Raw genomic sequence first — 72,089 nt, 5'->3', positions numbered from 1 at the left:
ATGGTAATTGTGTTTTCTAACTGTGTAAGAAGGTTAATGGATCCTTAGAAAACCCTTGTTCAAGTATGCTAGCAAAGCTGAAAACAGTTTGGGTAATTAGAGAATCTGTAAAACTGACAATCCTTTGAGCTGGTTGAAAATCTGGAGCATCACATTTGTTTGTTCTATGTGCTGAAAATTCCCCACTTGGCTTATACTCGGTTATATAAAAAAAAAAAAACTAGCTTCTCACCTTTTCATGGAGAAGATATTGGCAAATAACTGGGTTGGTGTAAGACACGCTGCCCGTATTAAGGTCGATGACACACAACTTTCTTTTGTTGAGAATTTATTGATATAGGCAATGGACTATGCGTTTTGGGGGTGGTATACCCCCTTCATTAGTTCCGTAAAAAGTACTCTGAATGGAGTGACAAGGGACCAGCGAGAAGCCGTGTTAATGACAGGCTAATCTCTCAGGTCAAGAGACCAACAGAGGAATGACGTATATTTTATAAACTACAAATGTAGATTAGAAGGACACAATGGGGCACATTTAATAAGGGCTTTGTGCAGCACTTTTGTTGGACTGTGCACATTCTTCTAGGCAAAAACTGCTTGCACAGGTATTTAAGAAGTGTCTGTGCCACTAGTGTGTCACACGCCACCCCTTTGGGGTGCAGCTGTGCTAACCTCCATGCAACTCAAATTGTGTTGCACGCCTTAAGTTAAAGGTGCACCACAAAAAAGATGGTGAACTCAGTCGGGCCAGTGCAGGGAAGCGCCAGGTTCATGATTTCTGGCGCATGATCTTAGTGAATCGCCACACCCAGCATCATACAAGGAATTAGCACTTTTAGTGCAGTTTCCGACTTTCTAAGTAAATGTGCCCCAATGGCTTCCAAGAAGTCATATCATTTTTGTTCCCCACTGCACAAGCTGCAGAAAAAAGTCATCCTCTAATAAATTTGTGGTTTACACAACATACTGAATGATGATGTCAGTATCTGGGATTCTATCTAGGATGGCTTCTACCTGGCATGGTCGAATTGTTTTAGTGCCATGAATCTCCTAAACGAGCTACACCTCATTTAATGTGCTAGAACGGTAGACACCAACTATGAAAGAGAATTGTTTTATGAACTAATGAATGTCTTCTTTAGTTAATCAATTCTGTTGCCATGATGTAACTTTTATGTAAGCTCTTGTAAATTCAACTCCATCCTTCAGTGGAACTTCCAATGACTTCTTAATTTATACCAGTGCTTTTATATTTTCTACTCAAAGTAGATGAAATACATGACTCTGGATGGCTGCTCTTCAATGCATGGAAAGCAATGACGCCCCAGGTCAGAGACTATGCTTCTAGCACTATTATTGTCATAACAGTTTCTTGGACGTGGATTGGAATGCACACCTTGATTTTCTAGAACATGAAATAATGTCTTTAGTACAACAATACAACATGAATTACATGGGTTTCCAGTATCAAGCACAAAATTGATTTAAGGCTGGGTACAAATGCCAGCTTATTAGCCAACCCATGTCTATGTTGATGGAAAACTTAAATAAATGGCTTCAACATCCTGTAACTTTCATAGATCATTAAGTCTATTAGGAAACTATGCACTCCTCCCATTTTTAGTATGTTCTACAGAGACAAAAAATACCCTTTTATCCAATTTCATATAACCAAGAAACTCCCTGTTATAATGATAGGTTATGAATTGAAAGACAGTTAAGAAGACACTTCAAGGTGGAACAGCAAGATCCAGTATTGGGGCCAGCAGTTCTTGGATGAAGACTATAGAAAAAGGAAAAACGCTTTGGACAGACTCAAATCACATGTGTTTAGAATAATATTTCAACATGAACAAAAGTAAAAACGAAATAGTCCTGGAAAAGTGAAGAGTATGTCATGTTACATGTAATGCATACATGGCTCATTCAGCACACACTGGATGTGCAGACGCCTGTATAGGGGGGAAATGGAATCAGACAAATAATAATATCTATCCAGTGTTGTATTGTGTTATTTGCAATGAATATATATGCAATGTAATGCTTAAATTTTAACTAAATGGTAAGGTATTTTTTTTCTAAAAACAATTCTATCCACAAAGGCCTGCCTACAGGGGTTTGTCCATGAAAGAAAATTCTCAAATTTCAACCCTCTAGTGATGTTTACAAAATAAAGCTAACTTTTATCCCCTTTACTTCACAATTTTACTTAGTTGTATTGCTGTTTTAGATCCTATAACCAGTGATGGTCAGTGTAAAATCCCAGAGTGTGGGTGGGGACTCTCTAAGCAGAGACATTATGATCCCTCTAGGGCAGTGATGGCAAACCTTTTAGCGACCGAGTGCCCAAACTGCAACCCCAAACCCCCCATATTTATTGCGAGGTGCCAACCAAAAATTAAAGCAGTCACTTATTGCTCCCTGTTCTTCAACAACTTTCAATCATATTGGTCTCCATATTGGCCTCCTGTTATATATATTTTTTTTATTTTTTTTTCTTTGTGTTTCATTCTGCCTGTTATGAATCATCAGGCTCCATTTGTTTAAGACCAGCCAGAAGATGAGCCTAGCAGGGTGTTTATAACACCCCAGGGAGTCTATGTTTGATCAGAGAAGCATGGTCTTCCTAAGACCTTTCGGCCAGAGTAGTCTAGCTAGTGGGGGATGAAAAGAAGCCACAGACTGCATGTTCTTCCCTCCAAATTCAGACAAAGGGATTATAATAGCTGTCCATAACTGGGACATAATTCATAATTATAGGTCCCAAGTTACACAGGACAGTTATGGGGTCTAGACACACCCCTGGACCGAAAATCAGAACGTTAGCTGCAATGGAAAGCAGCCAATAGCAGAACACCCCTGATATTAGGCTAAGACACCCCGAGTTTGGTATGGGGTTAATGGGAATAACATACCCGTTTGGTTGGAAGCCATGGCACAATTGTGCCATCTCCCAATCAAAAGTTATGGGGTTCTGATAAAAACCCAGACCCAAAAAGTAGCTCACTGATGGGAGGGGGATAGAAAAATCCCCCTCACAGTGACATTACAGCCAGGGGTGGGGGTCAAAAAATCACCTGGGCTTAAATTAATGAAGCAGCCACATAGTAGTGTTCAGACTGAGGATTCTATCACAATAGAAGGCTGGATCGATGCTTATGCCCTGTCCTCGGGCCAAAGAATTTCTTCCTATTCCACTAGCAAGAATTTTTTGTTTCTTCTTCCATAACTGTTTGTAAGTATTGTATGTGTATTTTTTTAATCCTTTTTTCATTTTATCTGACAATTTAATTCTTTGAGTGTACTGCATTTTTATGTAAATTAAAACTTTTTAATAAGCCTCTGCTTGTAGCCTTAAAGAATCTGAGTCTCTGAAGGGAATCACGTTACCAGAGGTCATTATTAGCATAGTCCATGTAGTAAGCGATTGCATGTTCTGGGTGAATTTATAATTGTAATATCGTGTAAGTAGTGAGTGCATGTGCTGAGTTATCATCAGGGTGCATTGTCTGTGTGGTTGAGGTGCCTACGGCCTTCTTTGCGTAAGTAACTCTTGGGTGGTGGCAGTGTGGATTCTGTGGAGTAAATTTGGCTTAAGGATGCCATTTTGTGGAAGTGGGCGGAGCTTAAGCGCTAAATTCTGGGACTCCATAGAGTAGTTATCCCAGTGTGTGAACTCCGGTGAGTCGGGTTCGTGACACTGGCTTTTTAAAAAAGTCTGGTATTTAATGTTTAGTAATACATGTACATTGTAGTAGTTTTAGCCTCTTTGCTAAAAACCTTAAAAGTTTTGAAATGTAAACAAAGCAGTTCAACTCATATAAACTGGACCCTGTGTCTCTTCTGACATGCCGTAATAGTAAATAGTTGTATTTCCTATAAATTCTGGGTTTTTCTTTTAACTCTATATTGTGCAGTTCCTAAAGTACAGGCAGCCCCCCGGTTACTTACAAGGTTCTATAGGTCTGTTCTTAAGTCGAATTTGTATGTAAGTCAGGACTGTATATTTTATAGATTCATAGTTTCATAGTTTATACGGTTGATAAAAGACACTTGTCCATCAAGTTCAACCAAGGAAGGGTAGGGATTGGATGAGGAAGGGATTTCGGGGAAACAATCCTATATAGCCTAACAATCAATGTTATTTAGGTGTAAAAAGGCATCTAGACCCTTCTTGAAGCTATCCGCTGTCCCTGATGTGACCAGGGCCTGAGGCAGGCTATTCCACAGATTGACAGTTCTCATAGTAAAAAAGCCCTGTCGCCTCCGGTGATTAAACCTTAGTTTCTCCAAACGGAGACAGTGCCCCCTCGTCTTTTGATTTGATTTAATCTGGAACAACTTACCACTAGAGATGAGCGAACACTAAAATGCTCGGGTACTCGTTATTCGAGACGAACTTTTCCCGATGCTCGAGTGCTCGTCTCGAATAACGAACCCCATTGAAGTCAATGGGAGACTCGAGCATTTTTCAAGGGGACCAAGGCTCTGCACAGGGAAGCTTGGCCAAACACCTGGGAACCTCAGAAAAGGATGGAAACACCACGGAAATGGACAGGAAACAGCAGGGGCAGCATGCATGGATGCCTCTGAGGCTGCTTAATCGCACCATTATGCCGAAATTATGGGCAACAGCATGGCCATGACAGAGTGACAGAATGAAGCTAGATAGCATGTAAAACATCCAATAATTGACCCTGACACTATAGGGGACGGCATGCAGAGGCAGAGGCAGCGGCAGCAGGCTAGAGAGTGGCATGGCGACATACCCTAATTGGACTCAGGCTTCAAACCAATGGGTGTCAGAGAGGAACCAAAGGAGGTGAGCAAGAAGCGCTCAAATAATATCGGTACATGATAAAAGTTTGCCAGTATATTTTGTGGATTACACAGCAGGGTGGCGACAAAGTTAACATGGAAGCCATGAAAACAACCCAAAATTCTGCCTGACACAGCTCGTTTGATAAGGGGACCATGTATGCTTACAGTTCATGCCAGTCGCTGCACTGGCTGCCAGTCTCCTTTCGAATACAGTTTAAAATAATAATAACCCTCATCCATAAAGCTCTGTATAATGCTGCACCCCCCTACCTCTCCTCTCTTATCTCAGTCTATCGCCCAACCCGTGCTCTTAGATCCGCCAGTGATCTTAGATTAACCTCTACCCTAGTGCGGACCTCCCACTCGCGTCTCCAAGACTTCTCTAGAGCTGCACCAATTCTATGGAATGCTCTGCCCTGGACTATCAGACTAATACCTAACCTCCAAAGTTTCAAACGTGCTCTTAAAACCCATTTCTTTAGGCAAGCCTATAACACTCATTAACTGCATGAAGTTTTAACTCTTCTACTAACCCGTCCTGTGTCGTCCTCCCATCTGTTATCCAGCAACCAACAGGCACCAGACTTCTCTGCAGTCCCATTCACCCTGGACCTGGTATATAAGATGACGGCTGAGTGGTTCAAGCGACAGCAATTCCATTTATTATATTTTTTTCTATTCCCTAAGAAGAATGGCTTGACCATTAAATATTCTTTTACCTCGTGTTACCCCATCATCTTCATAAACCGTAAGCTCTGGCGAGCAGGGACCTCACTCCTGTTGTTCCATACAAATGTTGTGCTCTGTTACATTACATTTGTATTTGTTTCCTATGATTTGTAAAGCGCTACAGAATATGATGACGCTATATAAATAAAGATTATTATTATTATTATTATGGAGGCAGTGAACTAGTAGTAGATTAAAGGTGCTGCAACTATGTTAGTTGGATCTTGGGATGGAGCTGGCGCTCTGCAGCCAGGCGAGCTTTTGCCAATCCAAGCCCCTGTCTCTAGGCTACTCCCCAAACAGCACTTCTAAGAACCTTTTGTATAAGATCAAGTGTAGTAGCGTTCTTATAAGTTTAGGATATGGCGGGTGAGGGGAATGTAAACAGATGCGCAAGAAGCGCTGAAATAATATCCCTAAATGGTAAAAGTTTGCAAGTATATTTTGTGGATTACACAGCAGGGTGGCGACAAAGTTAACAACTTTGATGTGGAATGCCCTGTAATAGCTCTTGGGCGGTGTGCCTTTTATCGCCTAGGCTCAGCAGTTTCAGCACCGCCTGCTGTCGCTTAGCGACGGCACTGCTGCTGTGCCTAGAGCTACCGACTGATGGCGCCATGCCCACGGATGGTAATTCGGAGGAGGAGGAGGTGGAGGAGGGGTGGGAGGAGGTATAGTAGGCCTTTGAGACCTGGACCGAGGTAGGCCCCGCAATTCTCTGCGTCGGCAGTATATGACCAGCCCCAGGGTCAGACTCGGTCCCAGCCTGCACCAAGTTAAGTGTAGTAGCGTTCTTATAAGTTTGGGATATGGCGGGTGAGGGGAATGTAAACAGATGCGCAAGAAGCGCATGATGCGCATGGAGCTGGCGCTCCGCTGCCAGGCGAGCTTTCGCCAATTCAAGCCCCTGTCTCTAGGCTACTCCCCAAACAGCACTTCTAAGAACCTTTTGTATAAGATCAAGTGTAGTAGCGTTCTTATAAGTTTAGGATATGCCGGGTGAGGGGAATGTAAACAGATGCGCAAGAAGCGCATGATGCGCATGGAGCTGGCGCTCCGCTGCCAGGCGAGCTTTCGCCAATTCAAGCCCCTGTCTCTAGGCTACTCCCCAAACAGCACTTCTAAGAACCTTTTGTATAAGATCAAGTGTAGTAGCGTTCTTATAAGTTTAGGATATGCCGGGTGAGGGGAATGTAAACAGATGCGCAAGAAGCGCATGATGCGCATGGAGCTGGCGCTCCGCTGCCAGGCGAGCTTTCGCCAATTCAAGCCCCTGTCTCTAGGCTACTCCCCAAACAGCACTTCTAAGAACCTTTTGTATAAGATCAAGTGTAGTAGCGTTCTTATAAGTTTAGGATATGCCGGGTGAGGGGAATGTAAACAGATGCGCAAGAAGCGCTGAAATAATATCCCTAAATGGTAAAAGTTTGCCAGTATATTTTGTGGATAACACAGCAGGGTGGCGACAAAGTTAACAACTTTGATGTGGAATCCATGAAAACAACCCAAATTTCTGCCTGACACACCTCGTTTGATAAAGGGACGATGTATGGAGGCAGCTATATGGACGACTTTTGGAGGTAGCAATGGAGACAACGTGTGGAGGCTGCTATGGAGACAATTTAATTTGGATAGTGCCTGTATGTGGCAGTCCCAAACATTTTTCAAACCAGAGGAGCAGGTAGGTGGCCCTCCAGTAAAATGGAATAGATTGAGTGCCTGTATGTGGCAGTCCCAAAAATGTTTCAAACCAGAGGAGCAGGTAGGTGGCCCTGCAGTAAAATGGAATAGATTGAGTGCCTGTATGTGGCAGTCCCAAAAATTTTTCAAACCAGAGGAGCAGGTAGGTGGCCCTCCAGTAAAATGGAATAGATTGAGTGCCTGTATGTGGCAGTCCCAAAAATGTTTCAAACCAGAGGAGCAGGTAGGTGGCCCTGCAGTAAAATGGAATAGATTGAGTGCCTGTATGTGGCAGTCCCAAAAATGTTTCAAACCAGAGGAGCAGGTAGGTGGCCCTGCAGTAAAATGGAATAGATTGAGTGCCTGTATGTGGCAGTCCCAAAAATGTTTCAAACCAGAGGAGCAGGTAGGTGGCCCTGCAGTAAAATGGAATAGATTGAGTGCCTGTATGTGGCAGTCCCAAAAATGTTTCAAACCAGAGGAGCAGGTAGGTGGCCCTCCAGTAAAATGGAATAGATTGAGTGCCTGTATGTGGCAGTCCCAAAAATGTTTCAAACCAGAGGAGCAGGTAGGTGGCCCTGCAGTAAAATGGAATAGATTGAGTGCCTGTATGTGGCACTCACAAAAATTGTTTCAAACAGAGGACCGGGTAGGTGGCCCTCCAGAAAAATTAAATGCATGAAGTACTATAGCAAGAGCCAGTGGGCCCTGTCAAAAAATAGCCATTTTCCTCTGCTTTACTGTACAAAGAGGAGGAGAAGGAGGAAAATGAGGAGGAGGAGGAGTGGATCAATTATTCAGGTTGAGCTTCCTTCACCTGGTGGAGATTGGAAATTCTGAGAAATCCAGCCTTTATTCATTTTAATAAGCGTCAGCCTGTCAGCGCTGTCAGTCGACAGGCGTGTACGCTTATCGGTGATGATGCCACCAGCTGCACTGAAAACCCGCTCGGACAAGACGCTAGCGGCAGGGCAGGCAAGAACCTCCAAGGCGTACAGCGCCAGTTCGTGCCACATGTCCAGCTTTGAAACCCAGTAGTTGTAGGGAGCTGTGTGATCATTTAGGACGATGGTATGGTCAGCTACGTACTCCCTCACCATCTTTCTGTAAAGATCAGCCCTACTCTGCCGAGACTGGGGACAGGTGACAGTGTCTTGCTGGGGTGACATAAAGCTGGCAAAAGCCTTGTAAAGCGTACCCTTGCCAGTGCTGGACAAGCTGCCTGCTCGCCTACTCTCCCTCGCTACTTGTCCCGCAGAACTACGCACTCTGCCGCTAGCGCTGTCAGAAGGGAAATACTGTTTCAGCTTGTGCACCAGGGCCTGCTGGTATTCATGCATTCTCACACTCCTTTCCTCTGCAGGGATGAGAGTGGAAAGATTTTGCTTGTACCGTGGGTCCAGGAGAGTGAACACCCAGTAATCGGTGCTGGAATAAATTCTTTGAACGCGAGGGTCACGGGATAGGCAGCCTAGCATGAAATCTGCCATATGCGCCAGAGTACCAACGCGTAAGAATTCACTCCCCTCACTGGCCTGACTGTCCATTTCCTCCTCCTCCAACTCCTCCAACTCCTCTTCTTCTGCCCATACACGCTGAACAGTAAAGGACTTAACAATGGTCCCCTCTTGTGTCTCACCAACATTCTCCTCCTCTTCCTCCTCATCCTCCTCCACCTCCACCTCCTCCGATATGCGCTGAGAAACAGACCTGAGGGTGCTTTGGCTATCAACAAGGGAATATTCTTCCCCTGTCTCTTGTGACGAGCGCAAAGCTTCCGACTTCATGCTGACCAGAGAGTTTTTCAACAGGCCAAGCAGCGGGATGGTGAGGCTGATGATGGCGGCATCGCCACTGACCATCTGTGTTGACTCCTCAAAGTTACTCAGCACCTGACAGATATCAGACATCCACGTCCACTCCTCATTGTAGACTTGAGGAAGCTGACTGACCTGACTACCAGTTCTGGTGGAAGTTGACATCTGGCAGTCTACAATCGCTCTGCGCTGCTGGTAAACTCTGGATAACATGGTCAGTGTTGAATTCCACCTCGTGGGCACGTCGCACAACAGTCGGTGAGCGGGCAGTTGGAGGCGGCGCTGCGCTGCCCTGAGAGTGGCAGCATCTGGGCTGGACTTCCTGAAATGCGCACAGATGCGGCGCACCTTCGTGAGCAAATCAGACAGATTGGGGTATGTCTTGAGGAAACGCTGAACTATCAGATTTAACACATGGGCCAGGCATGGCACATGTGTCAGTCTGCCGAGTTGCAGAGCCGCCACCAGGTTACGGCCGTTGTCACACACAACCATTCCCGGCTTGAGGTTCAGCGGTGCCAGCCACAGATCAGTCTGCGCCGTGATGCCCTGTAATAGCTCTTGGGCGGTGTGCCTTTTGTCGCCTAGGCTCAGCAGTTTGAGCACCGCCTGCTGTCGCTTAGCGACGGCACTGCTGCTGTGCCTAGAGCTACCGACTGATGGCGCCGTGCCCACGGATGGTAGTTCGGAGGAGGAGGTGGAGGAGGGGTGGGAGGAGGAGGAGGCATAGTAGGCCTGAAACACCTGGACCGAGGTAGGCCCCGCAATCCTCGGCGTCGGCAGTATATGAGCAGCCCCAGTGTCAGACTCGGTCCCAGCCTCCACCAAGTTAACCCAATGTGCCGTCAGCGATATATAGTGGCCCTGCCCGGCAGCACTCGTCCACGTGTCCGTGGTCAGGTGGACCTTGTCAGAAACGGCGTTGGTCAGGGCACGGATGATGTTGTCTGACACGTGCTGGTGCAGGGCTGGGACGGCACATCGGGAAAAGTAGTGGCGGCTGGGGACCGAATACCGAGGGGCGGCCGCCGCCATGAGGTTGCGAAAGGCCTCGGTCTCTACTAGCCTATAGGGCAGCATCTCCAGGCTAAGCAATCTGGAGATGTGCACATTAAGGGCTTGGGCGTGCGGGTGGGTTGCACTATATTTGCGTTTCCGCTCCAGCGTCTGGGGTATGGAGAGCTGAACGCTGGTGGATGCTGTGGAGGATCGTGGAGGCGACGATGGGGTTTTGTGGCAGGGTCCTGGGCAGGGGGCTGACTAGCAGCTGACACAGGGGAAGGAGCAGTGGTGTGCACGGCCGGAGGTGAACGGGCTTGTTGCCACTGAGTGGGGTGTTTAGCATTCATATGCCTGCGCATACTGGTGGTAGTTAAGCTAGTAGTGGTGGAACCCCTGCTGAGCCTGGTTTGGCAAATGTTGCACACCACAGTCCGTCGGTCATCCGGTGTTTCCTTAAAGAACCTCCAGACTTCTGAAGATCTAGCCCTCGCCGCAGGAGCCCTCGCCACGGGAGCTTCACTAGTTGACACATTTGGCGCTGATGCACCAGCTCTGGCCCTGCCTCTCCGTCTGGCCCCACCACTGCCTCTTCCAACCTGTTCTGGTCGAGGACTCTCCTCCGTCTCAGAAGCACTGTGTTCACCCGGCCTCTCAACCCAGCTTGGGTCTGTCACCTCATCATCCTCCGATCCCTCAGTCTGCTCCCCCCTCGGACTTCCTGCCCTGACAACAACTTCCCCACTGTCTGACAACCGTGTCTCCTCATCGTCGGACACCTCTTTACACACTTCCACTACGTCAAGAAGGTCATCATCACCCACAGACTGTGACTGTTGGAAAACCTGGGCATCGGAAAATTGCTCAGCAGCAACCGGACAAGTGGTTTGTGACTGTGGGAAGGGTCCAGAAAACAGTTCCTCAGAGTATGCCGGTTCAAATGCCAAATTTTCCTGGGAGGGGGCAGACTGGGGGGGAGGAGGCTGAGGTGCAGGAGCTGGAGGAGTGGCGATTTCGGTGACATGGGTGGACTGCGTGGAAGACTGACTGGTGGTGGACAAATTGCTCGAAGCATTGTCAGCAATCCACGACATCACCTGTTCGCACTGTTCTGGCCTCAACAGTGCTCTACCACGAGTCCCAGTAACTTCAGACATGAACCTAGGGAGTGTAGCTCTGCGGCGTTCCCCTGCTCCCTCATCAGCAGGTGGTGTCTCACCCCGCCCAGGACCACGGCCTCTGACCCCTGCAGTAGTTGGACGCCCACGTCCCCGCCCTCGTCCTCTACCCCTAGCCCTCGGGTTAAACATTTTTAAAATGAGAGTTATAACTTTATTTTTTTTTTTACTTTTTTTTGTTTTTTTTTGTGTTTTTTTTTTTTTTTGTGTTTTTTGTTTTTTTTTGAGTTTTTAAAACCAAACAATGCTATCCTATTGCTATGGCTATTTTCTAGCCAAGTATCAAAGCACACTACTATGCCAGATGAGATGACACTGAGTTAGTGCCTAATTGAAATCCAACCCCTACTAAATTTTCCCACTTCGGTCTTTGCTATGGATATGTGCGTCACTAAGCGCAGAACACAGCGGTCGCAAGTCTCACTACAAATTGCTCAGAATTGGCTAGTACATGCACTGCAGAAAGTACAGCCACCAGCAGATCAACCAGAAATCAAATATATAGAACGCTACTGTATGCGTAAGTAAGCTCTTTGTATTCTCCTATGGCTATTTTCTAGCCAAGTATCAAAGCACACTACTATGCCAGATGAGATGACACTGAGTTAGTGCCTAATTGAAATCCAACCCCTACTAAATTTTCCCACTTCGGTCTTTGCTATGGATATGTGCGTCACTAAGCGCAGAACACAGCGGTCGCAAGTCTCACTACAAATTGCTCAGAATTGGCTAGTACATGCACTGCAGAAAGTACAGCCACCAGCAGATCAACCAGAAATCAAATATATAGAACGCTACTGTATGCGTAAGTAAGCTCTTTGTATTCTCCTATGGCTATTTTCTAGCCAAGTATCAAAGCACACTACTATGCCAGATGAGATGACACTGAGTTAGTGCCTAATTGAAATCCAACCCCTACTAAATTTTCCCACTTCGGTCTTTGCTATGGATATGTGCGTCACTAAGCGCAGAACACAGCGGTCGCAAGTCTCACTACAAATTGCTCAGAATTGGCTAGTACATGCACTGCAGAAAGTACAGCCACCAGCAGATCAACCAGAAATCAAATATATAGAACGCTACTGTATGCGTAAGTAAGCTCTTTGTATTCTCCTATGGCTATTTTCTAGCCAAGTATCAAAGCACACTACTATGCCAGATGAGATGACACTGAGTTAGTGCCTAATTGAAATCCAACCCCTACTAAATTTTCCCACTTCGGTCTTTGCTATGGATATGTGCGTCACTAAGCGCAGAACACAGCGGTCGCAAGTCTCACTACAAATTGCTCAGAATTGGCTAGTACATGCACTGCAGAAAGTACAGCCACCAGCAGATCAACCAGAAATCAAATATATAGAACGCTACTGTATGCGTAAGTAAGCTCTTTGTATTCTCCTATGGCTATTTTCTAGCCAAGTATCAAAGCACACTACTATGCCAGATGAGATGACACTGAGTTAGTGCCTAATTGAAATCCAACCCCTACTAAATTTTCCCACTTCGGTCTTTGCTATGGATATGTGCGTCACTAAGCGCAGAACACAGCGGTCGCAAGTCTCACTACAAATTGCTCAGAATTGGCTAGTACATGCACTGCAGAAAGTACAGCCACCAGCAGATCAACCAGAAATCAAATATATAGAACGCTACTGTATGCGTAAGTAAGCTCTTTGTATTCTCCTATGGCTATTTTCTAGCCAAGTATCAAAGCACACTACTATGCCAGATGAGATGACACTGAGTTAGTGCCTAATTGAAATCCAACCCCTACTAAATTTTCCCACTTCGGTCTTTGCTATGGATATGTGCGTCACTAAGCGCAGAACACAGCGGTCGCAAGTCTCACTACAAATTGCTCAGAATTGGCTAGTACATGCACTGCAGAAAGTACAGCCACCAGCAGATCAACCAGAAATCAAATATATAGAACGCTACTGTATGCGTAAGTAAGCTCTTTGTATTCTCCTATGGCTATTTTCTAGCCAAGTATCAAAGCACACTACTATGCCAGATGAGATGACACTGAGTTAGTGCCTAATTGAAATCCAACCCCTACTAAATTTTCCCACTTCGGTCTTTGCTATGGATATGTGTGCCACTAAGAGCTAAACACAACGGTAGCAAGTCCCCCTGCTAATTCCTCACAAAATGGTACTAGATGCAAATTAAAATAAAAAAAGTAGAACGTTATTGTAGCCCTAAGAAGGGCTGTTGAGTTCTTTGAGAATCACTCCTGCCTAACAGTAAGCTAATAGAACACCCTAACGCTTTCCCTGACCAGCAGCAGCTCTCTCCCTAGCGGCATCCAGACACAGAATGATCCGAGCAGCGCGGGCAGCGGCTAGTCTATCCCAGGGTCACCTGATCTGGCCAGCCAACCACTGCTATCGACGTGTAAGGGTACCACGTCATGCTGGGTGGAGTGCAGAGTCTCCTGGCTTGTGATTGGCTCTGTTTCTGGCCGCCAAAAAGCAAAACGGCGGGAGCTGCCATTTTCTCGAGCGGGCGAAGTATTCGTCCGAGCAACGAGCAGTTTCGAGTACCCTAATGCTCGACCGAGCATCAAGCTCGGACGAGCATGTTCGCTCATCTCTACTTACCACCATATTTTTTGTATGGACCATTCATATATTTATATAAATTAATCATGTCCCCTCGTAGTTGTCTCTTTTCCAGACTAAATAAATCTAATTGTTTTAATCTTTACTCATAACTAAGACCCTCCATACAGCTCCAGGGCATCCTTTTTATGGACCGGTGCCCAGACCTGGACAGCATATTCCAGGTGTGGCCGAACCAGTGCTTTGTATAGTGGTAATATTACATCCCTATCACGAGAGTCCATTCCACTTTTGATACATGACATGATCCTACTAGCTTTAGAGGCAGCTGATTGACATTGCATGCTGTTATTCAATTTATGATCTACTAGTACCCCCAGGTCCTTCTCAACAAGGGACTCTCCCAGATTTACTCCCCCAAGGACATATTTTGCCTTTGGATTATTGGCCCCCAGGTGCATAACATTACATTTATCCACATTAAACCTCATTTGCCAAGTGGATGACCAAACATTCAGTTTGTCCAAGTCACCCTGCAGCCTATGAACATCCTCCATAGACTGTATTACACTACACAGTTTGGTGTCATCTGCAAAAATAGACACAGTGCTATTAATTCCTACCTCTATATCATTAATAAATATATTAAATAGTAGTGGGCCAAGCACAGAACCCTGAGGTACACCACTCATAACTGGTGACCATTCCGAGTAGGAATCATTGACCACAACTCTCTGGATACGATCCTTCAGCCAGTTCTCAATCCAATTGCAAATGATTTCTGCCAAACCAATAGCCCTAATTTTACCCATCAGGAGTCTATGGGTAAAATTAGGGCTATTGGTTTGGCAGAAATCATTTGCAATTGGATGAATAATAATTGAAACCGCAGCCAAAAATTTTTGGTATCTGTGATAACTGGATTTTAAAACTTTTGGATTGTCATAACCAATATTAACAATAAATACTAATTGCAGACACCTTTGATAACTGTTACAGTTGATCATTGTAGCTTAAGGCTAAAGTACAGTAAATTACCAGAGGTCCGTTTGTAAGTCGAGAGTTCTTCAGTATGGACCATCTGATATCTGGGTAGAATAGTAATTACTAAGGGTCACTTTAGAGAGTTCTAAAAAAAATTACTGCACAATTGTTATTTCATCTTCAACCTCCAGAAGCAATTTCATTGCTGTATGAGGGCTTGTTTTTTTTTTTATAAACTGGGCTAGGCTGTAGGCAGGAACAACTGGGAAAGAACTTAGTCTAAGGTTGCATTGTCTCTGCCTGCGTCTTTAGTCAATCCTCAAACCCTGCTTTGAAGTTCCATTTTATGTCGTGACCATTTTGGGGAACATAAAACCAATTAACAAACTTTATTGAGTACACAAAGTGGTATAAACAATCCATATCTTTTTATATGTTTGGACTTTATGGGGCAGATTTATCAAGCTGTCTAAAAGTCAGAATATTTCTAGTTGCCCAAGGCAACCAATCACAGCTCCCCTTTAACCGGTTCGCGACCGCCCGCCGTGTATTCATGGCGCCGCATGGCGATCCGTCTCCATGGTTTTATTTCGTTTTAACCCCTTCATTACAATGTGCTGATAGCACATTGTAATGAATGAGGAAGAAAATCCCCATATACTGCCATACTGTAGTATGGCAGTATATGATAGGATCGATCAGACAACCTAGGGTTAAAATACCCTAGGGAGTCTGAAAAATTGTATAAATAAAAATTAAAAAAAGTAAAAAAAAAAATTATAATAAAAAAACCTAAAATTTCAAATCACCCCCCTTTCCCTAGAACTGACATAAATATAAATAAACAGTAAAAATCATAAACACATCAGATATCGACGCGTCCGAAAATGCCCGATCTATCAAAATATGATAACGGTTTTTCACTGCGTTTAACCCCGTAACAGAAAATAGCACCCAAAGTCGAAAATGGCACTTTTTTGCCATTTTGAAAAATCTAAAAAAATCTATAAAAAGGTCGTACAGTCCTAAAAATTATATTATTGAACATATTATCAAATTTCGCAAAAAATGACACCACCCACAGCTCCTTACACCATAGTATAAAAAAGTTATTAGCTCCAGAATTTGGCAAAATCAAAAAAATTATTTTTGTACAGGAGGTTTTAATTTTTGTAAATGTATGAAAACATTATAAAACCTATACAAATTTGGTATCCCCTTAATCGTACCGACCCAAAGAATAAAGTAGACATGTCATTTGGGGCGCTCAATGAAAGACGTAATATCCAAGCCCACAAGAAAATGGCGCAAATGCGTTTTTTCACCATTTTCATTGCATTTGGAATTTTTTTCCCGCTTCCGAGTACATGGCATGGAATATTTAATACCATCATTATGAAGGGCAATTTGTTACGCAGAAAACAAGCCGTCACACATCTCTTTACGTGTAAAAATAAAAAAGTTATAGATTTTTGAAGGTGGGGAGTGAAAAATGGACATGAAAAAACAGGAAAGGGCCCGGTCCTTAACCGGTTAAAATATTCATGAGCACTGGTAAAATGAAAGCTGAGCTGTGATTGGTTGCAATGGGCAACTAGAAATATTCTGACTTTCAGACAGCTTGCTAAATCTGCCCCCATATGTTTGCACAACAAAACACATTACTGAGAGAGAATTGTTTTTGTGTCACCACAATCATTTTTCCACTAATGGATCTTTGTTGGTTCTTCCTTATTGCAGTAACTATGTAGCTTTATTGGTGCCATTTAGGTGTTTGCCCTCTTTTTTTTATTTCTTGTATAGTACAGATTACATAGGCTAAATATAATGATTATACAAGTAAATAAATTTATTTTTTAAGCTATTTTTATATCTTTATATGCTGTCAGGGTTCTTGTAGAGGAAAGTAAAGGAATTACTTCTGCTTTTGAACTCTCACAGATGCCATTGACATTAGGTCAACAGTATATGAGAATGTGAGAAGGCAATGAATTGTTAATAAAACAGCCAATTTAGGAGAAGTTATGTTTATAGGTCCTCTTTAAAACAATGGCATATCCAAGGTTTGTACTATTTAATCTTAATGTTTATCCTTACAGCTGGATATACAGTATTCTATGTAACTTATGAATATACATAAGGGAACCCCACATTTTTGTTGTCTCTGTGTGGAAACAACATCTAATGAGTCCCAGTTGTAGATAGAGTGGTGGCCTATATTGTAGATACGCCCTAAATGTCTAATTTCGGAATACTGAATTAAAGTAATTGAACCGTCAAAGATATTTCTGACACACATTTACTTTTTTATATAACTGATGGTTAGATTTTCCTTTCCAAGATAAAATACTTTTTAAGAACACAATGTTCCTCTTAAAAGTAATGATTTCACGTCAAAGATGACTTTGCCCTTCCTTTGACTATTTTTACTTTCTTTTTCATAAATGGCTTGTTGATTTAAGGTGTGTAACATATGTTTGCAGCTTATAATTAAAGCCCTCACTTAAAGGGGTATTCCGGGAATATGAACGTCTGACACAAAAACCCTTGATGATATAAATAAATGAATACAACAATACTCAATGTCATTAGTCACAAAATGGAGCTTAAATAGTTTGATTTTATGATTTACAAAATTTATGGCCTCTCTAAAGTAGGTGGAGTTATCACTAAGATGGCTGCCACTGGAAACTACAAGTTCCATGATCCTTTAGTTCTCAGTAACTCCTCCTACCACTTATGCTCTGCCAACAGTGATGATGTAACAGGTTTTCTTGCTCTGTTACCATAGTAATGATGTGTAACTGCCATCACCACAACACTGGCCATACTGGATGCACTGCAACCAACTGACTACAGTCAAACGTAGTGGCGATCACATGACCTGCCCAGGCAGGTACAGGACATGTGATGTGGACATGTGACCAGCGGCCATCTTCTTTTCTGCGACGGACCACGCGGAGGAAATTAACGGACTGATTAAAGGGCCGGTAGCATTTGAATTCTTCATTACAGTCTATGTCACCAGCAATTTTTGCTAAGGGGAGCAAAATTTTAAATAACAACTAATTACACATTAGCTTATATTTTGACTGCCCACTTGTATATGAATTATGCTGATTCCTGGAATACCCCTTTAAGTAAATTTTCAATTGAAATCTACAAAAGCAAATATTTAATGGTTAATGGGATTTATATATAATCATGTTGACAGCGAGCATCAAAATATATTGCAGCATTATGGCCAGGACTGTTTTAACTAAAGACAAGACAAATGGGCAAACAAGGAACTGGCAATTATAGGCCAGTCCTAATGGCGCTAAAAACAAGCACTGTAGAAAAGCACTAAGGACTCAACGGAGTGTCTACATCAAGTAAATTTGACTCTACCCCGGATACAATCAGGTGAATTTAATAGGATAAAACCAAAATAATCACAGGTAAAATACAATTACAATTGCATAAGACAATGGGGCAGATTTATCAAACTGTCTGAAAGTCAGAATTTTTCTAGTTGCCCATGGCAACCAACCATTACCTTTAAAATATTCATGAGCACTGGCAAATTGAAAGCTGAGCTGTGATTGGTTGCCATGGGCAACTAGAAATATTCTGACTTTCAGACAGCTTGATAAATCTGCCCCAATGTATTTGTTTTATTACAGTTTCTTTGCACTTCTGGTGTGTTTGTCTGTCTTGCATATACAGTATGGGGGCCTTGCAATACTAATCTTAAAATTCTACTGTATATGTGGGCAATGCACAATATATCTATTCTAACTTTGTATGTATCTGTATATCAAGTTATTACTACTTTTATCATATATATGGCCACAGCATAAATCTATAACTTATTTCTCCGGAAAGTGCATTTTTTAAATTTTTGCCCTGGACCCAGCAACGTGTTAATCTCTTAACAACCTATGATGGAATAGTATGTCATGGTGACAATAAGGGAGTATGGAGAGAGCTCACAGGTTGAGGCCACTCCATACATGGTGGGCACGGGCTGAATCATGCTGCCACCGATCTCTATTCTGGTGTTGTTCCCTCTTCTTAAGCATGGACCCCCCCAAATGCTGTTAACCTCTTGACCAGTCTCTAATTTCCCTATCATCTCCAAACTCCTGGAACGCCTGGTCTTTTCTCGAACTAATCCATTATCTCTCAGCTAACTCCCTCCTTGACCTCCCACAATCTGGTTTTCATACCATGCACCATCCACTGAAACTGCTCTTTCTAAAGTCTCCAATGATCTCCTTACTGCTAAATCCAAAGGTGACTATTCTCTCTTCATTCTTCTGGATCTCTTGGCAGCATTTGATACTGTGGACCAACAGCACCTCCACAGGATGCTGTGCTCTATTGGCCTGAAGGACACTGCACTCTCTTGGTTTTCTTCTTATCTCTATGACCACACTTTCAGCTTCTCCTTTTCTTGATATCTCTCTTCTCTTCTTCCTCTCATTTCGGGGTTTTTCAAGGTTCAGTCCTAGGTCTTTTCCCTCTATACTGCCGCCATTGGACAAACCATCAGCAGATTTGGTTTTCAGTATCATCTTTATGCTCATGATACCCAGCTATATTCTTCTATATGTAACATCACTCCTGCCTTACTTCAGAACACCTGTGAATGTCTCTCTGCTGTCGCTAACATCACGTCCTCTCTCTTCTTGAAACGTAATCTTTCTAAGACTGAACTTCTTGCCTTTTCACCATCTACCAACTGACCCAATCCTGACCTCTGCATCTTAGTCTGTGGAATCACCATAACCCTGAGACAGCAGGCCCGCTGCCTTGGGGATGTGCTGGACTTCGATCTCTCCTTTGCTTGTATTTTCAATCCCTCTCTCTCGCTCTTGACGCATGCATCTCAGATCATCTCTGGAAACCATCCATTTCTTACAATTAAAACCTCTAAAATGCTAATTGTTGCTGTAGAGCAGTAAAGTATTTCATTCAAACATTTGGTGACAAAAGCCATATGAGACAACTGTTCATATTGGAGGGACTTAGATTTGACCTTCAGCATCAGCATTCTCTTCCTTGGATGGTGGGAGGAAGAGCAGGTATTCTGCAGAGATCTGCAGTATTATACCAATTCCATCATCACTTAAAAAGGTTATGTAGATGATGTCGTCTTCATCTGGAGAGGAGATAAGGAGAAGTTAGAAGAATTCATGTCATGTCTTAAACTTGCAGCTTATCCCAAGGCCTGCATAGTCTTAACTAAAAAGACCTCCATGGAAGATTCAGAGGGGAATTAATATTCCATTAAAGATCACATCACAACTATTGGTGTCATATATACATTAACAGTGGACAAGTAAGTGTGGGCAAAACAATATGTGAACTGAGAGCTAGAATGAAGGAGCATATTAACAGGGTAACAAATTATGACAAAATGAAGCCTAAAGCAGCAAAACAGATTGATATTTTATACCCACAAAGAAATAGCGGAGAACTTTAAAAGATTTCACAATTTAAACTTTAGAGAAGGAGTGAAAGTGAATACATACAAAGTAGTATAGAGAAGCACAATTGGGGTGGGTTTGTGCAGTGAACCCAGAACTTTGAGTTCAGATATATTGACTTAGCCCATAGATCGTCATATTCGGTAATATCTCTGTAATTTCAGTATGCTTGTACTCTGGGTTCTGTTTAAGGCAGTGATGGCGAACCTTTTTGAGGCAGAGTGCCCAAACTACAACCAAACCCACTTATTTAAATAGAAAGTGCCAACGTGGCAATTTAAGCAGTTACATGTCACAACCTGTTTTGTCACAGTTTTTAATTGTATTGGTGTCCTAAAAGACACCAATGTAGTTGAAAGAAAGAGGAGAAATTCAGATTATCATTGCAGCTTCCTTCCATGGTTTGAGAAAGCGTGAGAAAGGCTTGAGAAAGTGTGTGTACACGTGAAACAGCCCGTCACCTTGACGAGGCAGCTCCTCACTCTGTCCTGTTACCTCTGCCACAATAAAAAGAAGTTTGTCCTACATTACTCTGGTGAGTGCCGCATTTTTTTTATTTTTTTCTGCTTCCTTCCATGGTACCCTGAAGAGAAAGAATTGCGGTGCCAATAGCAGGAGCTCCAACAATAACACAGCCTTGTCTGCACCTCCTTGCTCCTCCTGTAGTCCTGGGCAGCTAACTATGTGTAACTTTAAAATAGCAGTGATTACAGCACATCTTGAGTGGCCAGAGACTGCAGGAGGAGGCTTTGAGTCCTGTCTGGAAACTCTATCCAGGGGTGATGGCCTGGGTGCCCACAGATATTGCTCCGAGTGCCACCTCTGGCACCCGTGCCCTAGGTTCGCCACCCCTGATTTAAGGAATTATAGGACTATTTATCCATAATGCTTCCAAAACAACTGCATGGACCTCTAAAAAAAAGTCCAATCCAAGATACTGGGGTGGTGCAGAAAGCCAACATGCATACCCCAGTATGGTATCAACAGTAATGCTGAAAGCACAGAAGGTAAAAGAAGACTCTATGCTCTGACATTTGGAGCAGAGATGCTCATAACAGAAGCTCCAAGACCTTGTTGTGCCTCAGAGAAACCTAAATGCCAAATCCAATTTTTTAAAGCTTTTTAAAGATTTATATTCTTACATTTCTTATATTGTCTGTAAGAATGATTATAGATACTGTAGAATTTGTATTTTTCCACTCATTAAATAATATGCATAGGTTCATTAAAGGGGAAGTTCCATTTCAGCGAATATACATTATTGTTTGTATAATGAAGAGTTATACAATATACTTTCTGTATCAATTACTTTTCTAGATCTTTGCTTGATGTCATTCTGTTGAAAGTTTCCATGTTACTTCTAGTGGACAGACATCTGACCATGGTCACACAGGTGCATAGCTCCTTATAACACACAGCTCTGATTACTCTCTGTGGTATAACGAGCCGTGCACCTGTGTGACCATGGTCAGATTCTGACCACTGGAAGTAGCATAGAAGCTTTCTACAGAATGACAGCAAGCGGAGATCTAGAAAACCATGAGGAATTGATACAGGACATTTATTGGAAAACTGTATTACTTTTCATTATACAAACAATACCATTAATTAATTCCTTCTATTTGTGTGTATTCCCAATCTGCTCCCTCAGTAGTCACTGGAAAGGTGACCTACAAGAAGATGTGTCACATAAAAGAATGATAAGAAAAATCTAGATGAATATGATGATTTGTATCTTCCCTGACTAAATACATGAGCCCCAAATATTCAAGCTGGAATCGTAGAACTGGGAAAAACTCAACCAAGGACTAGACTTTCTGGCATATTAGATTAACTCACAAAGATTTATTGAGGCAGCCTGGAATGTAAATATAGAAAATGTTATGACACAAAGAGGCCGCACTACAACCATCATTATTTATAAACTGGCAGAAATAAGAGATAGGAACGCTTCACTACATCACATTTCATCAGTGCTGGACATGGTAACATAGCACGCTGAACACTGCAGGATGGATTATTGCAAAATAATGTGATCTAATCTGCCAAGTTACTCTCAAAAGGCAGGTGAAAAATGTACAGACGGCTAGCTGAAAACTGATTACCCCTGAAATGCTACTTTTAGTAACAAGCTATGATTGAAGGTTAATCCCTTAACCTCTTTGGACTATAGGAAGTCTTACTATTTCCAACATTCTGTCTACATTTCTGGAATGAGGAAGGAAAGTCATTTTAAAAAGTCTCTTTAAATATTACCATAAATGACATCTTTTTACCAAGTTTTTACGTTAAACTTATTTAAAAGATTTTAACTTAAAGAGGGCCTGTCATCCATATAAAAGGCACTAGGGCAGTGGTGGCGAGCCTATGGCATGGGTGCCAGAGGTGGCACTCAGAGCCCTCTCTATGGGCACCCAGGCCATCACCCCAGCGCAGAGTTCACCAAACAGGACTCAAGGCCTCTTGCAGTCCCAGGCAGCCCAGAACCCTCGAAGGAAGCTACAATGATAATCCAAACTTCTTCTCCTTCCTTCTACTGTATTGGTGTCCTCAGGTGCCTATATAATACAAACATGTGACAGAGCAGGGAGTAATAAGTTACTGCTTATACTGTCACATCGGCACTTTGCAAAAAATATGTGGGTTTTGGTTGTAGTTTGGGCACTCAGCATCTAAAAGGTTTGCCATCACTGCACTAGGGCCTGCTTACTTAAGTAACTGTTAACACTTCAGTTTTTTTAATAAACAATATACAAAATAAAGGAACCAAAGCAAAATCAAAATAAAATGTTTGGTATAGTCACCTTTGCCTTAAGATGTTTAAAAGTTGCTTTAAACATCTTTTGGAAATTTACTCAGTTCTTCAGAGAAAGATTGCTTAAACCCTTCTGCCTCTTTGTATAATCCCAGACAAACTTGAGGATATGGAGACCACAGGAGGCCATATTATCACTTCCAGGATTTCTTGTTCTTCCACACATAGGATTTCCAGGATCTCTTGTTCCTCCACAATAGCTCTTAAACACATTGGGAGAGATTTATTGCTGCTTCAACTCTAGTTTTCTGGTGTAGAAGCAATGGAATAATCGAAAATTCTTGCATAGTGCAAAAATTTGCGCCACCTCCACACCATTTGGGCACCTCCACACCATTTGGGCATGGAGGGGGTGTATAGCGGAGCGTTGGCTGGAGGAGGGTGGTGGGCTTGAAAGGTGGGAATGTAGATGTTTTGTAGTCTGAGTGATAGCAATGACTGATAATTATAGAAGGCACTGGTAAGGGTCTTGAAAGCCAGGACACTATCATATATTAGTCTGATATTTGACCATAAAAAGGTTCGCTGACGTGACTTTCACCAGCAGGTCATTAATGTCAGATTTGTGAGGGCTCAACACCATAATTGACCAGCAGTTTGAAGTGACTGTATTGTTTTCACCCACAGTGTGACCACTTAAAGGGGTTTGCCTATGACAGCAAATTCTCAAATTTTAATCCCCTAGTGATGTTTACACAGTATGTGTGTGTGAGCTATCTTGGAATGGAAATATTTAAGCATCTTGTCTTTGTGGAAATACCCCTTTAACTTCTTACCAAGCGCCGTATATTGTATGTCACAGGTGCTCCCGGTGCTCACCCATGCCCCTCTCCGTGCTACTGCGCGGCTCCCACGTCACTCATCCGTCCCTTTCTCCTAGGGCGTGCGCCAGCTTCAGAAGATTTAAAGGGTCAGTGCACTGTTAATTGGCACTGGCCATACCCAGATTCCATTATAATCCAGCCTCTCCCTGCACACCTTGCCGGATCTTTGTGCCTTGTGCCTTTGAGAAAGCTTTGTTCCTGATGCCCTATGCTCGTGTCCTGAATTCCCGTTGTGACCCCGGGTTCGTACCTGACTATGCTCCTCTGCTGCCTTAACCTATTGCTATGTCCCTGACTCTGATCCTGTGCTGCCTGTACTGACCTCCTGCCTGTCACCGACTACGATTCTGCTCAACATCTCTGTACCGCGCCTTGGCTGCCTGGAGCAGGAGGGGCAGTGTAGTGATATCGCCACATCCCGTCCTGCAGATGGAGAACAGGAAATCCTGAGTGAAGAGGGTTAAGTATAATAAGTGTGCATATGGGGTTTTGGAGTCATTACTTTATGTTGTTGGGCTATCCCTGAGTAGGAGGAGGCTATAAGTAAATTATATTACTGATTTTGTTTGTGGCAATTAGCGTGCGGGGGCTATGTGGGGTCTTTTAGCATGTGTAAGGGGACTATCACTGAATGTGGGGGTAATTAGCGAGTGTAAGGGACTATCACTGACTGTGGGAGCTACATGTAAGTGTGAGGGACTATCACTGAAAGTGGGGGTTATAACTGAGTCTAGGGGGCTATATTTAAGTGTGGGGGCTATTAGTGAGTGTGGAGACTATTTTTGAGTGTAAGGGGTTATTAGCAAGTAGAGGGCTACTACTGAGTTTGTGGACTATTACTAAATGTGAAGGCTATTAGTGAGTGTGAAAGGTCTATTCTGAAAGTGAGGGTTATAAGTGGATGTTTGGCTATTAGTGGGGGGGATATTACTGAATGTGGGAGCTATTAGTGAGCACAGAAGGGCTATTATTAACTGTGGGGGGCAATTACTAAATGTGGGAGAGTGAGTGTGGGCGCTACTACTAAGTGTGTAGGGGGCTATTAGTGAGTATGTGGGGCACTTGCTGTGTGGGGGTCTATTACTGAGTGTAGGTGGCATTGTTTCATGTCAGGCCACATTTAGGGATCATTATAAGGTGAGTGGCACAATGTGGGGGCTGTATTAAGTATGAGGACCACAAGAAAGGGGTATGGTGTAAAGTTTGGTGCCCTACACTGTGTGGGGCCATAATTGTGGCTTACCGTATATACTTGAGTATAAGCCGACCCAAGTATAAGCCGAGACCCCTAATTTTGACACAAAAAACTGGAAAAACCTATTGACTTGAGTATAAGCTGAGGGTGGAAATGCATTGGTCACAGCCCCCCCCCCCAGTATATAGCCTGCCAGCCCCTTGGAGTATATAGCCAGCCCCCTGGAGTATATTGCCAGCCAGCCCCTGTAGTATATAGCCAGCCAGCCCCTGTAGTATATAGCCAGCCAGCCCCATCAAGTATATAGGCTGCCTGCCTGCCCCCTTGAGTATATAGCCTGCCTGCCTGCCCCCCGGGTATATATCTTGCCTGCCTCATCGAGTATATAGCCTGCCTGCCCCCTCTAATATATAGCCTCCCTGCCTGCCCCCTCGAGTATATACCCTGCCTGCCTGCCCCACTCGAGTATATAGCCTGCCTGCCCCCTCGAGTATATAGCCTGCTTGCCTGCCCCCCTCGAGTATATAGCCTGCTTGCCGCCCCCGTCGAGTATATAGCCTGCCTGCCCCCTCGAGTATATAGCCTGCCTGCCTGCCCCCTCGAGTATATAGCCTGCCTGCCTGCCCCCTCAAGTATATAGCCTGCAAGCCCCCCCCGGTCCATCGCAGGCACCATGACATCAGCCGCAAGCTGACATCATAGTGTGTGCCGATGCGGCTGATGTCACGAAGACTGTGACGGACCTGGACCCGATGTCGGAGCCGTGATGGATGTCGGGAGCATCAGAAGTTCAGTTTGTTTGTTTTTTTGACTTGAGTAAAAGCCACATTTTTGTGCTGCAAAACTAGGCTTATACCCGAATGTATATGGTATTTATAAAATGTGTGGCTCACAATGGTGGAATTTATAATGTTTTACACTGGGGGGCATTACTAGTATTTTTAGGAGGACTTTGAGTGTAGCTGTATAACATTAATTTTTTGCAGAGTTTTAGGGGTAAAAGAATGATAAGGGGACAACGATTTAGGGACAATGGAAAAGTGCAGAACATAAGATTTCTGTGTGGTAATCTCCATAGGCACAGCGCATGGCTGGAAGAAGATAAATGGTGATGGGGGGCTTAATGGAGAACATAAAGAACAACTACTCCAGTCTGTGGATATAATAGGTCGGCATTTCTACTGTGTTTTCTGTAGCTATACAGTTGTTTTTAAGTACAGTTGTTACAGTTGCAAGTGTATGGGGGGTGCAACAGAGAAAAATCCTGAGTGCCTTTAGTCTTCAAGTTCTAGTAAAAGACAACTGGAAATTTGGAACTTATGCATTGGGGCCTGTGCCCCAGATCTTTTGTGACCCTAGCAACACCCCTGATAGACTGTATTCTGTATATTTTACATAGATAGACAGTCAAAAGGTACACAATTTGCCTTGGGGAATGTAGTAAGGTTAATGTTGTTGATTCTGACTGTCTGCCTTGTGAAGTAAATTCCTTATCCAGTTGGACACATATTTTTTTGGTTGCAAATGGTCTAAAATATAAAAAGGGAGAATGTCTTAAGGTAAACTGGCAATTCCCAGAAAGAGTTCTTCCTGCTCTATGATTTACAGATGATTCTCAATTTCAATGTGTGAACTCAACGGTACAGTACATATGTGGAATGTGGAGGAACATAGAATGCCAGACCTTGTTGGGACAAAATTATAGGCTACCAAAAATATTCTTTTTAGGCACTAGGAACCAAAATAACTTTAAGTGCAAATTATTATGTTCAATACATATATCTTTGTTATTTACAGCAGGTTAGATTTTTTAGATTTTATTTTTTGTCTATGTTGGATGATCCTAAAGCACCAAATTTAATATATACCTATGACTTCAAAGTGAACAGCAGCATAATATCCTAAAAAAAAAAACTGTTCAATTGTTCTTAAACCTTTTTAGGACTACCATATGGCTGTATACATCCTTATTACACATACCCCGCCTAGGTAGCATGCATATAGACGTGATGATCGTCAGACCATCTGAAATGTGGCTCTCAGAAACACATGTAAGAATTTAACAGAAATGTTCTATATTTCATTGCACAGAGAAACACAGACCTGGTGTGGTATTATAGATTTTTCTATTTACACTGACACAGCAGAACTGTGTTTCTAGGTTCCACGGTTATGAAAATATAACCGCTTGGGGTGTGTCCCGCCCCCTGCCGTCTGTCAGCTGAAGGCAGAATTGGGAAGTAGCTGCAGGGAGGATGGAGCTGAATTACATGCACCCTCTGCATCTGTAGCTAAACATGGAGAGAGTGACAGATTGGCACTGTACATATTTTTTAAAGGTTTAGTAAATTTTACTACCTACTCAAGGACTTTAAAGGGAAAAAAAATCATATTTGTCTGTTACTTCTATAAAGAAAAAACATTCAATTAATACAAGTATCCTATCAAGTTAAAACCTTACATGTCAAAATAAAAAAAAATTGATATGAAATGTGCAGCTGTTCTAAAGAAGATCCGAAGAAGATCCAAACACAACTATAAAACATGATCTGAAGATTCAAGTACCAATTATCCTTTGTCATGAAATGGTTAAAGGGAAACTGTCAGCACCTTTTTCACAAATACAACTAGTAGCAGGTTTCCATGGAGCCCTAGTAACAACCTGGCACCCTCCTTTAATCTAAATATTGTTTCCCTCAGATCCCCACATAATGAGTTTATAGATTTGCCTGGTGTCTAGGGATCTATAGAGTGGGTCGGGCATGACCTATTGTCATTTAACCAGTGTGACATCATCACAGGTCATGTAGACTCTTAACATTAGCAAACTGTACCCAGTGCATATATTTGACCACATAAAAAATCATAGCATGCCTGAATGGACTTCTACTTCTCTCCATGTAGGCTACTGTGATTTTATGTGATCAGTATTATGCTTGGTGTACAGTTTGCTTATGTTAGAAGGCTAAAGGACCTGCAATGATGTCACCTTGGTCACATGACCTTACTGCTGCATGCAGAGAAAGCATGGGGAGGAGTTGCTGGATTCAGCCGAGGAGGCCAAACCCACCTTGACTCGCTATAGACATCCCTGGATACCAGGTAAAATTTTTAGCTAAAAAAAGGGTGTCAGTTAGTTAGTTACTTAGTGTCTCTGGTTTATCATGCTTTTTTTCGATGGGAGATTTTCTTTAAAGGGGTTGTCCTTTAAAAGGCTCATCTTTATCTCATAGGCATTAAAGGGGTTATTTATTTTCAGAAGCTAATTGATATGGTTTGTGTAAGGAAAGGTTATAAAGTTTTCCAATATATTTTCTGAATCTCTTCCTAGCAGTTTTCTAGATCTCTGCTTGCTGTCTTGTTATAGAAAGCTTCTATGTTTACTTACAGTGGATATAAATCTGTCGATGATCATGTGATGTCACACAGGTGCACTCGCTGTTACTGTCACAGAGAGTAATAGGAATTTTGTGATACCAATGGCTCGTGTACCTGCATGTCCATCACACGATCATGGACAGATTTTTATCTCCTGAAAGTAAACATAGAAGTTTTTTATAGCAGGACAACAAGCAGAGATCTACAAAACCATGACGAACTGATACAGAGAGTATATTGGAAAACTTTTCCTAACACAGACCATATCAATTATTTGCTGAAAGTGAACAACCCCTTTAATGCCTACGAGGTAAAGATAGTTAGAGGGACGGACAGTAATATGTGAAACCACTTATTTAAAGATGAGCTGAATAAATTACCAACTTAGCTCTGCTGAATTTGTCTTATTTAACTTTTGTTTTCATTTTTATCAGTCGTTTTAAGTGAATTAATAAGTGACAGATCTGTACTGGACTCAATGTAACTTGAACATGAATGGAGTAGATAAAAGAACGCAGCTGAAAACATCCTTTTATCTTACTGTATTATGCATTTAAGCCGGTTATGTACGAGATAAATAATGGTCGCATTGGCAAGCCAAAAAATACAGCTCATAGAAATGGCTTACAAGAAGTATCGCCTTTGCGTTACTCAGAACTGAGGAGTAAAAATGTCACAGGGGTGGGCTTTTATAGTGTAAACGCTTTGAATGTGTGGAAAATGAGGCTTAGCGCTGAAACCTGATACTGAGACTCAGAATTCTCACCTAATAAAATAAAAAAAGTGAATTATAAAACTATTTCAAGTTACCAGGAGTGGTGTGATCATCTCAGGAATATTTAACCCCTGTAGAATCATAGAAAGTAGAACTGAGTTTAGTCTGTTAGGGGTTTTTGCAGATCTGCTATTAAGGACTCCCTTGTTTGCTATATAAATCCGAGCTGTTCCATATGCATGGAAACTATTTAGAGACAAACTGTAGGGTGTTCAAGTTTTTTGTTGATGGCCTATATTTAGGCCAAGTTATCGATATCAGATCGGTGTAGATGAGATACCTGAAGCCACCATACATGGTACAGAGCTCATAGATGGTACTGAGCTATCTACATCAGTTCCTCTGTTTGAGAGTCGCTGCTGCATATGCTGATATGTTGGGGTGCCTGGTCTCACATTCCCACCAATTTGATATTCATAACTTGTACTAAGTATAGGCTGGGAAAATCCCTTTCAGATCACAGCGTATCTTTATATATGGTTCATGTATACACTAGGAAAGGTCATCAATATTGGATAGCTCCTTCAAAACCCCATAATACCATTGATGTAACTAAGAGAGGTGGGTCCCCATAGCAGACCTCTGCATGGGAACCCCCTACCCCCTCAGTAAATAAACATATTTGTATACTTATTATACACTCTTACACACATTCACACATTTATGCACTGATACATACATTTATACATTTACAAAGATGTGGGGGACCATGTGGGGGAAGTACATGGCAGGAATTAGAGATGAGAGATCCCTAGTACTGTCATTCTGCTCTCCTCTCCCTCTCCCCTCTCATAATGTGTATACTGTATAATGGTACACATGCTCCATTCTTTAGTGTGTCAGGTTGGAAGACGGGGCCCCCTGACACTGCTGTTATGGCAACTACCCATGTAGTCATGCCCCTGCATACTACACATTCTTCTAGGGACTCACTTAGGAAATGCTGGACACCATAAGAAATGTCATGGTTGAGGCCCTCCTCTTAGCCATGACTATTACAGGTCAAAATGCAAATCATTTTATGGATGTAGTTCAACCCCTTAACCTGTCGGCTGCGGGGGATTTGAGAGGGCACACGGGCTGAGCTCTCTCCATAGTTTGTGAGCATTTGCAGCATACTGCTATACCGTTAACCCTGCAACTCCCACTGGCAGCGCACAGAACGTCACTCCCCGAAACGTCTTTGGGGAGTGGTGATCTGTTGCTATGACAGTCTCAGGTCACACAAACAAGGCTGTCTCATTATACATCATCTATTACAATGTAATAGATCATGCGGAAAATCCCCATATACTGCCATACTGTAATATGGCAGTATATGGTATGATTAATCAGCCAACCTAGGGTTAAAGTACCCTAGGGGGTCTGAAAAATAGTAAAAAAAAAAAATCAATAAATAAATGAAAATTCAAATCACTCCACTTTCCCTAGAACTAATATAAAGGTATTGCTGAATCCCAAAATGTCTATAAAAAAAAAACTAAATATAATAACGGTTATTCCAGGCGTTTAACACTGTAACAGAAAAAACGCCCAAATTGAAAATGCCACCTTTTTGCCTTTTTGAAAAATATAAAAATTCAATAAAAAGTTATCTAAATATCATTAAAAGTCGCAAAAAATGACACCACCCACAGCTCCACATACTGAAGAATGAAAAAGTTATTAGCGCCAGAAGCAAAGTGAAGAATTTTTTTGTACAGGAGGTTTTAATTTTTGTTAATGTATGAAAACATTAAAAAACGCATATAAATTTAGTATGTCACCAAAAATATATCAACCACAAGGACTTGATAATACAAATATTAAGGGGCTAAATAGAGGACCACTCAACTAATATTTAACCAAAAAAAAAAAAAACCCTCAATAGCACTGAATGAGTAAAGTAACCAATACTTCATATGGTAGACATAATTAATCACATCAATCATACACAATGACCAGAAGAAAGTATTTAAAAATACCCCATTAAAAGAGATACACATAAAAAAAAACAACAAACAGTGTGATAATATCTGGACTGGGAGTTATCATATACCAAATCTGTAACAAGGTCCTGGTAACACATCATAAATATCACAGCAGCAATTAAACATTTTAGGGAAACACAGAAAGTTAAATACAGGCAGTCCCCGGGTTACATACAAGATAGGGTCTGTAGGTTTGTTCTTAAGTTGAGTTTGTATGTAAGTCGGAACTGTATATTTTATCATTGTAATCCCAGCCAGAACTTTTTTGGTCTCTGTGACAATTGGATTTTAAAAATGTTGGGTTGTCATAAGAATCAATATTAACAATAAAGCTTCATTACAGACACATTTGATAACTTTTACAGCTGTTTATTGTAGCCTAGGACTAAAGTACAATAAATTACCAATATCCAGAGGTCCGTTTGTAACTATGGGTCGTATGTAAGTCGAGTGTTCTTAAGTAGGGGACCGCCTGTACACAAAGTGTAGTCTAATACTCTAAATCACCCCCAATTATTTAAAGCCAGCTATGACAAAACCATAATACCAACCAGAGGCCATACTCCACAAGTCCAGTACCACACTGTCCGAACAACCCTGCTTCGTAAATCTAGATTAGACTTTGTGTGTTTAACCTTCTGTGTTCCCCTAAAATGTGTAATTGCTGTGCTATTTATGATGTGTTACCAGGACCTTTTTACAGATTTGGTATATGATAACTGTCAAAGATGCACCCGCTATCCTTGTTGCAGGTCGCGCCACACCCATGCCCCTCTATGTGCCGCCATCCCCGCTGCCGCTGTCCTGCTCCCCGGCCTGGACTCTCCTCTCCATGCTCCTTGCTATACTCCTGCTAGGCTGCACGCTCCAACTGCTAGGGCGCGCGCGCCAGCTCTATAAGGCTTAAAGGGCCAGCGTCCTCCTGATTGGCTCCTGCTAATCCGGCCTCGCCCTTATATTCTGGCACCTCCCTTCACTCCCCACCGGATCTTCTCCTAGGATCTCCTTTGGCTTCCATGCCAGGTTTCCCTAAGCCGTTCCTGTGGAAGAGAAAGCCCATTAGCGTTTCCAGATGCTTTCCTGTGTTCCTGTGTGTCTCCAGCATTCCCATACACTCTTGGTGCATCCTGTCTTACAGCGTTTCCAGACCCCTCTGTGTCTCCTGTCTCCAGCGTTCCCATACGCTTCTGGTGTTCCTGTCTCCAGCATTACCAGTGTTCCTCCGTATTCCTGTCTCCAGTGTTACCAGGGTACCTCCGTGTGCTCCTGCCATCCTGTGTCAAGCCTTCAGTCTGACTCCGTGCTTCCTGCTATGCCTCCCAGGGTTCCAGTCCAGCGGTGTCTCCAGTCCGTGCCAGCGTTACCAGTGTTCCTCTGTGTTTCCTGCATATCCTGTACCTTGGCTGCCACCGCGGGCCTCATACCATCTCCTGCGGTGGACCAGCGGGTCCACTGGTCCACAGACTCCTCCCTCCAGACTCTTCCCATAGAGACTTTTAGTTCTGTCGTCTGTGTGACCGTTACAATAAGTCCCACTCCAGATATTATCACACTGTCTGTTGGTTTTTTATGTGTATCTCTTTTAATGGGGTGTTTTTAAATACTTTTTTCTGGTCATTGTGTATTACTGATATGATTAATAAAGATTAATTATGTGTACCATATGAAGTGTTGCTTACTTTACTTATTCAGTGCTATTGTGTTTTTTTTGGTTTAATACAAATTTAGTATCCCCGTGAATGTACAGACCCAAAGAATGAAGTAGACATGTCATTTGGGGCGCACAGTGAAAGCCATAAAGTCCAATCCCACAATATGGTGCAAATGCATTTTTTCACCAGTTTCACTGCATTTGTATTTTTTTCCTGCTTCCCAGTATATGGCATGGAATATTAAATACCATCACTGCGAAGCACAATTTGTTATGCAGAAAAGAAGCCCTCACACAGCTCTTTAAAAGGAAAAATAAAAAAGTTATGGATTTTTGAAGGTGGGGAGTGAAAAATGAAAATGCAAAAACGAAAAAGGGCCTGGTCATTAAGTGATTAACCCCGTTTTGCACCTGTTTTGACCAGGCTATTTGAATGATTTCAATGCCAATGCCTTTAACTAGGTAAGAGCACAATTTGGGGTTTTACTTAGCTTTTTTTAACTCTTTTTGTATATTATGATGAAAAGTTACCCAAATCTACTGTTGTTTTTTTTTTTACTAAACTATTTTTGCATTTATCATACAACATAAATAACATATTAAATAGTTTTTTTAAAATAATTTCAACTTTTTTTTCTTTCGGACAATATGAACACATATGTCCTAACTTTGCACAGTGAAAACATTTTAGGAAAAAAAACCTTTTTGCATGACCTGTAGTTTTTTTTGCATAAGCTAGGACATAGCTAGATTGTGACAGAGGAAGCCATCTCCCTTTGAAGTCTGTGTCTAAAGGGGATAAATACCCAAGATTGAAGCTTTTCCAGTCCATGTGTGCTTTAGAACACACATGTATTTACCTAAACAAGGATGTTTTATGAATGGGTTAAAACGACATACAGGGGGTCATTTACTAAGGGCCCGATTCGCATTTTCCCGATGTGTTACCCGAATATTTCTGATTTGCGCCGATTTCCCCTGTATTTCCCCGGGATTTTGGCGCACGCGATCGGATTGTGTCGTATCGGCGCCGGCATGCACGCAACCGAAATCGGGGGGCATGACCGAGCGAAAACCCGACGTATTCGGAAAAACCGCCGCATTTAAAACAATAAAAGTGTCGCTTGGGACGTGCTTACCTTCACTTGGTCCGGCTCGGTGAAGTTGAGTGCGTTCAGATGCTTTTCAGCGCAGCAGCGCCACCTGGTGGACGGCGGAGGAACTACCTTGATGAATCCCGGCCGGACCCGAATCCACCGCAGAGAACGCGCCGCTGGAATGGACCGGGTAAGTAAATCTGCCCCAATATGTTGTCCCTTGATGTGGAAAGTTGGAGCTGCATACAGTAATGCCTTGCATGCTTCCTCCTTATAGAGCATCCCTCAGGAGGGCCTCTAGAAGCTTGATAGTTTGTAATGGAGAACTGCACAATTTGTATTGCAATCTGTCTGTATCAAACAGAATAAATATAAATTTATGGCATACAGCGATACAGTATTAGCCACCAGTATAATGTTAAACCTCATCAATAATTTGCATTGAATTTCACTTAAAATATTTCACTTTAATCTTCAAAAATAAACAGCGTTTTATCATGTCCTGCTCTAAAAATAACATCTAGAAATACTCCATCTGTACACTATGTGAAACATTGTTTATGGGTGAGAGTTTGTAAATTATTGAAAAGTTTGGATAAATGCAATGTAAAGGCAGGGCTCCGAGAATTTTAAGTGGATAAAAAAGAACAAATAGTAACTTCTCTAATATCTGGAAAAAGCCAAAAGAAAACAAATGAATTACATGCAGTATCTAAAACTTTCTAAAACAAACAACTTAAAAAAACATTCAAAATGAAAATCACCAGATTAACCCCTTCCTGCTGATGCCTTTTTCCATTCTTTGCTTCCCTCCTCTGCATATAGAGCTTTGGAAAGGGGTTTTGGACAAGCATCTGGGGCAAATTTCCAATATATATTAAGCATTTATTGTCAACATACCTGGTGCTCTGAATCCTGCTCCCGGTTTTTAGTTGCTTTGTTCCAGTCCTGTCCTTATTTCATAAGGAAAAAATATCTATATGTCACGGATATGCCCCACTACAGCTCTCTGAACCAGGGCAGTGGAGGGGGAGAGGGCATTACTGAAGCAACCTTTTAGAATCAACTCAAAATGAGACCCCAACAAGAAACGGGTTATCAGGTGCAAAATGGAGGGTGCTGAGTAATTCCAAAAGTGCCGCCAATTCAATTACCATAATTAACTTACTCTTGGCCATACTACAGAGTTATATCTGTCTCTATGTGTAAAATTGAAACCTTGCAATGTTATATTTGCCTGATATTGCCAAAGGCTTTTATGCCAGCACATTTACAGTTTTATATTAACACAACCAGCCCAACAACTTCAATAAAATCTGTGAACCAATTTTGTATGATTCCAGCCTTTTAAGTTAAGAACTTATTTATGCTGTGCTTTGGATCACCACCTTCCATAGAGACTCGTCTAGAACAACTGCCAAGTGTAAGACAGCAATATAAAGTGAAATAAATGCCTCACATTGCCACATTCATATGCAGACTGAAGTAAGAAAGGGCAACGCAGTAGTATTCAGGAATCTATATAGGATACTGCACACCAATAGCAAAATCCAGACTGCATTATGGGGGAGACATCTGAAGCCTGTGAGACTGTTCCATACCTCATCAAAGACACGATGATTACGGCTTGGTTCTGGTTGGTACCATATATATAGTAAATATCGAACCATTCAAAAACGCAACTGGGGCATTTAAATGGAGACATATTTTGAAATAATTTCAGTATGATGGAAGGTTTAAAGTAAAGCCCTGTATGAAAGAATTAATAAAAATGTTATCATTATGTCAATTGCACTCAGGGCAGTATTTAGTGTTGATGCTGCCCTAGGCCCTCTCCATAATTGGTGCCATCAATCTTTGCCCATAACCCCCAGCATGTTACTAGAAGAGAGCAGCTCTGTACCTAGAAGGAGTCTCTCCAAAGATCCACTGTTAGTATTAGATTCAAAAACTGCTTCAGGATACTTCACTCTATTTACTATGTTTTACACTTTAACTAAGGGCCATGTGCCAGTTTTCTGGTGGACTTCGAACATTCTTTTAGGTGCAAACTGCTTTCACAGGTATTTAAGAAGTGCCTGTGCCACATTTGTATTGCACACAACAATATTGTGGCTCCGAAGATTAAGCAACACAAAAAAAGTTAGGTTTCTCATTTTATCATCATCTTCATCACCTTCATAAAACAAATTTAAAAATTCTATAGTGTTCTTTTGTTACCCTAGAAATCACGATTATGCCCCTACATTGGCAATAGTCACAGCTATGCTCTATAGTAACCAATAGTCACAGTGAAGCCCAGAGAAGCCAGTGCTGCTTCAAGTAGTCACAGTGATGCGCCCGTTAATTACTTTTACTTACCCGGTCCATTCGCGATCCAGCAGCATGTTCTCCGACGAGGATTCCGGTCTGCCGGGATTCACTAAGGTCGTGCACCCTATATCCAGTAGGTGTTGCTGCTGCGCTGAGGTCCGCCGGAGTTCCCCTTCTTCTTTTCCAACGGCCACGCCCCCGATTTCCGTCGCATGCAAGCCGGCGCTCTGCGACACAATCCAATCGCGTGTGCCAAAAACCCGGGGCAATTCATTGACAAACGGCGCAAAATCGTAATATTCTGGAAACCTGGCAATTCGGCCCCTTAGTAAATGAGCCCCAGTGTTTCCCTTTGTAGCCAAGTCTCCCCAGTAGACAATGTTCCCCAAGCAGCCAGGGCTGCCCCAGTATTTACAGTGCTGCCAGTAGTCAGTGCAACCCCTATTAGTCCAGGCTGCCCCTAGTAGCCAGTACTTCCCCCCAGTAATAGCTATTGTTGCACCCAGTAACCAAGTCCCCAGTAGATAGGGCTGCCCCCAGTAGTCACTGCTGTTCCCAGTAGCCATATTACTTCCCCCAATAGTCACAGTACTGCCACCAGTAGCCAGTACTGCCCCCAGTAGCCAATGCTGCTCCCAGTAGTCACAGGGCTGCCCCCAATAATCAGTGCTGCCTCCACTAATCAGTGTTGCCCCCAGGAGTCACAGTGCTTTCCCACAATAGTCACAGTGCTGCCCCCAGTAGATAACAGTTAAAAAAATACACATTCACCTGGTTATTCCCCTAGAGTAGTTTGTGGAGCAGGCAGGGAGCACATGGCACCTGCTCAATTAGATTCTGTGGTCCCATGTTCACGGTGCCTAGTCATAAATTCGGCTCTGACTGTACGAAAAAATTTATGTGTAACAAGCAGCAGGTTGTGTACCTACTGCGCTATACTACCAGTTGACTTTGGGCCATCACTAAGAGTGTTATCAATGAGCCTGTTTAGTTTTCACCCTTTCACACAGATCAGCACAGGAACAGAAACAAGCCGGGGTCATACTCAGAAGAACACAGATCAGCAACATAGCCAGAGAACCAACCAAGTCAAACATGAGCAGTCAGCAGCAACAGGTACACCATACAGGAGGACTAGGAACCTTTGCTTAGGTGCTGGAGAGCAGGGCATACTGGGCAATATAGCACCAAGTGAGGATTGATAGGCTTGAACACACTTACTGTTCAGAGGCAAAGAGAGCCAGCGCCCACACCCTATGGGAGTTAAAAGAGCGAGGAAAACTAACTGAAGACATGGAAGAATACATGTGAGAACGGATACAGTCTCATAAGTACGTTGCTGTTGTAAGTATCCTTGCGTTGGTGGAATCTCCATGAGTAGAACCTGTTGCCAGCATTGACCAAAGTTCCCCAACGTCAAGGTGGCTTAAGGGGTTAAAAGACTGTGCGCCAGCATTGAAGTATTTAGTGCACCCTGCACATTCATGAGGTAAACTGCACATCGAGCTTTACTCCCAGACTATTGATAAATCTGGGCCACAGTTATCAGAACTTTACTACAGAGCAGAAGATACCTGGGTTGAAAGTTCTTATTCCACGTTAGAGGGTTGTCCAGGGCTGGATGCTTGCTCTTCTTAAACTGACGGATTATGTCTTGCATTACATTTTTGCCTACATGGATGTGAGCAGGATTGTTTTTGCTATACCATATACCGTACAACACACATACATGTGTAAAAAAAGAAACGTTAAATCATCATTAGAATCACCAGCTGCGATTCTCCTAATGATCTACACAGGTAATAAAATGTTTAGCAAATGAATATCAGATTATTGGTTTTATTTGCTGGAAGTTGTAGTTGCAGAAATGCCAACGTATGTGAAAACTATTTTTTTTCTTTTGTTACTTGGATGGATTTCGGGTTATATTTGTTACCTAATCTAACATGTTGTAAACATATCACCCACTGGAATCCACATCATGGTGCAGTCATTGTAATGAACACCATATGATAACATTTTGGCATTAGCCCCTAACGTGGACACTTACAAACTTGGCAGTTCTGCTGATATACTTGTTTAGAGCAGATCCTGGAGGGTGGACAGCTAAACATGAGCCAGTATATATGAAAGACTCCAGATGCTTTCTTGATGCCTTCAATTTTATATATAGATAGTGAACTAGGGAGTAAAGTGTAACTAAACAGAATAAAATCAATGCTGCAGATGATAGTATTTTTCCTTCCTTTTCTTTCTGCTTTTAGCAATGTTTAAATCAGCTATTCTCCTCCCTTACTCACACAAGTGCCAATAGAAGAGCAGAAGATGATGACTGTCTAAGGACCTAACTACCGTACTTACACACCGTCTTTTCATGGATATCTCCTTACAAAGGTAAATTATTATAGCCTCCTTTCCTCATTTATCTGCTGGGTATGAACTCTGTGTATGGCCTCATGCACGCAAACGTATGCCTGCCCATGCCATAACCGAGGTAAACATACATCCAGGTGCAGCAGAGAGGAGGGCTACGCTCTCCTCATACCTCCCCTCTCCATTCAAAGCCAAGTGACTTTCACCGTAATACAGCATAATATAGGACATGTCCAATATTAGGCACAGTGGTTGCCTGGCTTGGTCACGGTGTGACACAGCTGGGTGCTGTAGACCTCTATTTAGGCCATAATCATGCATCTTTCTTAAATTCTGCTCTGGCCCTATCTGATGTAGAATTGTGCCAATACAAGCTTCTGATCAGGCTTTAATGAAGGTTATAACAAGCGCTCCAAATACCCTGCACCAGGGCATTCTGCCACTGGCCAGGCCCCCCCAACCGGCATGCAGGGGGCATAAAGGGGGAAATAATTGCAATTCCTGATGGTTTTCAAGGAATTGTGATTATTTCAGTTCCGGTATGCAAAAGTCCTGACAAATGTCCCCCACTGTACCTATATATTAAGCTCACGACAAGGGTGCTTAGCTTTGATTATTATAGTGTCCTACTGTTTCCTTATCAAACATAAGCATTTGGGTCATAGTCAAAGAGTGTAAAGTTAGACAGTGTGACAGATTTATCACAGTGACCGATGCTGCATGGGACTGGGATGCCGAGGGATCTCCAATAAAATGCATTCCCACAAGGGATGCAGGGTTTGGATAGGTGTCAGTACTTGGAACTGCCCTTGTAAGGGCAGGAGTCTAATAATTGGGGATACTAGGGACAGTGTACCAGAGACATGTATCATTGAATAGGACTGTCATCAATTGAGAATTTATATCCTGTGAGCATTCTGCTTTTTGACTACCCGCCTGTACACATGCTGAATCATCAGGTGCGGTAACATGCACTTTTTCCTTACTTTTCTAATTTTTCCCTGATACTCCTGGTTGTCAGCTGGTTATTTTTAATAAGACTTTGGTAATGTTTTGCCCAATATTTGGGTAATTTTTTAATGCATATCAAATAAATATTATGTTTTTAGTGTACCGTTATTTGCAAGCTCGCATACTCTGAGTTGCTGTTCTGATCTACCACAACATAGCGACAGTACATGCAAATATTACCTGACACCAATTGAAAGTTCCTAAAACAGAAAAATTCCCATGTACCATTAAACAATGCAGGAGCTGGGGCCTGGGGGGCCACTTTCTTTAGGGATGAACCTGTGGAATTGTTTGCCCGTGTTCAGGCCAGTTCGAGCCTGAATTTGACTATAATAAAAACTATCTGCTCTAACATTATAGTTCATATTAGTTGGTATCAAAAAATGTGCCAAAATATTGTCATTATTTGTATTATTTTTTGGCATACTTATTTTCTTAGAAGTCATACTCCTTTTCCAGCAAGTCACACCATTTGTTGTACAAGTCATAAAATTGTCTTTAAGAAGTGATTTGGAAAATATAGTGTGAGGAATGTTATTTTTTGGCTTGGTTTATGCCAGAAATATGGAACAGTTTACCCATTAAATTTCAACTCAAAGTATAATATGTTTATAAAGAGTGTATTTAGAACTCTTAGATCGTATATACATTTGAAGCATATTATTGTGAATGAAAAAACTTCACTGCAGAATCCCCATTCCATCTTGTGCTGTACCAAGATATGAGCTGATATCCTGAACCATTTGGTCACTATATAGTACTAGCAAGAGCTGCAGGTCAATAATTAAGACAATGGCCCACATTTATCGAAAGTAGTCTATACTATGTGAAGTTTTCCTGTGTATTGTGCTGTGTTCTCCAGATAAATCAAAACTGGTGCACGGTCTTCATTAATCTAGCGCCCCCAGCATCGCTATGGAAGTGTCAACCATTTTCTTAGTGCACTTTGTTTATGCTGCAAAACTGTGGCGCAGACAGAATTTTGTCGCATGTCAGTAATAAATGTGCCACCAACTCTAACTAAGCATTAATACGTTCCTTTAGGTGCACATTTTTTTCTGTCTTGTCGGACACAGTGCAGCCGCGACACAAAAATGACGCAGGCTCTTTATAAATACATGTGCAAACCGTTTGCTCATTCTTTTCAGTGCAGAGTCAGACAGATAATTGGAGCCAACACTTAAATAACTGTGGGCCATTGATGTGAACTTTTATCAACATACAAATGGGAACTGTACAGTTTTATATCTTTTCAATACTTTCAAACCTGAATTAAATTTTAAACAATGCCTTACACTTGAATATGTTAATAGAACTTTAAAGTAAATATATCATCAAATTCAAGCATGATAAGCCAGAGACACTTACTGATCCAAACACAGTGGGGGAAGCATTTATTAATTTGGGTGCAGCAAGCATGCTATACTTTTCAGTGTGATTTCTGTTTTGTGCAAGGGATTAATGAATTCGTGCACAAACAAAAATGATTAGAACTGTTGCCACATTCATGAATGTGAAATAGAACTTCCAAGAACACCTTTTAACTGCTCTTTATTTTGGCACCAAAATTTGCGCCAAAAAAACAGTCGAAAAATAGAAGCACCAGAGGTTGTAGGTTCAAATCTCAGGCTAGGGATAAATGTATTTAATTGAATTAAATGCTCTCCAGCACTTCAGAATCGGGTGTGTGCATGGTGCGCCGTGCGCTAGTGCGGTGCTCCGAGATAAATGTTGATATAACTTGTAAATCGGTGATACAGCGGTTTATTCTACTAATAAAAATATGCTCCGGCACCAGCTCACCCTGAGCGGTGCGCCGAGATAAATGTTGATATAACTTGTAAATAGGTGATACAGCGGTTTATTCTTCTAATAAAAATATGCTCCGGCACCAGCTCACCCTGAGCTGGTGCCATGTATATGTGTCTTAGAACTACTACATTTAAGTGGTAGGTTTCCTTAAATAACCCCTTTTCTCCAGTAGCCCCCCTGGTTAGAATCCCCCTTTCTTGCAGAAGCTCCCCTTTTCAAAGTCCCCTCTCTCCTATAACAGCCCCCCTTTAATCAAATATTTTTTTTTTATTAATCTCTTTCCATCCATTTTTATGTACAAGCAAAAAGTGACAAAAACACAAACTGACAAAAAACTCACCCCCCCTTCTTATTCATGAAGAAGCAACTCTCTTGCTTTCCAGGTACAGCCCACAAAATAGACTATAATTCACACATGTCTGTTATGGCCCCATCCTGACTATACAGTGGGAACACCAATATTTGCATGTAAACCTTAGGCAACACTCTACAGTCAACATTCACACTGACAAGGACATGTTGCTGTAGTGTTAAAGGGAACCTTTCACCAGAAATGGCATGTTTAGCCATTGTCAATCACATTGCCCCTCCCCCCCCCCCCCCGTGGAAAGGGCAGCTGCAACCTGTGTGTGCCCGTGTCAGTCTCCTCTTCTCCACACTTATGCAGCACCCTCACTCCTCCCCACTTCCTGTCATGTGCATTGAGTAGGGGAGGGAGATGATGAGGAGGAGAGGAAGAATACATGAGGACATACAGGCACACACCAGGGATGGATTAATACTGCCATGGGCCCTGGGCTGCATGTTTATTATAACCCCTACAAGTCCAGAATTCACTTCCTATATATTGTAGTAGAATCACAATTTTATAGGTCAAGGTCCTTCTCAGTATAAAAATTGGTGGGTGGCTTGGGTGGCCATAGCCCCCTAGGCTACCACCCAAATCGCCTATATTATAATCGACTAGTTGTATACAACGGCTGCAGCTGCCCCTCCCCGGAGACTCCCCACCTGGTGCTGGAAGGGAGCCAGGTAATGTGAATTAAACTGATACAAACTACTACAATGATTCAAAATGCTGACAAAGGCATTTTTTATCAGCATAGCATAGGCTATTGGAACCAGTCACCAGTTAAAAATGACATTCCTGAAGACGGGTTTGCTTTAATGAATCTTATCTGGAACAGGTAAACCCAAATAGTGCCCATATACTATGACTGTGCGCCAGTTTTCTGGTGGACATTCACTTTGCATATTCTTTTAGGTGAAAACTGCTTGCACAGGTATTTAAGATAGGCAACCGTTTTGTGTCGCAGCTGCACTAATCATCATGTGCACAAATTTCTGACTGAAGGGGGCGTTCCGATGCTAAGTCAGACCGTGCGTCAGATTTAACATGCATAGTCCAACAGAAATGTACCGCACGCCCTATGCTAAAGGTGCACCAAAAACAGTGGTGCACTATGTCGGGGCAGTGCAGGGAGGAAGTGCCAGATTCATGAAGAACGGCACCAGAAATCCTGAATCTGGCGCACCCTGCACTATGCACAGGCAAACTGTTCATAGTTAATATGCCCCATTGAGTCAATAATGGATTTGCGCTGCACTTTTGTCAGACTGTGCAGCTTCTTCTAGGCTTAAACTGCTTGCACAGGTATTTAAGAAGTGTCTTCGCACACGACCCTCTTGTGGCGCAGGTGCGCTGGCCTCCTCGCGACACAATTTAGGGGGCGTGCCGTATTTAACTTGCCGTATGTTAAAGGTGCACCGCAAAAAAGATGGTAAACTTTGTCGGGCCAGTGCAGGGAAGCGACAGATTCATGATTTCTGGTGCACAATCTTAGTAAATTAGTAAATGTGCCCCAGTGTTTTAATTCAAGAATCCAGAAATCTACTCATTGCCCCCCCTTTTTATATACTCCCCTTTCAATATGTATAGCATCATTAAAATAAACCCTCAATTCCCTAACAGTAGGAGGAGTTGACTGTATTTCCTGAACAGCTATTAGCTCATGAGTGTGATAAAGGATACATGACATTTCTTTGCTAGTAGGAGATGTTGGGAGATCATTCTCCAGAAGACCTAGGAGGCTGATCTGAGACAATTGTGTTTTAATATGCCACTTTTTTGTTCAATGATTGTTTCAATAAATTCAATTATGTTCATTTAATCAGTAATCTGGAGTAATTTCAACAATTTATCACCATTTGAGATACTCCTAAATGAATTGGCTTATTAGCGCCCCACGTTAGCTTCCCCCATTTATTTCCTCTTCGTACCTCATCTCCTGAAGATTGTCAGAACTTTGAAGCTCCCTGTCACACTGAATACCTTTCCGGGAAACCTGAAAGGCCTCTATTGGACCAGAACATTGGTCCATCTATTTCTGGAAACGTGGGAAAATAAAAATTATGCTGAATGGGGATATAAGCTTTAAAGGGCATTTACCACTGTGATGAAAGACTGTATGCAAATGAACCTGAGGGGCTCCAGGTTCCATTAACACCTATTAAGCCTTGAACCCCTCAGACACATTTGCATACAGTCTTTCATCCTAGTGGTAGATGTCCTCTAATGTCCCCCAAGTTTAACAATTCATTGTCCCTCTGAAGATATGTCCAGGACGCAGGATGCATTGCGGCCAGGGTCATAACTCCCACTACCTTGGAAGACGGGACAGTACAAAAAATTTTGGTCTCTTCCGCTCAATCCGGGACATGTATGCGATAAACACCTATTTTTATAAATCCTTCTTGGCTCTGTCAAGCATTTACATACCTATATACAGGTAACTGTGGAATATTACAACATTTGATATGGCACATACCCGCTTGTAATCATAGCTGGGTGGCTTGTTAAATAATCAACCAAATTTATTATAGGGTGCATAGGCTGGTCCAAGATGCTTTACACTACCTATCTATATCTAGTAATGTGAGCGCATTGTGCCAAGCAATAGTCATGCAGAGGGCTGTGGCCTGGAGATCCACTGTGATTCAGGGGCCCACCCAAGGGTTCACCTTCTTTAATGGCTTTATGTTATAACATTTAGTATAATTATTTTTATTCATTTATATCATTTCACTTTCTATACCATAGCTAGATGTGTCAGAGACAGACAACGTTATCTTTGGTTATACATAGAGAGTGCTGATACATACAGTAAGAGACCAACCCTTCAGGTAAGATATTACAAAATTACAACATGTCCTCGGAGATGTTATTAGGTATGTGGGATTGTCAGGGCCCCAGTGTTAAACTATTTCAGTGCTGTAAAGTGTTTGATAAGTTGTCAGCACCCTCTAGTGGGCATAGCTTATCCACCTAATATCTAAAGGAGCATTAAAGATTGTTACAGTATATATCTACATCTAGAAATAATCAAAAAGACAAATCCCCAGTAAACACCCCAGTATGTCCACAAAAAGTAGTATTGTTATGTGATTGCTATTTAAAGTAAGGCTTGGTGCACACAGCACTGGAGTATCATCTGTTCTGCTCTTAAAGCAGAAAGTTTTGTAAAAAAAATCAAATCCCTTCAGCTGTCTAATAACTGACACCAACAGAGCCCAAAAGACTCCTTTGACTCTAAAGGGGTTCAATTTGGCTTCCATTATTCCAGTGTTCATTATTTTTCCCATCAGTGCTTTTTTATGGACTCTACAAGGGACACTCTTAGTGGAGCCACCAATGCTATTGTGAACGCTAAGGCTCTACAGAGACAACCAAAACGTGGTATTCTGGGTAAATAATGAACTATTTATATTTTTATTTTAACCCTTTAACAACATGTGGTATGGTATGGAGAGGGCTCACACATCCAGTTAATTTCCAATATACTGCAATATTGTACTATTGCAGTATATTGTATCAGTGATTAGACCCCTCAGGATTCAAGTACCCTTGGGGGGCCTATAAGAATAGGTAAATAAACAAAAAAAAAACCGTTAAAACAAATGTAAAAGTTAAAATCACCCTTCTTTCCCTAGCACAATTATCCGCAAATGTCTCATTCATTAAAACATAAAAATGATTAACCCCTGCGGTGAACCCAGTGATGGAAATATTAACTTCCAGGAATTGCCGCTTTTTGTTGTTTTGCCACATATAAAATTTGAATACATAGTGATGAAAATCATCAAAATCAAGCATGATAAGCCAAATACACTTACTCATAGATCCATACTGTCCCAAAAAACTAAAAGAGAGGTGTTATTAGAACTGTACACTGAAAGCTATGAATATGAACCCCACAAGAAAATGGCAAAACTGCATTTTTATCAGTTTTAGATGTACTGCATCTAGCATTTTTTTCCAGCCTCCCAATACATAGCATGGGGTATTAAATACAGATCCTGGGCAGTAAAATGTGTAAAAAGCCCTCCTACAGCTCTGCATACAGAAAATAAAAAAGTTATTCAAATGTTTATGTTTGTGACAGGGTACAATAGCTCCAAGTGCCTGTCACATTGTGCTCAAAAATGTCCTACTTACTGACAAGAGTAGATGCACAAAGTTTTGACTATTAGTTTGTATCATGACTACAAAATATTTAACCCCTTACCGACATGTGACGTAATAGTACCTCACATGCTGTGTGCGGGTGCATGGAGAGGGCTCACGGGCTGAGTCCTCTCCATAGCCGGTAAGTCTTTGCAGCATATTGCAGCAAAGGCTTACCGGTAACACCCGGGGTCACTGCTAGCACCGATCGTGAGTGTTAACCCAGCTTTGCCGCCGGCGGTTTTAAAAAAGTGCCGGCACATGACTTCATCAGGCATTAGCGAAATGTCGCCATGACAGCCTCGGGTCTTCCGTACATGTACAAATAAAAAAGTTATAGATTTTTGAAGGTGGGGAGTGAAAAATGAAAACGCAAAAACGAAAAAGGGCTGCGGCGAGAAGAGGTTAATTTAAAGGGGTCTTTAGACACAAGCTATTTTTATTTGCACAGTGATAGTATATAATAATTTACTCAGGGTGTTTAGTGTATATAATGTTATTACGGGTGATTATATATACCTTGTTTACTGTATGTCAGGATGCTCATTTGTAAGGGTAGGTATATGTGTATATATAGAGCACAGCTATTAGGGCAGTAGTGGCAGCAATTCCGTATGGGGTCTGGTCACAGTGCTGAGGAAAGGGAACCCAGGGCCTACTTTGTCAAGGCCTGTAGCCAATATCTTGAACATTGAATATGGCCACAACAGGCCTCTTGAGTATTAAACTTGAGACAGCTGTAGCTACACTGATGCATGATCATATCTTGGTTAACCCCTGTGCTGAGTGGTTCTGCTGAAAAAACAATTATAACATTCAGCAGCTTGGGAAAGCTGGGTCAGACTGGCTGACATAACTACATTACAGATGGGTGCTTGGTTTACAAATGGAGCATAGTCAAGACATGCATGACTAGTGAACATGAGCTGGATCACTCATACACAGCAGCTGGGGGATGGCGCAGCAGTTGATTATTCTGTCTGGCAGGGAAAACAGTGAATGCATCATTCACTCCAGCAGAGAAAAACTCTCCTGCTAGGAGAAGCGCATAACACAGCGCTGAAGGAGCTATAGAAGCGACAGAGCTTCATTTCATAATGTTATATCTGTTCTATCAGCAAACCACTTAGCTCAGGGATTAACCAAGATATGATCCTGCATCAGTATATATCTCTGTAATGGGACACAAATATTTAATGTGCCCAATTACAAGGAATAATATATACTGTGCCCCATTATGGGGAGATAGATATATACTGTGCCCCCTTACAGAGAGCAATATATATTCGGTGCCCCCTTACAGAGAGTTAGATGTATACTGAGACCTATGACAGAGAGATAGATATACACTCACCGGCCACTTTATTAGGTACGCCATGCTAGTAACGGGTTAGACCCCCTTTTGCCTTCAGAACTGCCTCAATTCTTTGTGGCATAGATTCAACAAGGTGCTGGAAGCATTCCTCAAAGATTTTGGTCCATATTGACATAATGGCATCACACAGTTGCCGCAGATTTGTTGGCTGCACATCCATGATGCGAATCTCCCGTTCCACCACATCCCAAAGATGCTCTATTGGATTGAGATCTGGTGACTGTGGAGGCCATTTGAGTACAGTGAACTCATTGTCATGTTCAAGAAACCAGTCTGAGATGATTCCAGCTTTATGACATGGCGCATTATCCTGCTGAAAGTAGCCATCAGATGTTGGGTACATTGTGGTCATAAAGGGATGGACATGGTCAGCAACAATACTCAGGTAGGCTGTGGCGTTGCAACGATGCTCAATTAGTACCAAGGGGCCCAAAGAGTTCCAGGAAAATATTCCCCACACCATGACACCACCACCACCAGCCTGAACCGTGGATGCAAGGCAGGATGGATCCATGTTTTCATGTTGTTGACGCCAAATTCTGACCCTACCATCCGAATGTCGCAGCAGAAATCGAGACTCATCAGACCAGGCAACGTTTTTCCAATCTTCTTCTGTCCAATTTCGATGAGCTTGTGCAAATTGTAGCCTCAGTTTCCTGTTCTTAGCTGAAAGGAGTGGCACCCGGTGTAGTCTTCTGCTGCTGTAGCCCATCTGCCTCAAAGTTCGACGTACTGTGCGTTCAGAGATGCTCTTCTGCCTACCTTGGTTGTAACGGGTGGCGATTTGAGTCACTGTTGCCTTTCTATCAGCTCAAACCAGTCTGCCCATTCTCCTCTGACCTCTGGCATCAACAAGGCATTTCCGCACACCGAACTGCCGCTCACTGGATGTTTTTTCTTTTTCGGACCATTCTCTGTAAACCCTAGAGATGGTTGTGCGTGAAAATCCCAGTAGATCAGCAGTTTCTGAAATACTCAGACCAGCCCTTCTGGCACCAACAACCATGCCACGTTCAAAGGCCTCAAATCACCTTTCTTCCCCATACTGATGCTCGGTTTGAACTGCAGGAGATTGTCTTGACCATGTCTACATGCCTAAATGCACTGAGTTGCCGCCATGTGATTGGCTGATTTAGAAATTAAGTGTTAACGAGCAGTTGGACAGGTGTACCTAATAAAGTGGCCGGTGAGTGTATACTGTATCCATTACATATAGATCGATATGTACTGTGTCCCATTAAAAGAGAAATAGATATATACTGTGCCTCATTACAGAGATCGATAAATAACATCTCTCTATAATAGGGCACTGTACATGTATATCAATCTGTAATGGGGCACAATATCTATCTATCCATATGTAATGGATACAGTATATATCTACCTCTCTGTTATAGGGCACAGTATACATCTAACTCTCTGTAAGGGGGCACCGAATATATATTGCTCTCTGTATCTATCTCTGCTCTATCTATCTATCTATCTATCTATCTATCTATCTATCTATCTATATCAACCGAAATAAAATGATGCAGCACTCCATTTTTTTGATTCTTGTCATAAGAATCAAGATTATCACTAAAGCTTCATTACAGACACATTTGATAACTGTTAAAGCTGTTTATTGTAGCCTAGGACAAAAGTACAATAAATTACCAATATACAGTGGTCTGTTTGTAACTAGGGGTCGTATGTAAGTCGAGTGTTCTTAAGTAGGGGACTGCCTGTACTGGTAATCAGTCTGCTCTTACACTACATTTTTTACACAGTTCAATCATGTGATTAGATTTATTATGTATTTATATGAAATATGTTATGATTAGAGATGAGCGAGCACTGAAATGCTCGGGTGCTCGTTATTCGAGACGAGCTTTTCCAGATGCTCGAGTGCTCGTCTCGAATAACGAGCCCCATTGAAGTCAATGGGAGACCCGAGCATTTTTTTAATAAAACTGAACAGTAAAAGAACAGTGCAAAAAAAGATGTTTTACTTGTAAGAACACATTGAAATAACACTATTCTTCACTTTGCAGGTGTTCGCGCGTGTCTCCCGCTAAGTTAGGAGATGTGCACGAACATCTGGAATGTGAAGAATAGTGTTCTTTCAATGTGTTCTGCACTTAAATGCTCCTGTGTTCACTGTTTTTAATGTTTTAATTCTATTCTTCACATTGCAGGTGTGCGCGCGTGTCTCCCGATAGGTTCGGAGATACGCGCGCACAGCTGCAAAGTGAAGAATAGAATTAAAACATTAAAAACAGTGAATACAGGAGCATTTAAGTGCAGAACACATTGAAAGAACAATATTCTTCACATTCCAGATGTTCCGAACATCTCCAAACCTAGCGGGAGACACGCGCGAACACCTGGAAAGTGAAGAATAGTGTTATTTCAGTGTGTTCTTACAAGTAAAACATCTGCAAACATGTGTAATTTTTTTTTTTACAATAAAAATACTTTTATTCAATTTATTTTATTAATTTACTGCTCGATCTCGAGCCGGCGAGATACTCGTCCGAGTAACGAGCCGGTCCAAGTATGCTAATACTCGACCGAGCAGTATACTCGGACGAGTATACTCGCTCATCTCTAGTTATGATTTATTTATGCACTTGCACTTTATTACATCACTGCTGTATTCCTGATGATCAGACTTGTACTTGCACATTTCTTTTACTCCCACTAGGGCAGTGATGGCAAACCTTTTAGACAACGAGTGCCCAAACTACAACCAAAACCCACATATTTTTCACAAAGTGCCAATGCGACAATTTAAGCAGTAACTTATTACTCCCTGCGCTGTCACGTGTTTAAATTGTATAGGGTAATGAGGACACCAACCCTGTCCTAGGTGATGGCAAGGGTGCCCATATAGAGAGCTCTGAGTGCCACCTCTGGCACCCGTGCCATAGGTTTGCCACCACTGCACTAGGGGGTATATAAGATTGTTCACTTGTATGCACATATTGCTTGAGAAAGGTGATAAACACCGAAACGTTGCTGGTTTTGGATTAAACCCTTCCTTTTTTTCATCTTTGAATTTGGAGTGCTGCCTAATTTTATCAGTTGATATATGCATGTAAGTCTCTTACCAGGACTTTTGAGTCTTTGCCACCCCCCCCCCCCCATTATAAGGGGTTCCCCTGACATTGTGCTGCTGTGGACTTTTTTCTTTTATATCTATCTATCTATCTATCTATCTATCTATCTATCCTGGGGCACATTATATCTCTAAATGTAATGAGCACAGTATATTGCTATCTCTCTGCAATGGGACACAGTATACATCTAACTCTCTGTGAGGGGGCACAAAATATATTGATATCTCTGTAATGGGGCTTAGTATTATCTAAATCTCTCTAATGGGACAGCGTTCTTATCTATCTCTATGTAATGGGGCACAGCAGATATCCATATCTCAGTAATAGGACACAGTATATACATATATATCTGTGCAAGGGGGCACAGTATATAGAATACAGATGCAATTGATAGTCTATGTGTATGAGCTCCTGTGTGGCGCTCTCTCTCTCTCATCATCATCACACTAAATGCCCAGCAGGAGAAAGCGGAAGTTTCGGGACCTTGGGAGAGGCAAGTGATTTTATTTTTAAAAGGGCCACTATATATCTGTATATATCTATCTCATATATATATATATATATATATATATATATATATATATATATATATAGTATATATTTATCTCTCTTATTGGGCACAGTAAAAATAGCTATCTTTTTGTAATGGGGCACATTATATGCAACATCCCCCACCGGTGCCTAGCCTTTTCCCACAATACCGGAGTGGCTGGCGATTGCGGCCTAGGGCACGCTGTGGTCACGGTGCTTGGTATGGGGACCGAAGGGCTGTCCTGCAGCCTGGCAGGTCTCCAGCAGGTTATGTGTGCAAGAAATATGGAGGGCGAGGCTGATGTACTGGTTCTTCTTGGGGCAACCCCTGAGTGTCTGTAAGATATGTCCCTGGGTGATGGTTGGGGAGCCCATGGTGGTGACAGCCGTATCCAGGGATCATACGGAGGCAACACTGTGCAAAATAACTCATGGTTCTTTATTGAACAACAGCAGGCAATGGGCCGAAACGTTCTTACAGCGGATTCAGATTACTGGAGTGGTCATGGAGAGGGTCCTCAGGAATAGTGCACCAGCCTGGTAGTAGATGCAGGCTGGGATGGAGCTGTGTCCAGTTGTGGAAGCTACAGCTCTGAGTCTCCTGACTCTTGTCCCATAATTAGTGGACTGACACTGTTTCTCTCTCTTCACTCTGTCTCTGCAGACAGACCTTATGGTCTAGATCTGGAACCCAAGAGACCTAGCCCCTCCCTGCCCAGAGGTTTTATTCTCCTGGTCAGGTGGTGGCTACCTCTCCAATCACATTCCAGTGCACATTATAAAAATACAATTGGTTGACAACTCTCACCCTACTTAACCATTGCCTTTCCAGGCAGGATCTACAGCTGCTAATTACCTCAGACTTACTGCACTGCCCCTTAGGTGAGTTGCGCAGGCTCACCTGCTGGGGAGAGACAGATAGAGGGCCCTATTCACAACTACCCATTTGCCTATACATTGGCAGGGGTGTTGCATATATATATATATATATATATATATCTGCAATGTGCAGGGCCGGATCAAGATTGGTGGGGGCCCCTAGGCGCAAAACCTGGTGGGGGCCCCTCTACAGAATGTAGCCCAGACAGGGTACACATTTAGCATCCATATAATAGGTAGGGTCCCCCCATAGTCAGTAATCCATGTAATCCATGATCGCACAATTTGACATGGATGTCTACAGCCCCCAGTAACTCATAAACATACATCTCCAAATAATTAATATATGCAGCCCCCAGTAATAATATATACAGTCCCCATTCGTAATTCATAAATTTACATTCCAAAGTAATTATTATATACATTCCCCCAGTAGTTAAAAGATATACAGTCCCAGGTAATAATAGAAACAGCCCCCAGTAATAGATACAAAGCACCCAGTTATAGATATAAAGCCCCCAGTAATTAATAGATACAGCCCCCAGTTATTGATATAAAGCCCCCAGTAATAGATACAAAGCCCCCAGTTATAGATATAAAGCCCCCAGTTATAGATATAAAGCCCCCAGTAATTAATAGATACAGCCCCCAGTAATAGATACAAAGCACCCAGTTATAGATATAAAGCCCCCAGTAATTAATAGATACAGCCCCCAGTTATTGATATAAAGCCCCCAGTAATAGATACAAAGCCCCCAGTTATAGATATAAAGCCCCCAGTAATTAATAGATACAGCCCAAAGTTATAGATATAAAGCCCCCAGTAATTAATAGATACAGCCCCCAGTTATAGATATAAAGCCCCCAGTAATTAATAGATACAGCCCCCAGTTATAGATATAAAGCCCCCAGTAATTAATAGATACAGCCCCCAGTTATAGATATAAAGCCCCCAGTAATTAATAGATACAGCCCCCAGTTATAGATATAAAGCCCCCAGTAATTAATAGATACAGCCCCCAGTTATAGATATAAAGCCCCCAGTAATGAATAGATACAGCCCCCAGTTATAGATATAAAGCCCCCAGTAATTAATAGATACAGCCTCCAGTTATAGATATAAAGCCCCCAGTAATTAACAGATACAGCCCCCAGTTATAGATATAAAGTCCCCAGTAATTAATAGATACAGCCCCCAGTTATAGATATAAAGTCCCCAGTAATGAATAGATACAGCCCCCAGTTATAGATATAAAGCCCCCAGTAATTAATAGATACAGCCCCCAGTTATAGATATAAAGCCCCCAGTAATTAATAGATACAGCCCCCAGTTATAGGTATAAAGCCCCCAGTAATGAATAGATACAGCCCCCAGTTATAGATATAAAGCCCCCAGTAATTAATAGATACAGCCCCCAGTTATAGATATAAAGCCCCCAGTAATTAATAGATACAGCCCCCAGTTATATATATATATAAAGCCCCCAGTAATTAATAGATACAGCCCCCAGTTATAGATATAAAGCCCCCAGTAATTAATAGATACAGCCCCCAGTTATAGATATAAAGCCCCCAGTAATTAATAGATACAGCCCCCAGTTATAGATATAAAGCCCCCAGTAATTCATAGATATAGCCCCCAGTAATTAATAGATACAACCCCCAGTAATAAATAGATACAGCCCCCAGTTATAGATATAAAGCCCCCAGTAATTAATAGATACAGCCCCCAGTTATAGATATAAAGCCCCCAGTAATTAATAGATACAGCCCCCAGTTATAGATATAAAGCCCCCAGTAATTAATAGATACAGCCCCCAGTTATAGATATAAAGCCCCCAGTAATTAATAGATACAGCCCCCAGTTATAGATATAAAGCCCCCAGTAATTAATAGATACAGCCTCCAGTTATAGATATAAAGCCCCCAGTAATTAACAGATACAGCCCCCAGTTATAGATATAAAGTCCCCAGTAATGAATAGATACAGCCCCCAGTTATAGATATAAAGCCCCCAGTAATTAATAGATACAGCCCCCAGTTATAGATATAAAGCCCCCAGTAATTAATAGATACAGCCCCCAGTTATAGGTATAAAGCCCCCAGTAATGAATAGATACAGCCCCCAGTTATAGATATAAAGCCCCCAGTAATTAATAGATACAGCCCCCAGTTATAGATATAAAGCCCCCAGTAATTAATAGATACAGCCCCCAGTTATATATATATATAAAGCCCCCAGTAATTAATAGATACAGCCCCCAGTTATAGATATAAAGCCCCCAGTAATTAATAGATACAGCCCCCAGTTATAGATATAAAGCCCCCAGTAATGAATAGATACAGCCCCCAGTTATAGATATAAAGCCCCCAGTAATTCATAGATATAGCCCCCAGTAATTAATAGATACAACCCCCAGTAATAAATAGATACAGCCCCCAGTTATAGATATAAAGCCCCCAGTAATTAATAGATACAGCCCCCAGTTATAGATATAAAGCCCCCAGTAATTAATAGATACAGCCCCCAGTTATAGATATAAAGCCCCCAGTAATTAATAGATACAGCCCCCAGTTATAGATATAAAGCCCCCAGTAATGAATAGATACAGCCCCCAGTTATAGATATAAAGCCCCCAGTAATTAATAGATACAGCCCCCAGTTATAGATATAAAGCCCCCAGTAATTAATAGATACAGCCCCCAGTTATATATATATATAAAGCCCCCAGTAATTAATAGATACAGCCCCCAGTTATAGATATAAAGCCCCCAGTAATTAATAGATACAGCCCCCAGTTATAGATATAAAGTCCCCAGTAATTAATAGATACAGCCCCCAGTTATAGATATAAAGCCCCCAGTAATTCATAGATATAGCCCCCAGTAATTAATAGATACAGCCCCCAGTAATAAATAGATACAGCCCCCAGTTATAGATATAAAGCCCCCAGTAATTAATAAATACATCCCCCAGTTATAGATATAAAGCCCCCAGTAGTTAATAGATACAGCCCCCAGTTTTATATGCAGCCCCCCAGTTATATATAAATAGCCTGCTGTTATTTATACAGCCCTCTGGTGAGATATATATATATATATATATATATATATACATACCGTATTTTTCGGCCTATAAGGCGCACCGGACTATAAGGCGCACCTCTGATAAATGCCTGCTAAGACATCTAGGTTCATATATAAGGCACACTGGAGTATAAGGCACAGGATCAAATGCAGTACCTAAAAATGACCAGCAGGTGGCAGACCTGTGCACAGTTCAAGCCAGCTACACTTCCCGGGAAACTTCTCTTCAGCGTGTCAGAGAGCTCCGATCTCAGAGGTATGGGCTGCCGGGGGTTAATGCAGGGTGATGCAGCAGGGGTTAAGCGGTCTCCCTCTGCCCCTTCTCCTTCCCTCCTCAGCCAGGGTGTTATTCCTGTGGGGTTCCCTGTGGCTCCTTCTCTTTCCCCTGTTACAGGGCTGTCAGGTATGGGGGATTGTTTACTGATGATGATGATGATTGCCTTGTGGTGGGCACTATGCTCCGGTCTCTCCGTGCTAGTGGAGGGCAGGATGGGTACAATGTTAGTTGTGGTGCCAGGGCACTTCAGGAGCTAGGGACCCTGTATACTGTGTGGGAAGGTGCAGGAAATTTCTGGGGATGGAGCTTTTAAACACTGGTAAATGTACAGTATATCTTGTCTGTAGTACAATTCTGTATAAGTTCATATATAAGGCGCACCGGCCTATAAGGCGCACCTTTGATTTCTGAGAAAATTAAAGGATTTTTGGTGCGCCTTATAGGCTGAAAAATACGGGATATATATATATATATATATATATATATATATATATATATATATATATATATATACACTCACCGGCCACTTTATTAGGTACACCTGTCCAACTGCTCGTTAACAATTAATTTCTAATCAGCCAATCACATGGCAGCAACTCAGTGCATTTAGGCATGTAGACATGGTCAAGACAATCTCCTGCAGTTCAAACCGAGCATCAGTATGGGGAAGAAAGGTGATTTGAGTGCCTTTGAACGTGGCATGGTTGTTGGTGCCAGAAGGGCTGGTCTGAGTATTTCAGAAACTGCTGATCTACTGGGATTTTCACGCACGGCCATCTCTAGGGTTTACAGAGAATGGTCCGAAAAAGAAAAAACATCCAGTGAGCGGCAGATCTGTGGGCGGAAATTCCTTGTTGATGCCAGAGGTCAGAGGAGAATGGGCAGACTGGTTCGAGCTGATAGAAAGGCAACAGTGACTCAAATCGCCACCCGTTACAACCAAGGTAGGCAGAAGAGCATCTCTGAACGCACAGTACGTCGAACTTTGAGGCAGATGGGCTACAGCAGCAGAAGACCACACCGGGTGCCACTCCTTTCAGCTAAGAACAGGAAACTGAGGCTACAATTTGCACAAGCTCATCGAAATTGGACAGTAGAAGATTGGAAAAATGTTGCTTGGTCTGATGAGTCTCGATTTTTTGCTGCGACATTCGGATGGTAGGGTCAGAATTTGGCGTCAACAACATGAAAGCATGGATCCATCCTGCCTTGTATCAACGGTTCAGGCTGGTGGTGGTGGTGTCATGGTGTGGGGAATATTTTCTTGGCACTTTTTGGGCCCCTTGGTACCAATTGAGCATCGTTGCAACGCCACAGCCTACCTGAGTATTGTTGCTGACCATGTCCATCCCTTTATGACCACAATGTACCCAACATCTGATGGCTACTTTCAGCAGGATAATGCGCCATGTCATAAAGCTGGAATCATCTCAGACTGGTTTCTTGAACATGACAATGAGGTCACTGGACTCAAATGGCCTCCACAGTCACCAGATCTCAATCCAATAGAGCATCTTTGGGATGTGGTGGACCGGGAGATTCGCATCATGGATGTGCAGCCGACAAATCTGCGGCAATTGTGTGATGCCATCATGTCAATATGGACCAAAATCTCTGAGGAATGCTTCCAGCACCTTGTTGAATCTATGCCACGAAGAATTGAGGCAGTTCTGAAGGCAAAAGGGGGTCCAACCCGTTACTAGCATGGTGTACCTAATAAAGTGGCCGGTGAGTGTATATGAATATACAGCCCCCCATTTATACATACACCCCCCCAATAACATACAGCAGCCCCCCATGAATATACAGCCACCAGTTATACATATAGCCCCCTTTGAATATACAGTAGCCTCCCGTGAATATACGGCATCCCCCCATGAAGATACAGCCCCCCAGTTATACATACAGCCCCCCAGTAATATACAGCAGCCCCCCATGAATATAGAGCGCCCCAGTTATACATATAGCCCCCATGAATATACAGTAGCCTCTCATGAATATACAGCACCCCCCCATGAATAAACAGCCCCCCAGTTATACATACAGCCCCCGAATAATATACAGCAGCCCCCTATGAATAAACAGTAGCCTCCCATGAATATACAGGCCCCCAGTTATACATATAGCCTCCCATGAATATTCAGCCCCCTAGTTATACATACAGCCCCCCCAATAATGTATAGCAGCCCCCTATGACTATAAAGCAGCCCCCCATGACTATACAGCCCCCAGTTATACATACAGCCCCCCAATAATAAACAGAACCCCCCATGAATATACAGTTATACATATAGCCTCTCATGAATATACATCCCCCCAATAATATAAAGCAGCCCCCTATGAATATACAGCCCCCATGCATATACAGCCCCCAGTTATACATACAGCCCCCCAGTTGTGTATACAGCCCCCCATAATTCATAACAAGTCCCCAGTAAAATAAAAAATCTGTACTCACCTCCCGTTCCCACGATGCGCGGCGACCTGATGCTCCTCTTTCGGGATCCCACCGGTACATTTGTGTCTATGGCAGGGCCATAAAACACAGTGCACTGGTTATTGGCATCCTCCTGCAGGCGGTGCGGAGTGTGACGTCACATTCCGCGCCGCCTGCACAACGAAGCCGACATCACATGCGCTGTGTTTTATGGAGGCTGCCATAGACATTTATGTACTGGCAGCCGCCGCTAGCGCTAGGGCGGCGAGGCAAGCTACACTAATAACGCAATGCATAGTGGGCGATTGCGGGCAATGCAACCGTCTGAATCGCCACACTTGGTGGGGGCCCATTAAAGGGGCGAAGTGATGGGGGCCCTGGGGCGCGCGCCCCGTGCGCCCCCCCCTTTAATCTGGCCGTGGCAATATGGCACGGTATATATTTATATCTCTTTGTAATGGGGCACATTATATATCTATATATCCCTGAAAGGGGAATGGTGTACGTAGAGCTCTCAGTAATGGGGCAGAGCATATATAGATCTATTTTTAATTCAGAAATGTTGTCACACTATATGTCTTTACTGTATAAAAGTGAATTGGTGTGCTCTGTAGATATGTAAAATCATTTGGGATACTGTGTATATGTGCATAGTGATAGGGAATTTTATGCAGGGCCCCAACAGCCCTCTTGACTTTTGTAAGGTGAGTCCTAATTAACACTTTGAGGGAGGATGAGATGGCTGCCGGCAACGAGCTGACAGAGTAAAAGAAAGACACAGTCCGGTCTTCCGATGCACTCAAATCACACTGTTTATTTCAAAAAACCCCAGCTGTATTTTAATACAGAGAAATCAGCATTTGGGGTGTTGTATGAAAGGAGATAAGGCACTTCGATTCCATTGGACATCTGCACATTCTGGGATAAAAGTTAATTAATTGTGCTCAGTTCTCAGAGACCTTGTACACAGATATTGTTTATACTAATTTGCTGAGAAGAAGAAGATAAGCGGACTCCAGAATCATAATATAATCAAGGACAGACTGGCTTTTCATTACCGTCTTTTCCGGGCTATTAGGCACACCGGACTATAAGGCGCATTAGTAATAAAGGCCTTATATATGGAATAATTCCATATATAAGGCGCACCGGACTATAAGGCGCAGGGTCCGGGGGCGTGGCGGAGGTCCGGGGGCGTGGCTTGCAAACGGAGCGGAGACAGACCCGGCAAGAGGTGAGCGTTCTCCGGGGAAGGGGGTCCGTTCAGGTGGACGAGGGCAGGGGACCCTACTTACATAGGTCCCTGCTACCGGAGACAGCAGATCTCCAGCGGGAACTGCAGACCACCCGGCAGAAGTTGGTTCTCGCTATGGCGCCTGTTGTTCGTGCCGCGTGCTCTGCAGTTCCTGCTGGAGATCTGCCGGTCTCCGGTAGCGGGGACCTATGTAAGTAGGGTCCGCTGCCCTCCTCCATACATAGGGCGCACCGGACTATAAGGCGCACTTTGGATTTCTAAGGAAATCCTAGGTTTTTATGTGCGCCTTATAGTTCGGAAAATACGGTAAATGTCAAAGGGCATTAGCTGGGATGATGGGGTGATTGTCACTATGGCGCACACTGGTAGTCAAAAGTGATTCGGAGAGTACTTCATAACAAAACTGTTTATTGGTGTCTCGGTAACACAACGCGTTTCGGAATCAGCGGCGAATCCTTTTTCAAGTGAGGAAAGACTAGAAGCTCAGGTCTTAGGTTTCTTCCCACAGCTCTGGGAAGAAACCTAAGACCTGAGCTTCTAGTCTCTCCTCACTTGAAAAAGGAATCGCCGCTGATTCCGAAACGCGTTGTGTTACCGAGACACCAATAAACAGTTTTGTTATGAAGTACTCTCCGAATCACTTTTGACTACCAGTGTGCGCCATAGTGACAATCACCCCATCATTCCATGCATCTGATCCAGACCGGTGTGGCTACTGCGCTCTGATGATCCCGTCAACAGGCAGCACCTGAGTGGTACTCAGCTCAAGCCTTCCACTAGTGTTGTGCCTGGAACTTGCACAACTCTATCTGGTGAGCCTCATTCTTCCCTCCCCCATCTGAATTTGTCCATTGTTGTACAAACTACTACTCTATGAGCGCTTTTTGGTATCTCCCTGTTCGCCTTTCCTATAAAGGGTATTAGCTGACAGGCAAGCAAACAGGTTACATAAAATGAAGTTTGAATCATGACATTAACTTGACAATGGTCAGGAAACATGGCCGCTGTATCTAAGATGGCGGACAGTAGTCAAGATGGCGTCCGAAACCAGTGCGATCTCCCCAACAATTGCAATCCAGGTCCTGGTGCTGTATTTAGGTATTTAGCTTGGTTCTGGTGATATTTTTATGTACTCACTATTATAAATATAATTCATATAATACACAACATGCACTATATTATAACTTGAAAGGCACTGTACATGTTTTAATTAAAGGAGAGTCATTGGATGAATAGTGAGGAGGAAATGTTTAGGACAACTTAGCGGGATGGTGCTGCATACACTATAATCTATATTTCGAGAAGCACCGCTATGGGGTCCTGGGTTTGAATCCCACCCAGGTCAACATCTGCAAATAGTTTGTATGTTCTCTCCATGTTTGCGTGGGTTTCCTCCAGGTACTCCGGTTTCCTCCCACACTCCAAAACATATTGGTAGGTTGTTTAGATTGTGAACCCCATGGGGACAGGGCACAATGCTTTGTGCAGCGCTGCCTAATCTGTGTGTGCTATATAAATAAAGAATTATTATTTTATTATTATTATTATGTAATATTTCTAATTTTTGGAGGACTGTCATGCTACAATTGCTATAATTAATTTGGGGGACATTGCATATATTTTAATGATGCCCGGAGGGGCCATGAAATTTGTCTGTATGAGCCCCCAAAATTACTGTAGACATTTTGGTAACTTAGTCCAATACTTTGCCCAAAAGGCTTTTATGAAAAATGACTCCACTTTGTATGTCACATAGACTGGAGCATGAGAAAAATTTTATTGTCCCATTTTTATTGGTAAATCTAATGAAACACGGCTAACCACACAATTTTTCTCACACATATTTCAAAAGTAGCATGAAACGACATCATTTTGTCAAAAACCTCATTTTGTGACTTTTTGACTCCAAAATTGTGCTCCAGAGTGCTGGGTGGATATTTTTCCTTGCACTAGTGATGTTTCTGTTTGGTTTGGTGTCGTCCATAATGAACGAAGCGGCCACAGGGTGTGCTCTACCTGCTCTACAGCAATATATTTGAAAAATGACTCCATGTACTAAAGTTCATGAGGTCATGACAGCCCATAGATGAGTTAAATCCTTTCCTGGCATTGTTTCTGATGATTCAGACTACAGTCCGATCGATTGCAGTGAATTCCAATAATAGACCCTGGATTCTAAACATCTCTAGGACATTCTAGTGATCAGTGGGATCACGGAGCATAGCTACACATGAGACCATCTACTAATATTTCCTAAACTGTTTAGCAGTCCATCTCCCCTGTATTGTTGGTTGTGCTTCAAATCATGTATGTCAATGTGTACACAGCCTGTATGCAATGCAAAGAATGACCACATGGTGAGGCTGCTGTCTGTATTTTGAGAACAATTTTCAGGCCCTTGTTCTATCTTTCGAACATCCCTGGTAAAATTGAGGTTTGAGAATATATAAAATAAATGATGCATTGATTTGAAAATGATTCAATATTGAGGAAACAACTATTTTTTTTATATAAAATCATTTTACCTAGAGTAGACATATTTTTGAACTTTGTGGTGTGAAACATCATCTAATCCCTCAAGACATTCCTCAAAGGGGTGGTCCATTCAAAGCCTGGCACTACTAATTCAACAATGCCAGTGATAGATAGTATGTATCTGTATATTTAACATACCTCCCAACCATCACAGATCCAGCGAGATAGTCCTGGTTTGAGCTCTGTCTTGCTACCCCATCTTGCAGAAGGTATGTGCTGGGACATCAACTACGGATGCCAACAGAGCTGACTGCAGTGATAATGCAGAGAGCTGGCAGCTGCCTCTGCTTCTGCAGTGTGTAGCAGAGCCGCCAAGTAGGATGTTATGACATTGCTTGTCTGCCAGGTTCAGAGCTACTTACAGCAGAAGGAGAAAAGATAGGAGCTGCCGTGGGGGAAAGGGGACAGGTAAGTATATATGTTTATTGTTTTATACTATCACTGTGCCTCTGCATCTGCAGTGTATAACAGAGCTGGTAAGCACAATGTTATGAAATCATCTGTCTGCCGGGTTCAGAGCTACTTACAACAGAAGGAGAGAAGAAAGGAGCCGCTGCGGGGGAACGGGGGGAGGTGAGTATTTGGGTTTATTATTTTACACTATCACTGTGCCTTTGCTTCTGCAGTCTGTAACAGAGACAGGAGGCGCAATGTTATAATAGCATCTGTTTGCCGGGTTCAGAGCTACTTACAACAGAAAGAGAGAAGAAAGGAGCTGCTTTGGGGGGAACATGGAGAAGTAAGTATGTGTTAATTTTTTTTACTATGGGGGAACAATAATAATAATCTTTATTTATATAGCGCCATTATATTCCGTAACGCTTTACAAATCATAGGGGGCAAATACAAATATAATAAAACATGACAGAGCACAAACAGTCACATGGAATGATAGGAGTGATGTCCCTGCTCGTAAGAGCTTACAGTCTATGAGGAAGAGTGGGGTGACACAAGGTAAAACGCTTATATAATGATCCAGCTATTCTTCATATGGGAATAGAACAAAATATAATATAATAAATAGAAGTGCTGTCGCTTCACTCAGTCATCAGCCGTCATCTTATATACAAAGTCCAGGGTGAATGGGACTACAGAGAAGCTTGGTGCCTGCTAGTTGGCATGAACTGGAGGCATCTATGAAGCGTGAACAATAAGAAAGGGAGAACCAAAATAAGAGGGGGGGGGGGGGGCTGCTTATTAGAGCATATTATTATAGACAATATAAAATCCCTGGTTATGTAAGGACATGAAATTTATTGCCCAGTCACATCTAGTAAATGACATCTAGTTTCTTTTTATAGCACTGCCATCAGCTAATAATAGATTGATTGTGCACAGCACCAAGATAATATAATGCTGATGTGTGTGCTGGAAATCCGTTAGTCACACGGCTGACATTTTTATCCGTCATGGTTCCTTGATGAGATTTACTTTACTAGCTTGGTAATGTCCTTCCAGTAAAGCCCAGGTTTTAACTAGCCACAATGACACTCAGAAAAGCATTGTACTTCCCACTAGCTTCAGCTAGAACTGAGGATATCCAAGGTCAGGGAACATCAGGGCTTATAAATTATTTCACACTGGCCAAGTCAATAAAATCCCCTTCTAAAATATAAATGTCTCCAATCTTTCACTGAGCTCTTTGCTTTGTATCAGATTCTTTGCTGTCTCACAGCTCAGGAGCAAACCTTAAGGAGATGCTCTGATCTACGACTTTTCCTGAGGCTGTACAAGCTGTGCTATAAGACACTGCAGTGTGATGCCGGCTTCAGTACAGTATGGGGACATACAAATCAGCATCCATTTAATATCTATGCTGTGAATTTTTTTGTAGACACAGAGTATTTTCAAATCCCTTATAGATCCGTATGTTATTGTCACACGCCGCAGTTTTTATGCTTTGTTTTTTTAAAATATATATCCGGAAAAACCTCAATATAGAAAATATAGAAACCTGTTGGATGCACTGACACGGCTAATAAGGAAAAAGGCATCTTCTGGGATATGTAACTCATCCATCCATTGGATCAGTGGTTCTCGCATAGTAAAATCCTGACATGTGCCACCAACTTATAACTAGTATCCAAATGGTAAATAACCACACCCATCCTACAGGAACCATTGCAAAATCTGTACCAGGACCCCCAACAGTAATGTATCATTACTGTTTTGAATATCACCCGCATATCACATTTGATCATGGATGCTCATGGAATTGGTAGCCACCTATGTAATGGGCTGCTGCCCAATTCAGCCAATAACCATAGAAAGGGCAGCCTTAGGTGTCAGTTTATCACATAGGTGGCTAAATCAATTGCATCTGTGCCTGCATTATCCTCTAGAGTTTGGTGGAGGATGCGCTAGTGTCAGTTTGTTGCGTTCTGCATCCTCCTAGTCTGAACACCTATTCTGGTGTATTCAATCTCCTGGTAACCTTGATTGATTTGTCCCAATCTCATCTGCTCTGCTCTGGTGCTGTGCTTGACAGAATCGCTGTCCACTTCAATTGTCACCCTGTCTGATCAAATCACCTTCCAGACCGGGTCTATGGATTCCCATATAAGGTGTTGGGGATCAGTACTATTTTCTTGCTATAGTCATGTACTGAACTAGCTAGATAGTTAGTCTGTATTCTGGTATCTTTGACCCTTTGCCCCTATTCTTGACTATCCTTTTCAACATCTGCAAAGAGTTTGTATGTTCTCTCTGTGTTTATGTGGGTTTCCTCTGGGTCCTCCGGTTTCCTCCCACACTCCCACACTCCAAAACATACTGTTAGGTTGTTTAGATTGTGAGCCCCATGGGGACCGGGACCAATTTGACAAGCTTTGTGCAGCGCTGTGTAATCTGTGTGCGCTATATAAATAAAGAATTATTATTATTATCATGCTTGATTTTGATGGTAGATTTCATTTAAATGAATTGGATGTTCTGTATATAGGTGGGTTATACTACAAAAAATTATGAAGTAGAGACAGCGAGATTGAGCTATATCTGAAGGATTAGACACAAAGTCAGGAAAAAAACTGTAGACACAAAATGACAGACAATAGCACCTAATGTGGATCTACCAGCATTTTTGCTCATACAAGCTGCAGACAGCTTTAGGCCCCTTACACACTAGCGACTGTGAGGTGTCCAACATGCATTACACTTGCAGAGTGTGATGGCTTGAATATTCGTCCAGAATGCTGACAACCAAAACTGAACTCAACATGTCAAGTAGCGGTCCGGAGCGGGTCGTAAATAACGGCAGTCCTGTAGATCTGTGTAATAGAGACTTTAATAGGGACTACAATGTGACAGTACTGGAATCCTTCTACAGGTTCTTAGCTGTCATAGCAACCAATCAGGGCCCACCGATGACATCACAGGGCACCGATTGGCACCAATATGGCACTACCCATGCCCCAGTGCTGTATAAAGTTGTCCCAGACTCCTTTATGACCATGAGGAACAATTCCTTCCTAATCTGTTGAAAAAATATACTAGAGACTGATGAGTAAAACCTGAGAGACTGCTAGATTTCCTGCGTGTAGAATCAGGGCCACGTCACAACAGCAGCAAGGTCAGGGAATTCATTCAGCAATGCCAGAAACTGCTGAAGCTTGCAAGATTCCTATGAATACATGGCACGAAAACTAGAGAGCTGGAGACAGTGTACTCCGGGGACTGAAATGTCATTCTGGCACAGAAGCGTGGGAGAGGTACATGAAATAAACCCACTCACTCCTGCTACACAAGTCACTCACGTTTTTTTTTTTTTATGTGATGCCGCAGAAGAAATGATTGCACCAGCTATCTACAGTACACGCCAATGTAATCTTAGTAACTGTTAGAAATCCAGTGAGGGAATATCCTATATGATTGGTGGCCAGTGGCGAGTGTCCATAATACACAACCAGAGCTACGACAAAGCATGAGAGATATTTTGGAGTACCAGCTCATGCTATCTCTGTGTACACACATAACATTATTAAACTGCCGCCATCTGTTCAGAGCCGCAGTAATTATGTCTGCATAATAATGAAACCTGGTTAAAGCTTCCCTTGTTAGTGCAGAAGGTAGCACATTGCACAGCATAGCTTGTTAAGCAGAAGTTGGAAAGATACAAATAAGGAGACAGTATCATATTTGGGCACATTCACAAACACACAAACAATATGAGACATTGTACCGTCACTGTGAATGAAAAAATGACTTAATTTAATGATTACCAAATATGTTCTGAAAATCTATGTACCATGAAGTGAAGTCAAAACAGTATAAATCAGTTCTTCTTGTCCATAACAACAGACCTTAGCACTTAATTCATGAACTGCATTAAGGCAAGGGACAAAAATGCTTTCATTCGATGTTTATCTTCATCAAGTGGGCGGAGCTTAAGCTATACATTGCAAAGGAAATCTGCTCCAATAATTGACAAGTTGCGGATTCAAACCCACAAGGCATGTTGTCATGCAGCTAAACAGCTTCCAGATAATGTTTCTTTCATGGCCCTGTATGGACCAGCTTTAAAGTGAGAGGGGAATTAGTTGTATAAAGTCAAGGAGGTGGAGAATTTAACACTGAAGTCAAGCTCTCCTTGTCTAGAACGCCCCCTTTACTGTAATTGATAGTTCTGCATCCAAAAACATCACTAGGACGATCTCCTGAAGTCCGGTGCATTATGTCAATCACATGGGAGGATGTGGAGAAAGCTTAACTTCATTGTTAAACTCTCCGCATCGTGACTTTATACCAGTTTACATCTCACTGCAAAGTTGATCTTCTGGATGACGGAACCACTCCGAGCCATGAAAGAAACAGGATTGAACATTGAATTGCTTTTTGAAGCATAATTCAATAGGTGTGTGGCCCAATAGCACTGTGTTTACATTGTGTTTATTCATATTCAATGTAGTGCTACACGTACGTAAACTCAGTGGCAATGCAATGCAATTGGGCCAAGATCCTTCACATAGTCAATGTCAATGGTGCATGAACGGACCTCACACACCGATGACAAACATAGGTCTGTTGTTTGCGACTCCAACTCTCCGCAAATTGCTGGTGTGGAGAGAAGGATGGATCATGCAGGTTGAACTTATCATATTATTATTAATTGACAGCAAATCTGCCTTCTACCCAGTCACCTATAAACGAAAAAGGTGGTTACTGTGCCGCATCATAACAACAAACTTTAAGTGGCCATAATGCAGCAAAATCTCATTTTAATTTATATGCAAGTGAGCATTTCAGTGCACCATAGAAGTGCAACCTCTCTTGTTTAGCCACTCACATTAAGCCACGATGGACAGTGCCGTTTAAGAATGAGTAAGGGAGTGCTGCAAATCTTGTGACCATGCCCATGGTGCGCATTTGTATATAACGACATTTAAAAAAAAGTCCACAGATGCCTCAAGAAAGCCCTTTTTATGATGCAGGGCAATTGTATCGCCTATAAGTCCAAAAGTTTCGTTTAGAGGTCACAGATTCCCTTTAAGGTTGGCACACATTATTATTAAGTCACATTCATAAAATGATGTAACATTTTAGTATTTTTCAAAAAATCTTTCTTTCCCTTACACCTTATCAATCATAATCCTTCACTGCAACAATCCTGTCAAGCTGTCAGACACACCATATAAGATGGCCTGGAGCAGAGCCACAGTTATTTAATCCATTTGAGAGATTTGCACATCACAGTCCTAATTCCACTGTTGTTTTTCTGTTGGGGCTTGAGCAATCACTAAAGAGCAAAGATCAAGCAATTTCTATCTCCTTGTGTTCTATGATAACAGAGATCCTCTACTAACAGTAAGCCTCGGCCAGCCTTTACATTGATGGCATGCTTTAAATCTCCAGACACTTGACTACTAAGCAATTAAAAAGAGCGGCCATGAATGAGAAGCTTTGTTGACTAGATGTCAGTGCTGATCCTGCACAATCTTAGGCTATACATTTATTCATTGGCCTGCATTCATATACTAATGGGGATACAGACATGATACACCGCTATAGAAATTATGCATCCCCCTTCCCACATTACATTTTTTCATGTGTGTAACAACATTCAATGAGGCTTATATAATTAAATAATTAGGCTTTTTTGATGCTGATCAATAAAGAAGCAGTGTTTAACGTCAAAGAAAAAAAAAATCCAACTGTGATCCGTGGCCTGCTGCTAACATCACAGACCTCCCATTCACCAGTGTCCGAGGATCTGCTCCCAAACACATACTGGAAGTACCCCAGAGGACAAGGCTTGTTCCTGTGAACCAAGTCACCGTGCCATATTCTAGCGCTATGCCACAATACAGCCAACCACTCCAGTCCCTGGGATTTCACCTGCCTCCACACTGTGGTCAGGCCCTGGAGGGGTAACGTTGCAAAATATAATCCAAGGAGGCCTTCTTCCCCACAAAATAGCAGTGCTGATCCATGGCTATAAGACTCCACACGCCTACATGGTGGCCTTAATTGTCAGTTTCCGTAAAGAGAACTCTTACTTCCCAACCCTAGTTATAAGCCTCTCACTCAGCCAAACTAGTTCCCTACAATGTACTGAAGAGACCCAACCAGGTCAAAACAGTGCTGTCTACAGTTGGGAGTCTGTTCCTTCTGGAATAGTTATACTGGTTTGGTTTTAATCCTGCATCATGTCGTAAGGCCTCTTGTAGGTCATGCTTCATGTCAAGGGAGCTGCCTTACAAGGTAGCTGAAAGAGGCAAGGTTTTCCTTATCCCATCCTGGAAAACTTTGCATATTTTCCCAGAATTCCCCCTAGTGGAGCATTCATAAGACTCCACAAGCCTACACGGTGGACTTAATTGGCAGTCTCCCTTTACTGTTGATAACAGACAATTACAATACCCAATTTTTGGAACGAAGGTTTAAGAATGAGTACTATTGTCCACCCACCAAATCATTGCTCTTCACATACTGTTTGCAACTGTTAAATTTCCACTGGAGAGAGGCGTTTTTTTAACCACTCATATGAAAGAAAGATTAAAGGATTTTCCTGGGATTATAACATTGATGATCTATCCCTTGGATAGGTCTTTAATATCAGATTAGTGGGGTCCTATAACTGGTACCGCCAACAAACATCTGTTTAAAGAGTCTTTCGCTCTCTGTAGAGTGACACTTACAGTTCTTAGAGCAGAAACACTGGGTGAGCAAAACAAAATGCACTTAAATATGCACTAAAAACTTACATTTGTAATGTGTAACATACTGTATATTTTGAAGTGTTTTAGACCCTATTTAATTTCTATAACAAAGGCGCTTCAACCAAAGTGGGAATGGGCAAAATTTCAAAGTTGTGACAAATATAGAATATAGTTTTGTGCTGTAAACTACACTGACTAATTAGAGGTGCAAAGTTAGACTTTGCAATGTAATGTAATAAAAGCAAGTTTAATTTATTTTTATCTGATAGGAAACATTATGTTTATCACTAAACTGGGGAAAGACTGAACCCAAAATGTGTAAAGAAGTCAGTGAAAGGTGGAGGAGGAAGTGTCATGGTTTGGAAAATGTTTCTTGCAGAAGAAATCAAAAGGGTAAAGCAGTTCCTTGAAACAGAAAACAAAGATGTGCTGAAATCAGAGAGAATTTCTGGACACTTCCTTCAGAAAATGTAATTATAATCTTTCTCTGCGCTACAGTCATTGCTGTTAAATATGCTCATCACATTTTATGCAAAATAAAGGTTTTTTGTTGATATACTTTGATCATTTTGTAAAACACTGTTCTAGTGGCATGGTGTACCCCTTACAAAAACTCCATCAAATGTTGATCAATGGAGATTATATTATTTCTGAAAAAACTCATGTAACCATACATGGTTCTCTAATGTGTATAGCTGCATCAGTGCTTGTCTGTGACATTTAAGAAAGACAGTAGTCACTAGTATTTATTTAGCGGTAGTGGTTCTTGATCATATAGATATACTATAATAGTGCCATACAAGTACTGCATCATATGATAAGCCAAATGAACTCATATAAGCAATGAAATCCATGCACATGTACTACTGTGTATTCTCTTCCTATAGAACATGTTGCATATTTGCTGAAATCCTTTTATCCTAAATACTGTGACACACTTCTAATCTCTCCTCCCGGATGTGTGTTTAGCTGTTTCATCCTGATAACTGCATCTGCCATTTCAGTCTTGTAAGTGGAGTCCTTTGGTTGCTTGGCAGCAGGATGATTTCTGTAACCTATTGGGATCCCATCACCGAAGCCATCCTCTAGACAAGATTATTCACAGTCAGCTGCTGCTATATACAGTCCCAGCTGGAGGAGACCCGCTTGTAATGTGCGCTTATTTGATTAGATGCTTTTTCTTTTTCTGTATCCAACATATGAATAACATAGCTGCCAGGAAAATACATGTGCAGCAGGTTCTCCCGAAAAGGTTCAGAAGTTGGGCGCTACTTTATTTGCTGCATATATTATGTTCTGTATACATGTGACAATAGCATTAGCCTCAACATTAGAAATGATGATTTTGAGAATGAGATGCAAATGAATGATAATCATATCCCATTCACATGACTCCTTTTGGAGCACAGGTGTGATCACAGGAAATTGTGCCCCATGCTATACATGGATCTATTTAAAGCAATGTAAATCAGTGTCAGCTAGAATAAATAAGGGAATGCTGAACATCTGTGATGTGCAATGCTTATTCATTTCTGGGTTTTCTAGAGGCATATATATTTTTACTGCCAAGGTTATTCCAGATTCTTGAAGAAACGAGCACCACAATTCAGTTTACAGTTTGCGCTGTTTTTGATAAATGTGAAATAATTTAATGCACTTTATATAGTATAATAAATTAAAGAGCAATGCTGGTAATGCCGTAAATAATAGAATTCAAGAAGAAACTGTAGTATTGTTATTATATTTAAAGGGGTCACAGAATATATTACAATATTAAACTTTGGATATTTTATACCCAGGAGAACTGTATTGTTTAATATAGGCAGGTGGCATAGTGTATCTTTGGTTTAATGAGGGGGAGCTGCATAGACTTATGTGATATATGCAAAGGGAGGGGCATATATATTTTTTAGGGTGCATTTAATAATATAAGTGACATTATAATGTAAGTGGAATCTTTAGGGGCATGGTGTGGAGATGTGCTGCACAGAGCTGGAGACATCTGGCAGGAAATTTATCATGGATTATTCAAAGCTAAGAGAAGCTTTCATGCAGTTCTTTAACCAATGGAGAAGGCATGCCATCTGTGAGTACCTGGTGTGTATGATTATTTCTATAGTCACTGATTAACCTTCTAGTGTTTGAGTCAAATGTATAATGTGTATGGTCAGGAAGTAAGGGTTGTCCTTACGGAGACTGCCAATTAAGGCCACCATGTAGGCATGTGGAGTCCTATAGCCATGGATGCTCCACTAGGGGGATTCTGCGAAAATATGCAAAGGAAAACCACACCTCTTTTAGTTACCTTGTAAGGCATAACCTACAAGAGGCCTAATGACATAATGGGGGTCATTTACTAAGGGCCCGAATTGCGTTTTGCCGACGGGTTATCCGAAAATTTCCGATTTGCGACGATCTTCCCTGAATTGCCGCGGGATTTTGGCGCCCGCGATTGGATTGTGGCGCATCGGCGCCGGCATGCACGCAGCGGAAATCGGGGGGCACGGATTCGTTAAAACCGCCGCATTTTTAAAAAAACCTTTAACCAAATTTGAACTATGATAAAGGTGCACACATCAATGAGTGTCAATTTCTCTGTTCCCATAAATAATATTTGATTCTGATGTAAGAATCTGATGATTACACTATAGCTACATAGACAATAGAGATGAAGTCTTTTATATTCATTTACAGAAAGTTTTGTTAACCACTGACTGAATAAAATATTATCCTTTCAATTTAAAAAAGAGGTTCTTTAGCCACTACATGATAAGTCTGACAATACTGTATTCCAGATGGTGCTGAACAGCAATTACATTACTTACTTAAATTACTATGCATCTGTTCTACGCAAAAACATTTTATATATATTTATTAATACTTTATCTATGTGCACAGAACATTTTGGTATTCTTACATTGGAAGAGGGTACATTATACAGTAGGAACATAAATGGCTATTTCTGGCACTGCTTTTTGTCTGAATCTGAAGTGGTATTAACATTAAGCAGTGTATTTTGAAGCTTTGGTGCCTCCTAACTTCTGAGGTAGATAAAGCAGGACAAAATAAGAGTGACAAAAATGTCTCCGTCCTGTGACCAACTTCCCTATGGACCATATAATAACCCTCTAATGCAACATAGAATGCCTATCTTAATTTTTATTAATTTACTTTTGATTCCCCACTCACTAAACCCTTTTATTCTCTTGTCCCCCTAAAACAATTATACTGCCCTATCTTTCTCGACTGCCTCCTTCCTCTCCTCTCTGGCCCTCTCCTCCACCTCACATTGTGGCCACTTTCCTTCTCACATTCTGACCAATTTCCTTCTCCTCTCATTCTGGTCCTCTCCTCCTCCACCTAGCATTGGGCCCCTCATTTCCTCCACCTAGCATTGGGACCCTCATATCCTTCCCCTCACATTGTAGTCCCTCTACTCTTCTCCTTTACATTGTAGCCCCTCTACTCCTCCTGAAATTGCGGCCCATCTCCTA

The 72,089-nt window shown here is 42.1% G+C and overlaps 1 long non-coding RNA gene across 1 annotated transcript; it reads left to right on the top strand.

Moving 5' to 3' along the window:
- Nucleotides 1-37,401: 37,401 nt before the first annotated feature.
- Nucleotides 37,402-69,030, top strand: LOC140128994 (uncharacterized). The gene is made up of 3 exons (XR_011855236.1): nucleotides 37,402-37,608; nucleotides 38,529-38,658; nucleotides 68,865-69,030. It is a non-coding gene; the product is annotated as an uncharacterized lncRNA (long non-coding RNA).
- The last annotated feature ends 3,059 nt before the right edge of the window (nucleotides 69,031-72,089 follow it).

Source organism: Engystomops pustulosus, chromosome 4 (genome assembly GCF_040894005.1).
Source record: "Engystomops pustulosus chromosome 4, aEngPut4.maternal, whole genome shotgun sequence".
NCBI classification, from domain to species: domain Eukaryota; kingdom Metazoa; phylum Chordata; class Amphibia; order Anura; family Leptodactylidae; genus Engystomops; species Engystomops pustulosus.
This window is presented reverse-complemented; position numbering and strand designations above follow the sequence as displayed.